General features: G+C 41.6%; 1 long non-coding RNA gene across 1 annotated transcript; it reads right to left on the reverse strand.

Annotated features, from left to right (window-relative positions):
* Positions 1-1,056: 1,056 nt before the first annotated feature.
* On the reverse strand, positions 1,057-26,443 carry LOC148051515 (uncharacterized). Its single transcript, XR_015700108.1, has 3 exons — positions 26,318-26,443; positions 3,010-3,115; positions 1,057-2,366 (listed from the first exon to the last, which is right to left on the reverse strand). It is a non-coding gene; the product is annotated as an uncharacterized LOC148051515 (long non-coding RNA).
* Positions 26,444-72,089: the final 45,646 nt, after the last annotated feature.

Consider the following 72,089-nt stretch of genomic DNA (forward strand, 5'->3'; position numbering starts at 1 on the left):
AAGTCTTATGAGGAGCAGCTGAGGGAGCTGGGGTTGTTTAGTCTGGAGAAGAGGAGGCTGAGGGGAGGCCTGATTGCTCTCTACAACTACCTGAAAGGAGGTTGTAGCGAGGTGGGGTTCGGTCTCTTCTCCCTAGTAACAAGCGATAGAATGAGAGGAAACGGCCTCAAGCTGCGCCAGGGGAGGTTCAGGTTGGATATTAGGAAAAACTTCTTCACCAAAACGGTAGTCAGGCGCTGGAAGAGGCTGCCCAGGGCAGTGGTTGAGTCTCCATCCCTGGAGGTATTTAAAAGATGGGTAGATGTGGTGCATAGGGACCTGGTTTAGTGGTGGACTTGGCAGTGCTAGGTTAATGGTTGGACTCGATAATCTTAAGGGTCTTTTCCAACCTTGACGATTCTATGATTCTATGATATTCAAATTTAGTTCAAAGCTGCTATTAACTTTATGACCCTATACAAATCTGTGACCATTTCTAAAACCACCAGGAAAAGCAGGCTTCCTTTTAGTGAGCTTAAATCTACTGCACAGGGATCCACGTCTCCGATGGAGAAATTTTAGCAATCTACAAACAGCAGAAGAAAGAAAAAAAAAAATGGCGAATTGCGGTATTAGAATACCTGTAATATTACATATGGCAGGGCACCCATACTTGTAGTGTGTAGCCATATGTGCTTATTTACACTTATACATATGCACAAATCTATCAATACATTACCTAAATTCCATTTCCAACACTTTCCCAGTGAAACATTTCAATAGTATACATAGCAATCTGGATCACCAGTCCTGAATCATCTTATTGGAAATTTGTATTCTGTGGGAAGTTTCAGAGTCAAGTTTTTCTTTTCGGCTGGTAAAGAACAGTTCTCATTTTACTCTCCCTCCCTCTATCCTTCCCCAGATTCTCCACCAATGGAAAACAACAGCTTCTGGTTAGCCTGTTTTTGTTTGTTTTCACCCATTCCAACAAAACAATTTATCACAACATATTTAACTACCAATGCTGAGAGAATTCATATACACACTTTAGTTCATTGTAAATGAACAAGTTGCTGCAGTTAATGAATTTATTCTCATAAGTAAATCTAACTGTGTACATTTGCATGATTGGAGTCTAAAGTCAGGTTACCCAAGACAAAAATTTGTCTATGTACAATCTAATCACATATAATAGCTTCTACATATACAGCATTTAAAGTATTTTGAATAGCTTATTTCTGAATAAAGGTTTTGTCTGCCGACTTGTGTGCATTGGCCCAATGAGTCCCCAAACATATTACAAGATGGAAATAAAAGTACTTGTTTTAACTGACATTTCACATAAGGTTGGTCATTCAGTTTCATCACAAGGAAAAAGTTGTAACAGCATTTACAGACATTTACTGAATATTGAGCAACTCTGGAGTCTTTGAGTGACAGCACAGTTTTGCCATTCATCATAATCAAGAAGTAATTCAATTACTAGATAACTTAGTTGTGAATATCATAATCTCAATGGCACAGTTTTCAGTTTATATAAATTCATTATAATCTACAGCTAAATTGCCAAAGTACACTTAAGTCTGGTTTACTGTCATTGGGCAGAAACAGCTCTGTTGCTGAGTTTATTGGCTTGGGGAGGGAGGTTTGGGTTTTTTTTCTTCCAGTGAACATCACAATGGAAAGAAAAATTAAGACCCAGTGCAAAAAGATTAAATGCTTCATAAGTATCTGTATAGTAAGCAGATGAAAACTCTTGTTTCTTTGGCCTTTATGCAGGCAAAAAAAAAAAAAAAAAATCTGAGAAACAAGTTGAAGTTGCCAATTTGTTCCAACAAAATGTTATCAGAGTCTGTCACATTTCAATTACCTGTATAATCAAATCATAAACGAAAATCACACAGCATTCAAAACACCTCTAATGTTGCAAGTCAAAATATATTCTTTATAGAGAGAGGTAACTCACATCGTTATGCTTCAAATTGATTACCACAAACTGTACCTAGAATTAGATATCACTAATGCAATTTGAGAAAGAGAAAACTAATATTTGAAACTAAACACTGTAAGTAATCTTGTTGCCTTCCAGTTAGTTACCAAGCAGAAAGTGTACTGTCTCCCTAATTTATTATTATTAGAACCATCAGACTCCTAATCTATTCTAAGGACATAACTGTGTTTTTAAGGTAGTATTTCCCAGCTGTATTTCAAAGCAACCAACTTACTGGATTTTTGCTGAAGTAAAAAGCACAGAACTCTTCCACTATTACTATAAAAGGATGAACCAGAAGAGGCAGAGTAGAAGCCAGCTGAAGACTGCTGCAGTATAGCTAGTCAATATTATCTCATTTTTAGGTGCTTTAATGCTTGATCCGTAACCGAAACTAAAACAAAATAGAATGATGAATTTAAAAAAAGTAAAATCTTTGTGAAGGTTCAAGTGACAGGTGCTATATAACCAAAGCAACATTTGGCATCATTTCAGCTAACATCTTTTTCTTAGGACCCCCAACTAATTGTGGCACTATGCAGATGACGGGACACACAAACGTGCAGACAATATTCCATGACGATTCCCTCCACCAAGCCTTTGGGATTCTTCTCTAGCATTCTCAGATGTCCATTTATAAAATTAGACCTTTACCCACACACAGCTTTTCCTTTCTACAGCAGGTATTACAGGTTCCGCTACCTTCATGTTAACCTCATGTTATGGTCTCATTCACCCAATAGGTTAAGATCGACAATAGTACCGCACGTTAACTGTTGAGACTCATACCACAGCCTCCTTTGCTTCATCCATAATAGTTCCAGTGTGATCACCACATGCCTTCTAGCCTCCCTAGCTGAAGTATCAGGCACAGATACTTTCCATCAGCTACTCAAGTAGGAGGATGGACAGAGGTTCCCCACCATTAGGACTACAGTAACAGTATCACGGCCCTCCCCAATACTAAGTACTTCCTCCTCCTCCTCTTAGCCACCTCACAAAAACTCTGCAGAATTCTCTCCTTCTTGCCCACTTACCCTCTCTCAGCCACGCCAGGAACAATGGCTGAACAAGGAATCATTCTGTTCTCCTCTGAGCAGCGGCTGCTGTTGCTACTCCCTGCTGCCTCCAAAGGGCCCCTACCTGGTGACAAAACACAACACATAACCCAAGGCAATGAGGCAAACCACAGTTCTCTGAAGCAGCAGTACGTGAAATTTCAGCACAACCTCAAGAGTGGTACAAGTCACGTATCAAGCACTGCTCAAGCTTACGCCCTAAGGCATGATTTAGTTTCAATCATACAGAAGAGTTGTACTCATGCTTTGTACACATTAGCAACATGGCTTTTATCTCACTTATTGCTAGAAGATAGCAACACTATAATCCTTCACACACACTAGGAATTATGATCATTTCTGTCTAGTTGCCCAGAGCCAGAGAAAAGTGACATAAACGCCACTTGTTCCCATGGCAAAAAAAACCCTAACAGGGAGGCAGAAGCAGTTAGGTCCTGTACATCAGACCTACCCTGGAAAATCCTAAGAAGGACCAGAACATAGTAAGGCTAGATTTAGAAGACTCAAAAAACCACAGTACTACGTTATCAACACACAACAAAAAACTCTTATCATGCTGGCACCGAAAGAGCTCTGTTCTCTAGAAACACGCTTCTCTAGCTCAGGAACATTGCAAGCCTCCGCTACAGTCTTCCAGACAACTTGCTGTGCTGTTATGCCTGCTAGCCAGTGGGCCTGAGGTACTGTGGTTTCCAAGGTGATTTGTGGGCTGAAGGGCTCACATGTAGAAGCAGGCATACCAGTCATTTAAACTTATCTTATTTATCTCTGTTTTCAAGCCCTGAAATACAAGCTCACTACGCAACAACACTTCATATTAAGCATGATTCACTCACCTATAAGGAAACAGTCCAAGACCACTCACTTTTACAAAGGCCACTGAACAGCATCTTCTGGCAAATAACTTAGCAGCATGACTAATTGAAACCCTTGACATCACACTGAAGTACCTCGATGCCTGGTTTTGTCACTACTTATAAGAGCAGCAACATTCTGAGCAGTATGTTCACAGTCTTCATTTCATTATCAGTATCACACGTAGACCACCCTTCCAACACAGTCAGAATTCAAGAAGAAATCTGGTTGCAAAGACGACTGTCATACAAATAGTTCTGAGCTCTTGTAAAGGCACAGAGCTCACTCTAAAAGCCAGTTCTACAACATCAAGAGAAAAAGCTATGTTTTTCCACATGGAGGTCCACATTCTATGAAATTCAACAGGAAAGAATGCTCCTGACTTGATTTCTAATTTCTTCCTTAATGCCAAGTGCCCAAAAGAAGACTGCTTTAAAGAACTGATCTGGATTTGCCAGTGGGGCAAGCCATTCAGTTACAATTCTTCCTCTTGAACCTGTATGCTCTGATTCAGCATTCAGGCTAAGGTATTTTCTGAAGGCACTTAGTGTTCCCTTTTTACTTTGCAAAAGCAAACACCTGACTATTCAAAAAGGAAAACAACCGAGGTGGGCAGCAGCAATTCTGTAACCTTTACTGCAAGCTGGCCTTCAGCAGTTTTCCTCAACTGACCCACAGTTTCACACAGTGCAGCCAGAAGCTCTGAGTCCACACCACTGTCTGCTGTCAGGCCCAAATCTAAAGCCTCCCAGTTCAAGTGCGAGTCTCTATTATGCAAAGCTTTAAGACCAGACAGGCTGACAAAGAAGAGTGTGTATGTTCGTGTGCACATGTGCACGCGTTTGAGAACCACAGGTAAGACAGGCAGATTCACCCTCCATGCTGTAAATTCAACGTTAGCATTGGGCAAAGTGCATACCAAAAAAAAAAAAAAAAAAAAAAAAAAAAAATCACACGTGAGAATCAATTTCAAAGCTCAAAAAGATATCTTCAGCCTTCTCCTGTTTCAAGGCATCTAAAAGTTGCACATTTGGCATAAGTTCTTTTTTCTACTAATATACCAAGAATCTTCAGAAGAGAAGAATACAAGAACACCTTTCTGGCTGAAATTCAGCATCCACAAGGAGCAAGGCATACCTGTTGTATTGAGATGCTTGATGGTAAGTCCAATGCTTCCCTGTGTCAGGAAGTCATAGCTCATTGCTGTCAGGGCTAAGCAGCTACTAAGGAAGCACTCAGCATCAACCATTTTTCTGCTGGACTGAGTTCAATCCCACGGACACGAAGGTAAGAAATATAAGAACATGTAGGTACTCCCCCAAGCTATTAAAAGAACACAGAAGATCCTATTTGTCTACTACCAGAGAAACAAAACAACACAGAAACACAAAGCAGCACTATACATGTATGTATCATTGAAGAGAGGACCACAGAGATATTCAAAAGAGTTCACACTAAGATAAAACAGGTTGCTTTTAGCAACTCAACCCTCTCTGAAAAGATGCTTGCTCACATTTGGTGCGCACATAGGAACTAAGATCTTTCAAGAAGTTTACTTCAGTTATAACTTCTTTGTTCTGGGGTTGGGGGGGGGCAGTCTACCACCAGAATAACTTGGCATCACACACTGGTATGTGGAATATAACCAGAACACCGTGCAATAAGAAAACATAACTTTCTTATTATATAAATGGGGCGCAGAGGGAGAGCAGTAGAAGTGTCCTCTGGGAGAAAGAAAGTAAACCGGCATCAAAGATGGAAAAACTTCTGAGGATTGTTATTGCTCCAGTATTTAATTTCGTGATGTAATCATGGAAATTCTCAGGAACCACTACACCAATCGTGTGAATGAATTGACCTTAACCTAACTGAAGGTCACCCCTCAAAAAAACCCACCCAAAACCAGAGATTGCAATTAGGGATTATATGCAAAGAAGAAAAGACAGATGTAGAGAAATTAGCATTATGCTTTTATAGCTCCCATGTTGATACTCAACAGCTGATGTTACGTTTTAGTGGACACATCATTAGTTTGTTAATCGCAGCAGTCATAAAAGCCCTAATGAAGCCCCATGTGCACCCTGACCACACAAACTAAAGTCTTATATTTTTGTTGCAGCGCCTTGGAAAAATCACATCTTTCCTATATGCTCCTATTTTTAATTATTATTTTGCTGGGGGGTTAGGTTCCTATTTTGTTTGCTTCTTCCTGTCACTACCCCTCACTTCCAGTATTCTGACATCCTGAACTGTCAAGAATCAATGTGTAAAAACTCTCAAACTTGATTGTCAAAATACTGAAACAATTTCCTTGTGTTTATCTTCTTTGCTCTCTGAGTGTTTGCAATAAAACTCCTTCCAAATTCAATGTTTGTGTTTAAGAGGCTGTAGTATTAGCTAGAGAGGCTCAGAGTGCAATCCCGGTGATATTACATACTATGAAGCAAGCACAAAAGAAATCCAGAGGTTTCTGTAGCCAACTTTTTACTATGTAACTCAGGAACAAACATTTCTTTCTCTTGCTCCCTCAGACAGTTCATTAAAAAAGCATCAGAAATTGCTTGCTCTTTTAGTGATGGATTTTATGTTCATGAGAAGTGACAGATAATGCTGGTAGCTGCTGTTTAGTCTCTGGGATGCTAGTCTGCTCAAGAAGCTATCCCAATTCCCAGTTCACCAGTCAGGTTCATAAATTGGGCAGTGGCAAGTCATGTTAAATGGAAACAATCTCAACACTATGGTGTTCATTGCCACAAAACACAATCTCTGACCTATTGACACCGGTGATTTAATAGGTTCTCTCCATCCTGTTGCCACAGGGTTTTAAACAGGCCTTCCTTACGGACCATCATCAGAAGAGACACAAGGCACTAAATTGCCTGCCATATAAAAACTGCCAACAGAGAAAGGACTTGTCATGATGCCATACAACAGCAACCTGCCAACTTACGGCTGTTAAGGAAAATGCAATGTCTTTATCTCATTCCACCGGAAGCGCTGACAATTCTACATGACTATCTCCAGAGGAAACACCAGCTTCAGGAGGCAGAGATCACTGCTGAATTTCACAAGACATTTCATGGAATTAGATGGCACAGTGAAATTAAGAGTCATTGCAGGCTCATGCTGGAATAACTGGCAGCAGAGTACAACCATGTCCTTGTCCCTAGGTTCTTCCTTCTCACCTACCGCAGACTTGAAATCCCACATCTTCCTTCTCTGACAAGTCTAGCTGGCTTCAGAATATATAACATGGCTGCGTGAATTCCAAAGAGAGCACTGTACACAGCCAACCTCAAAGTCACCTTACTGAAGCCTGAACTGATATTTACCAGTGCTGAAAAAGTAAAGATCTGAATATTTTACGTACCCATTCCCATGGAAAAAATTAGGTGGAAAACAGTGTCTCATTTTAGTTTCACAAATCAATATGACAGACTAGTTCACAGGCATGATAGCCTCAAGTATTTCTACAACAAACACAACATCCATTGAAGGTCGGGTAAGTAGAACAGAAGAAAGAGGGCGGAAAGGAAATGTTTCTGGTTTTACCTAACCAAAATATTTGGGCATTTGTTTTGTTTCCTTTTAGCAATCAATTTAGATCAACTTGCTTAGCCCATCCTCTTGAAGCAGTGACAGCTGAAATAAAGTACTTCAACTACTTGTTAAGCTGAGGAAAAAGAAAATGCCTAGCCAGGTATTGCAGAAAACTTGCCTGCCTCTCAATCCCTCCTCCAGTGAGTGTTTAATCGGTTATATGGAGCAGACATCATCTTGAGGACAGGAAACCTTTCTCTCCAGGCCCTGAAAAAACATACATTTCCCTGCTGCTTCCACCTCAGTAAGAGCAGGCAATAGCTGGGCATGAGGCAATCTGGCAAGTCAGCCCTTCTACAGGAGCTAACCTCACAATGAAACCAAGCATGCTGGACAAACCCGGCCATCTACAAGTGGGCAAGAGATATAGCTTGTTACCTAACTCAGCCTACCTGTGACGTACACTCCAGTCACTATGGCAAACAATTTGCTTAAGTGTCCGAATCACCTGAACAAACAGAAGCTTAGCGATGGATTATGAAGGACAATTATGCCAGGTAAAATTCACACACTGTATGATTTATGTTAATTGCAGCAGAGCTTCAATGGTATCGGGCCCTAAACCACAGCATGGGGTGCAAACATTCTTGCAAAATGCACTTAAAATGTTCCCGCTTCCTGAAGAGATCTAAGAATTAAGTCTGTTAATGTTTATACGGTAGTGTGGAGGTAGAATAGTGTTTGCATGGACCTTCTCTCCTGGCTCATCAAATCCAGTCTTCTACCACTGTAGACACAGTGGCAAACAATCACTACTATTAAGTGGTTTAGCTCCATTTATCCCATTGTCCTCATCACACACACACACTCACTGGGAAGCTGTTCCAGAAGGTCACTCCCCTCCCTCTGCTATACCAAAACCTCTATCAATTTCCAGTCTAAGCTAAATTTGCAGTCAGTCATGGCCTTTTCCCTGTGCTACCAGGTGCTGTCATAGGACTCGAGTAGTTCATTTAACTACATCTATTTTGAGACAGGCCTATTTTGTCTCCAGTTCACAGTACTGTTGGTTAGAAAGTCACCTTTTCTAGCTCCCTAAAATGAGACAGGCTTTCCCTCCAACGTCTTTGCCTCTGCTCTGGGGTCCACCTTCCTTGATCAAGAGACCAGAATTGGGCACGTGCACACACTCCCTACGCCACCTCCTCCTCCCACAGTTTTTCTAGTAATTATATCATTTATTAAAAACCAAAACGGTACACTGGGAGAAAAGGAATAGTCTTCAATTGTGGACCACACTGTACAATTCCTAGCGATCACTGATGATCTTTCTCATATACACTTTCACTAGTGCAAAGTACCTAGTGAATACAATATGACCATGGGCATATTGTTTTGGGACAAATGCGATTTTGATAGACTTGGGTAAGGCTTTTGGATTGGAAGGGAGGAAAGAGCTGGGAGTGACTTCCTGAAAGAGGACAAACCTTTTCTACAGAAGCATTTTAAAGTCTCTGAAATCACCTGTGCATGGAAGTTCTGCTAAATCTTGTTCCACAGCTGTGTCTCTGCACAAACAAGACAGTGTACACATGGGCTCAGACCCACTCAAGAGGACAACTATTGCGCCTTTTCTTTGCACAACAAAACCGAAGTCAAGAAATGGGTAAGCACATACAGGATGGGTTAGCACCAGAAAGATAGATCAGAGGTGTAAGTAGGTATAAGTTACCTAACTACTCAGAGGAGTAGTTTATGATCTCTTTATTAGAAAACTATTGTTATCTGCAATTGACTTCTCAGGAACCTCGGCTCCCATCACAGGATATAAGTGTTAGCTGCTCCCTTCAACCCATACCTGAGAAAGCCACATAAGAATGTCCGACTGGGTTTTTTTTTTTTGCATCTGTCAAAATTAAAGAGGAAGTGTGAAATGCTGTTTTTTCTCCCTTGCAGCACTTTAACACTAGAATGCAGGCACCCACATGAGGTACTCCTCATTTATCCATTGACACCACACCAAAATTTTGAGCTGGTGCCTCACAGAGACTAGAAACCGCATCCTATTTACACTGTACAGGCACAGGTTCATGAGCCCTGCACTTTGTCTTTAAAGTAAGCACTCCATTTATCCAGAACTATGGAGTGTGCAACTTCACACATCTATCAGCCAGCCTATAAGCTACACACTGCAGTGTACTGCTGTTTTCTGAGCTAGGATCATTTTGATGAACACAGTACAAGTGACTAGCGGGATTGCCTACGTGTCCAAAGAGAATGTATAACACTCCAACTCACATCTCATCCATAAGGGGAATCACAGGGCTGGAAGGGAACTCAGCGAGTCACTACTCCCACCTCCTACATGGCAGATAATAGAAGCGTTTCATTTACTTGCTCACATTTTATTGCATAGTTGAATACAATAATCAGGTTTTGCCTTTTTCAGGAACTGTGCCCTGCATATAATTTAACTTTTTAGAAAAGGAGGGAATATTCCTTCCCTAAGAGTGCCTGAGAATGCTCTGCAGAGCGAGGATGATGAGAGACCAGAAGATCAAGTGGAGAGAAAGCTTGACTGTGGCATGCAATACAATTTCATGTAAGCCCTGGAAATTATGAAAAGCAAAATGATTTTATAAGAGATATAAAAGGGACTGCTTGGATTGTGTGCAGCCCAGAGCAACTAAAGTCTGCTAAATTAAAGCAGAACAGAAAGAAACTGAGCAGTGTGGAGGTTAGTTTTTAAGATTCCCGTTTAAACGCTGTCTCACTCAGCAGATCTAAGCATTCCTTCTTTAGAGTCTTACCTTGTCTCAGTGCACTGTTCTGTCCTTCTAGGAAAACAAAGCCATAATGACCAGAAGTCTTCACTTAGTATGCCCTTTCAAAAAAAAAAAAAAAAAAAAAAAAAAAACAAACCAACAAACAAACAACAACAAAACACACACACACACAAAAAAACGCAAACACACAGAGAAGTGCAGGGTCTGACCAACCTAGAGACATGATAAATTATGGTAGGCTCTGTCCCTGTTTGTAGTGTATTCAGCTCTTCTACCAGAGTTCCACTGCTACATGGGCAACATACTTCCAGTGTTTAAAGTTAAGAAGCTTTTCCTAGTATCAAGCTAAGATCTCTGTTACTTCCAATTAGATTAATTACTTCTTGGCTTAACCTCAAAGGGAGGCAAAAGACAATTGTTCATTGCCTTTCTCTTGTGAGTACTTTATACACTGGAAGAGATATCATTTTTAGATTGAACAAGCAGTTTCTTTTCTTAAAGGTAACATTCAGTAACATTTACAGCTTATCATTCTTGGTAAAAATCGTAAGAAGTCACCATGGGACTCTAAGATGAATCTACACCTTCCTGCAGTGCTCACAGGAATGCCTAAACCAGTAATCCAACTAGGTTCTCACTTCTGTCAAACAGAGTAGAATAACTAGAACTACCTCTCCTGCCTAATATAATTCACTCCTATTAATGCATCCCAGAATATTAATGACTGCATTTCCTGCAGTGGCATCACTTTGTTGCCTTTATTGTGTATTCCAATACACCAAAGAGATTGTTCTCACTCTGTATCCCAAACCATTCTGAAGCTGCCTGAGATTCCAAGGCATCACATATGTCCAAACAGAAACCAAATGGCTGAATGCCTTCAGGCTCAGACCCTCTCTGCGGCCTCAGGTAGTTGTTTTGTACCACTCATCACTTTGCAAAGGCAAAAGGCAAAACCAGAACACTCTGAAGAGAATTAGAAAAAATCATGGCAAAAACTAATGGTGTGGCTGGAGGCAACTTTTAGCAAGGAGTCCTGTAACTAATGATTACTGTCACTCATAGCTGACCACTTCTTACTACTTGTCAGCTCCAGTCTCAGTCAGACAGGATCCAGAGCTACCAGACAAGTTCACCTGACAATTTCTTACATCTGCCATATGTCTATGCAATGCATGGAAGCAGATCTCAGGAAACTTGTGTTCACTAATATGGAAATCAGTTCTCTAAACACAGTTCACTTACCTGTCTGAGATGAAACCAGGGCTCCACAACCGCCGTGTTTGCAATTTAATTAGCTCCCTGCACCTTCAGTCCCTTCTTCTACATTGCAACGATTTCTCCGTGGGCTCAATTTAGAAAGCAGTCGGGATAGCTGCGTGAAATAGCTGGCAGTCACGCTAGAGACAGGCTAGCTCCATTTATTCTGCTGAGAGCAAGTAAATTGGCTGGGAAGCTGTCAAGTGTTGAAAAATTGTTCACAACAGTTTCTTCTTATTTTGAAGAATGCATTACTCATTTGATCTAGGTTTTTAAAACCGATGAGATTCTTCAAAATATCAAGAACATACACACACATTCTTTATTTAGAAACAAAACATATAATCCAAGTATTTGAACAAAACATTATCAGCTTTCCGTGACAAACTAGATTCAGTCATCTGGAAGACTCTGCCCTTTCACGCTTTAGAGCTAGATGAACTGCTGGAAAACATCCCTACCTCAAGTCCAGTCCAAACTTGCATTACTCCCCTCAGAATTTATCAGTTGGAGCCTCCTCAGAGCAGGGACCACAGTGCTCCCAGTTTCACTGCAGTCCAGGATGCTCTGGAAGCAGGGCTGTTACAGACTAAAAGATGACCTTTTCCCAGTCACAACCTTTCTAATTCCCACCTCAACAGCAGAAACACTACAGAGAGCTGGAGCCCAACTCTGCAGCAAGCCTTGGCCCAGGATCCCGAGAGGCTGAGCAACATCCCCTGTCCAAATCCACTCTCATCTTGCTCTACCAGGAAGGTATACAGTCCCACAGGCAACAGCTTTTTGTGCATTTGTCCTTGTGACACTCCTGTGAAACAACTGAATGCTACTAGCCCTTTTTTATACAGGGGTAATGAGACAAAAAAAAACCCAAAACAAAGGACTTGTCCACATGGAAAAACTGTTAGGATCAAGCAGATACAGAAACTTAATAACATGATCAGAACCTTTAAAAGCCTATGTGGAATGGCAGGTGACATAAAAAGCAAAGGTTTTCATATGCTGTAGCTTTTCTGCAGGAGAATTAACACAGCATTGTTCACTCCTCGGCTACTCACACATCACTCACTGACAGTTTCCCATACAAAGCCCAAGCAACGCACCTGCACAGTCATAAGAAATCCATAGCAAAGCAAGGGCAAATGCCAATATCCCAAGGAAAGGCCATCGCCACTAGGCCATCTTTCAGTGTGGCTCAAGTGTATGCCAATTTACTCCAACAGTATGTGGAAGGTTCACCCCCTGGAAGTCTATTTGTAAATCAATTCCAAGAGCAAGTTTTCCTCTTGACCGGGATATTCTCTGTGTGCTACTCTAGGCAGGTGAATATGGCTCAAGTGACAGCAGTTTCACCTCCTGAAGCCTCTTACTTCCACTGGAAATAAAATTCACAGATAAAAGGCTTGTAGTTATAGCTTGATTTACAAGGCTTGACTTATACTGATGGGAGCAGAAAAATCAGACTGCAGGTGCTGTGCAAACTCCTCAAAAGGGAAAGGTAAATCAAGGCTTAAATTTGAGGTGCTAGTTGTAGGGCGAATTTGGACACATTTCCCTTTTTAAGTGAAAAATGTTAATGTCAAAAGTTAAGCAGCACGTCATTAAAATCAGAATTTCAATCTGGGCTCCCAACCACCACTGATATAACAACAAAGACAGGCAAGAAATACTATAACGCACTTTGATTCCTCATTATCATAATGCAGCTATCTGATCTGTCCCAAGGAGCAGAACGGGGAACAGAGCCATAGTATCCAAGAGACTATACTTAAGGAAAGCTTACTGTGGACTTGGGCCTGCTCCTACTCCATGAAAGAGATAGAAGGTTATTTCTGTGTGGATTAGTCACAAGGGATGAGCAAATGATGATCAAGTTCAACATATGGGCTCCATAGTCTATAACTTGCTAATGACTAGCACTGGTAGCAAGGCTTAGAGAACTGTATCTGAAGGACTGGACACGAGAGTCCTCATGAGTCTGTTTCTGTTGCTAATCCATTTATGTGCTCATGCTTTGTGTCAGGCTCTGCCTAAATACATGAAATAGCCTGCTGCAGGAGCTCTTAGTATCGAACAGTCCACAAGCAGATCCATCTCCATATGGAGCAGATCTCATTTCTACTGTGGGGTCTAAAAAGAGGCAAGTTAGTATTTTCAATGCTCGCTCAGGTCAGCAGACAATGCAACAAGAGTCCAGTTCATTTTACAGCCTTTACACCACTGAATAACATCTAGCTAAGAATGATTTTTTAGGTCACTTTAGCCCTCGTTTGGTTTTAGCTAAATTAAGACTGAATGGAGGGTATTTCATATACAGAAATTCACTGCCCAATACCATTGCCAAGCAGAAGAGAAACTTATCTGGGGGAAGCATAATTACCATCACAACAAATCCTACACAAGATTTCCTGAGACATTACCACCGGGTAATAAGGTTATAATCACCAACAGTGATAATTACAGCTAACTGAGAACTCCAAAATAGAAGCACGCCTTCATCTATCCAGCACCATCAGTCTCAGGTCATTGTTATTGACAGAACATGACCATATGGAAGAATTAAGACATTTCAACACTACTTCATCATAAGGTGCTTGAATTATTTAGTTCAAAGCAGATGCAGAATATCAATTATTATTTTATCCATAAGACTTCTAACAGAAGAAGTTTTATTATTGCTTGTTAATATATGTGGTTGTCTCCCAGGTAGGAGTGTAGCACACAGTAGGTTGAATCTGTATCCAACCTATTTCATCCCTGATTAGCCTGCTTTCTTCAAGCTCTAAGTTTCCAGAGGTGTGATAACAGAAAGAACCAGCGTTTTCGAGTTCTCTATGAGAAGGGTGCTGAGGTATACGTAGGTGAGAAACCCACTGGGGGCTGGGGCAGAAACACCCTACCTGTGGGAATGTAATCTTAAATGTCAACAAGTCCTCAGAGTCATTTATAACCCATCATTCCTGATCACTGGTTGCTCCTAAGTTACATGGCACTTGGTAACAAGTTATCCTCTTCATCTCCTTGCAAGAAGAAAGATTTCACTAAGATGTCACTATGATTATATGATTCTAAGTCAGTGTACAGTATATTTACTCTAGAAAATACATTTGGTCCCTTAAAAATGAAGCCTCCTTGCCCAAGTTTTGACAGGCTCTGAAAAATTTCTGCCATCCACTTAGCTCAGTTTATCAACAAAAAACAAAAAAAACCCGCCACACACTGCAATAACAAACCATTAAAAATTATATGTTGAAAAACTTACATGGCTATTGAAAATACATGATTAGACTTTAATAACTCCATGCATAAAAGAAACACAAAGATTAAACTAGTATTAACTAGTCGCCTGCTGCTCTATTCAGTAGCTCCATCAAAGCAGATATCACACTTGGATACTGCAGGTTGGTTTCAAACCAAAGCAACATACTGAGAAAAGAACTAGTGACCGAAACAAGTAAGCCATATTAAGACAGGACATCAGAAATACACACATTTATTTTTCAGAAACTTGAAAGACCTGAGTAAAGAATATATGGCCAGGCTGGATGGGGCCAAATCCCACATAACAGCACAGGCCCCCTTCCAGCAAATCAGAGCAGCTTCAATGAAAGGTCAAAGTAAATGGGAACTTCCAACCAACCTGCCAGCTGACTTAACACGTTTTCTCAAAGCACATCAAGATAAGCCACAGAATGGTCTTGCACATGCAGATCAAACTGCATTCTCATCACCCAAAGAAGACTTTGCCAATGAGAACTACTATGATGAGGCCTCGTGTTCTTGCATGTGACTGCCAGGCACTAGCACCAGTCACAATAACCCTCCTACAACCCTGTCTTAGCCATGGGCGTGGGAGAGCCAAAGGCCTCCCAGGGACAGCTGAAAGACCTGTTTTGGAAGGGCAACAGTTTGCTGGACTGTGTTCTGGACACATTTCCTTTACTGCAGGCTGAAGCCTCACAGCGTAACCAAGGTTATATGCCTAGAAGCCAGGAGGCACAGTAAGTCAGGATCATCACACACCTGCCTCATTTCAAGCACTCATCAACAGCAGACCTTAAAGCCCCTAAAAGCAAACAGCCATTTACAAGTGCTGCAAAGCACTGTGTGATGCTCACTTCCAACAGGAGCCAAAGATGTTGTTTTTTGGCTGCTGCCTGGAGTACTGCATGCTTATTCCCATTTCCAGAGAAATCTGAAGGATACACATTTCCTGCGTCAAAGCCTTCGGTTCTGGGTACCCCACCAGCAACAACTGCTGCAAGAGCTAAGCATGTGAAGGACTGGAAAGAGAAAGGTGGCAGGTTTAGCCCCAGTCCTCTCGTGATCACTTCACAGTTAAAAATACGAAACAAATACTAACACATGCAGGAATGCCTTAATACCACCTCTGAGCTAGTCTCCCCTCCTACAGACCTGAACCTCCTCAAAAACAAAAATAAAAGAATACCTGCACTTACTTCTGGCTATCCAAGGTATGTACTTCAGTCTGTTTTAGATATATCTACAAGTCTTTTCCTTTCAAGTAGTTGTTTCTTCGTCTTCATTTTTTAGTTAAATCCCTTGATCTCACTGTCACTCTGTTGTCAAGCGGACACAACTACTGGGGTTATTTGCTGCCTGCAGGTGCAACCAGTATGGCTGACAGCTGAGGGATAGATCTTAACCTCTTCTCTGTCAATCCAGTCAGGACATGTTTAGCTACTGTTTTCATAAAAGCTAAAGATCTTCATAAGGGCCATCTGCTTCCCAGGCTAACTGTTCAGAAGTTCACAATTGAGTCATTCTCCATTATCAAGACCAGCATTTTTAAATCTACCCTTAGGAATCTCCTATATCAAGCCCATAAATGAACCTGTGTTCATCACAGACACTGCACAGTGCTGGGCCAAGTTCTTCTTGTCATTACCATTAAAAGCTGCAGCTCTGGGAGTCAAAAACAATGACATGAGTTATTAGCCATTCTGTATCACAGCATAAACTGATCCCCTTTAAATGGACGTTTCACCAAATACTTAGGAGGCTGGGTTTCTTTTTAACTTAAAGAGCATCAGTCACTATCAAAGATGAGATAATAGTACAGGCAGCCAGTGGATAAACTGAAGACAACGACCAGATAGCTCCCAGGGCCTCCCACCCACAGCATGATTCCCTGCCGCTACTTCAGCACTTGTTCACTGGTTGTTCTGAACACCAGTTCTCAAGCAGGCCTGCATATAGAGTTCAGACAGCACAATACCCTGCTATACAGATGGACAGGACATAGCACTAGATACAAAACCATGACTCAAATTAGCTGGGCTAGTACGATAAATTGTCAATGCAAGCTCAATGCGTGGCTTGTCAGAACACTCATTTTCAACACAGCAATTCATTTCCTCTTAAAGATATGCTGCTGGTTTCCATCTGCATTTGAAATGCAAATGCGATGTGCTTTATATTCACTCTTGAATTGTTTCACAAAATAAACATGTCAACTCCCAAGCCAAACCCATGTGTTCTGTGAGGGATTCCAAAAAGGGAAGGATTTCTTTGCCCCATTTTTTAAGAGCTAGAGTTGATCTTGTCACACAGATAATATTAGCCATCCGTTGTTGGCTGTACAAGACCCCAACAAGCCAGCTAGGTACCTGCATGTAATCAAGGTGCTTGATCTTTGAAAACACCCACTTTAACTTAGATTACACTATCGTTTTCATTGAAGAGTTGTCACAGGAAACAGAAGCAAATGAGGACCCTGTTGTTGTAAAAACACACTACAGGAAAAGTTCTTTGCGCCCAGGAGTTCTCAAAGGAAACATCAAACCAATTGTAGGTGGAAAAGGACCAACCCAAATGGCAGGGGCAGGAAGATAATTAAACAGCATCAACTAGTACCAGGTCCACATTCCCCTGACTACAAAGGCGCTGCAGCTCCACCTCACACTTTCACACAGCAAGCAACCAGCCATTGCTAGACAGTTGAGCATTCGGGATTAAAACCAAAACATCTTATCCATTTGAAATTTCAGAATTTCAAGGGGGGGAATGTAATAATCTGCAGCCCTGGCAAATGCATCATAGCAAACTATTTTAGAGATCTATACTGAGGTGCCACTCGAGTCCCTGTTGATAAAATCTGACAGAACACTTGATCAAGCAGTTTGTCAACTTTTATCAATGCTCACACATAATTGTAAATTTAGGCTTTTGAAACCCTGAAAGAAGAGAAGCCCTGCCTTTCTTAAAACCAGCACTACCACTTCAGCATAAGGGAACCATAGTAAGAGGAGGACTGGTTGTTCTTTTCGTTTGGTTGGCTGGCTTGGATTTTAAGAGGGCACTAGGTAGCAGCTAACAGCTTCAGTTTCTGTTAAGGTTTGTTTGGTTTTGTTTTTGAAAAAAAGCTGCTAAATCAAGACATTACCCCAGACTCTGTTTTTAAACTGAGCTGTTATACATACTAAACAGTTACCACAAAGCTTTTGACTTTCCTTGAAAAATACAGACGCACTCTCACATAATTTCCAAGTGACTTGTAATTCCTGAACCACTTTCCTCCCGCCTATTTCAGGGTTTTTAAGTTATAGGTTTTATACCTAGATCATCAGTTTGCTTACAACATAAACGTTAGGACGTTTTACTGGAGTTTAGGGATGGAAGCCATCTCTTGCCTACTGATTTGCAAACTAAGTTTTACCCTTGAAAAATCTACATTTTTTTTTTCGCAGCTGAAAAGCTGAGACAATATGGTTGCCACATAAACACTTCATGGTGTCAGGTACATACAACTATTACTATGGGAGAACTGTGCTTCAGTGGTTTTCAATCTGGACTTCATTCAGCACAAATCGTCTTGTCTTTGTCTGTCTTGTGTTTGACATACCCTGAAACCATTTACTTAAGTGCCCATAGAAATGTAAACAAAGCCATGAAATACCGCGATAATTACTGTGCCTGACCTCTGGCAAACGATTCTCCTAAACTAAAACCTATTTGAACGCGGACACCTTGTAGAAATACATCCAGCAAGGATTAAAAAAATGCCCAGGATCAGATATTCAACCAAAGCCTTTGGTAAGTCATGCTGTGTCCCATTACCCCTGTAGTAGGGTTCTTATTCTGTTTCTCCACCTTAATGTCCTCACACAACCCTGTAAACAGTGTCAGTGCTTGGCCTTTTCATTCCAGTCTGCCACAACGAGCCATGCAGCTCAAGATGTAACTGCATGCTGACCATACCTCATCATAGCACTGAACAGCATGCCAAACTTTAAATGTGCAATCATTTCCATGGAGTCACTGCTACATTGACCAGTAGAGACTGGGTCTGCTCAGGACTCCTCCTATTAAAAGCATGAAAGTCATCTTTTAGCTCAGACTGTAAAAGGTTCCTATCCACAATCAACCAGGGAAGATCTGTAATTCACTCTTACCACCAGGTTACATGGGTATTTGAAGAGCTTTGGAAACAATGGTTCTCTGGTCTGCCAGATAAGGGAATTACCCTCTATTGAAACATGCTGATTCATTGAACTTAGGAAGAACCTCTTGATTTTCACATATCAAACAATAGCTTTGAGCACATCCACTTTTGTTTCCCAGAGCTCTCCAACAGAGGAACTGTGCTGCATACACATGCACAGGAGCATGCTGCAATTGTTTCTTGAGAGCTTAAGAGTTACTAATTGTTATAAGCGATGCTCTTGCAATCACATGACTCCAAGAGATTAATAGATACAAACTCTACTCAGCCATACAAACCTAGAGGTCTATTTCATGTAGGTGGAGTAGTTTTTCTCACAGGCATGTTTGAAATGAGCTTAAAAGTGTTAGGGGTACTAGCACTCCATGTGAACCTCAGAGCAAGTGAATGTTCAGCTCTTGTACCTGGCCAAGACCAAAGAATACCAGGACACTCCTAAAAAGGTGCACGTTCACCAAGACAGGGAGATCCTTAAGTAAAACATACCACTTCCCAAATGCAGCTGGCAATTCTAGAAGACAAGACGTGGTTATAGACTGCTGATCCAGGAGAACAGCCTCATTTACCACCTTCCTTTCCTAAGGAAACACCTCTTTCATCTTTTCCTGCACTCTAGCCCTCCTTTCCCCTTTTCTTTATTTCCTCTTCCTTGAAGAAATTAACCCACCCGTTCTCTAATCTTGCTTTTTGTGCAAGCAATTTGTGCTCCACAACTTATTTTCCTCTGGAATCTGCTACAAAGTAGCTAAGGCTAGGGACAAGAACAACAAATAAAACCTCTGGGGAAAATAAAATTATCTCCTTGAAAGCAGCATAAGAACAACTTCCATTCTAGTCCATAAGTCTCCTCCTCTATGGAGCTGAAAGGATAGCTAAATATAAAAATAAGATAATAAAAAATAATAAAATCACAGTATTGCACTACTCGCAGCATTTTAATGAATCAAAACGCAGGAGAATGCAATGCCACTTTTAACACTAATGCTTGGATCAATGTTTAAAAAGCAATCCTCCTGAAAAGACAAGAAAACACAAGGATCCCCACGAATACGCAATCCTCTATGACGCTCACAGAAATAAATAGAACAAATCACCAGATCGAGCTTCAAGGCACATCTTAGCTGAACAACCTTTCCAAACAGGAAGGGATTCAGTTAACACTCAGATTCAGCTGCGAAGGGCCTGTATCTACAAACTGTCACAGGCAGCAAACTTCAGTCTCAGGCAACATCCTGATATTTTGGTTGACGCCACCAGTTAAGTTAAATCGGCATGGTAAATAGCAAGCTGTTACGCGGCAAGAAAGGAAAAGTATTCCTCAAAACACAACATGCTAAGGCCTGCAAGTCAGCAAACTGCACAGCACCTACACTGAAGCTTCAATACACTGAATATTCTTACATTTAAGGATGGACAACCATTGCTCCATGGAAGAGGAATGGATTTAAGCATATGTATTAAACATTTTGCTAGAGTTCAGTCTGACCTGCTGAGATGTATAAACAGACAGCTTCTGCTCCGTTTAATCCATTTAAAACATGTCTGACACCTTCAATGCTGTTAACTCTGATCTTCAGTTACATCACTTAGCTCAAGTGGCTGAGCTAGCGTTCAGGGTCCTACACATATATAACTGGCCCTGGTAAGAAAAAGTAAGTACGGGAAAGACCTTCTGACCTAGGGAGTGGAGCTGGGGGGAGGTCTGAGGGGCTAGAAACCAACCTTTGTGCTACTGCTATGTGCACACAATTCCACCACCACCCAGCTGATTATTACACAAAAACCTTCTATAATGCATTTATTTTATATCCTTCTCTTTTCCCAAGTATTCTCATTAAGGAGTCTCAATGCCCTTGTAAAACCAGAGCACAACCTGTCTTCTGTCACAGAAGCCACAGTCCAGAGATGGATTTGTTTTCTGTTGTGTCTAAGTTACCTCTTAGACTATGCTTTTTATTCCTTCAAATACTTTAATTGGGTCTGTAATTAGACCCCACCTCCCTAGCTTTACGTACCTTTGCCCAGCTTCCTTTTCAAAGTGCTAGATCCTAACAATATTAACATTCTCCTCTGGAACCTCTTGAGATCCTAGCAGTAATTTCATGCACCAATAATGTTTTACTGAAAATAAACAGACCTAAACCATTGGTAGCCTGGGAATAATCAAGAAGTCACACATGTCCTGATATACAGCTAAACTGCCTAGTGACCTCTGTAATGACGTCACTCATTAACATTTTCCCAGCCAGCCCAGTTTCCTTATGGGTGACGGAAAGCATACCTGTCCAGCTAAGCAGACTGAAAAGGTGTGACCGACAAAGGCAATGAAACCTAATGGGACAGAACCAAGGTGCCATAAAGGTTTAGGCTCACTGGAGTGGTTTTTTTGTAAGGGCTGATGATCAAATTCCAGGTCTGCAGCAGGAAACTGATATTTATTCTGGCACAGCTCAACATACGTTTTAAAGGATTCAAGGCACCTCTTGCATTCCTACTAATTACAGGCCAACTTCTGCCAAACCATTCTGGACAGAGGCATGTCAGACTCCACTACTGCCTGAAATAAGGGAACTATTGCCCTCAAAAGCACCGATGCCTCCATATCCACGTCCCTCCTTCTCCACAGGCAGCATAGAAACCTTGGTCATGTGCCAAGGAATGGGCAAATGTCAAAAATATTTTTAAAACAAAACCAAAACCAAACAACACATACACACACCAACAACATACCACATACCAGAGCTTTAATCCTCCAAGCACTGAGATATATTCATAAGAGTGAGACAGTCTCCTTTCTTGTTACATAGGGCAAATGTCTTTGAGCCAGCAAAACACTCCCAGTAATCCCTTACAGCATAAGTGCCTGGTGGTTCTTCTCTAAATTATAAAACTTGGCACATCTGCACAAAAAAAAAAAAAAAAAAAAAAAAGGAAAGAAGGAAAGTTAGCTTTTTACCCTCAAGACCATCTTCCTAATTGCAACAGGAACTTCAAGGTGTCAGAGACTACTTAAACAGGGAAACAGGTTACTGCAGGGGATGTGGAATCTCAGTTACTAGTGGGTTTTTAAGAACTTTCCAAACAAATGTGCACCAAAAAAATACACAAACATATCGTTTCTCAGATTAGAGGAAAGGAGTACCTGGCCATTGAGATTCACCCCTGAACAGTTTTCCTGTGATTCCATGTCATTTCTGGAAGAATTTTAAAAATAACTAGGAGATGGACAATATGTATTTTCCCCAAAATTATTCTTTACTTTCCTAAAACTCAAACATAAGACATTTCAGTCTGAAGCATTCATCTCCTAAGGATCAGCTTTCTACTCTAAGGTAGTCCAATGGAGAAACAAAAGCTATTCCAAAGTTCAGTTCATTCATTGCCTTCTAAAACACGCAGGTTGAATCAGTCTCTGGCACTTATCTCTCTGCCCAAAGACTACTGGCAGAATCTGGTTCACTGGCTTAGACCAAAATCTAACCGTAAACACGATGAATCTTTCTCTTGGTCTGGCTGAATCAACAGGCAACTGGAAACGTTTGTAATGCTAACAGGCAAAGAACAATACGATACTCTACATCTCCAAGAAAATTACCGTATTCTTAAAGTATTTTAATTCAATTCTATTTCTTTGGTCTTAAACACAACTGAAGTCACTTGTCTCCATTTCAGTGAACAGCTATTTTTCCAAATTTGTTGTTAAACTAAGATGGAGAGAGTGAGTTTGTGGTTTTCATCAAGGTTTTCTTTTTTCTTTGTTTTTAATGGCATGTTGAAATCCACAGAAGAACAATCACTTGCTCTCATTATGTTTCAGTCTTCAATTACAGCACTACAGAGGAGCAATCTTATTTTAAAATTACTTTTTTAATGGGAATAAGTCAATCTCATAATTTATTGAATTCTCAAAGTCCAACTACAATGGCAAACACTGTACATAAGCCACATCAAGATAACAAATTAGAGTAAGCAATATAAAACCACAGAAATGTAATTATACAGTTTCAACAGTTGTTCTTGTCAGGGCAACGGAAAGCACCCAGACAAATCTGAAATTTACACTGAATTTTGTTGAATTCAGCCTAAGAACCACCTCATGTGACAGAGTCTGAGACCTCTGGTCCAGGCATTGGGGTCAAGTCATGACAGAGGACAAGCACTTCAGGAAAAGCTGCTAAAATAACCCTTGCATCCTAGCCTTCATGGATTCAGTCTCATTCCCATTGGCAGAAACTAGATTTTCTTTCTCCTTCTAGACTTCTCAGTATCATTAAGTACTACCATTCTGGGTATGAAGGACAAACCTCCAGTCTGTCACTCCAGCACTAAGGACTGGGGCACATGTGAGCTCCCTTTCCTTGCTGGACAACAGGTGTGGATGAAGCAGAAGCAGAGAGATACACAATAGTCTCTGTCATATTATACGTGAAGAGAGCGGGAGAGCACGTGTCACCACAGTTCGATAAATTATGGCCCAACAGAGAAGAGATTGGGGTAAGACTCCAAAAAGACGTCAACTCAGCTCTGTCAAAGACGTTGCTATGACCTTAAGCAAACTGTTTATCTTCTTTCCCCTCTCTTTATCACAGCAACTTAAATTGCAGATTCTTTAGGAAAGAACTACATCTTAGCATATAGAGTAAGAGAACCTCATCTTAATTTGATCCTCTAGGCACCACTGTAATTACAAACAACAATAAGCAGGGGAAATGATCAAATAATTAATGTGAAAAACACTGAGATGCATCTTATAAATTATTCAAGCAGCTCCAGTTATTAATAACTTCCCAGTTTATTGAAACTAAGCCAACAATAAAAAATAAATGTATTTTCTTTTACCACTTCCTTCCGTTACCATCACCCTGTAAGACAGAAAACTACAATGGCATATTTAACCTGAGTGAGGACACCACCACTGCTACGTGTTGCCTTTGGACAGAAAGCCTTGCAGGGGAATTTTTCCATTGCAATGATTTGCAAAGTCATAATAATATTTCTACGTCCATATTAAATTTTATAGAGGTTATTTTTTTATTACCAAATATAAATTTGGGGCCTCTATTACCTGCCATGCTGTCTTAAAATAATTCCAAGGTTATGCTGTCATCGCATAACTCTGGAAATTTGTAACCCTAATTCGAGCACTAGAAATATAACACATAATATACAGCAAAAGAAACAACGTAACGCCAAGCACAATTTTCTACTACGATAAGCTGGGGAGTGGCTGAGCAGAAAATTCATCTTTCATATTGTACGCATCAGTAGTCCATAAGTGAAGATCATACCTCTATCAAATGCTTGAATGGTAATGTCTCTTGTGAAGCCATTTCTGAAGTGTCAAAAGACAACAGCAATAGTTTTTTTTAAGGCCTGAAGTCAATTGTTTGGCTATCTGGAAATGGACGTAACAGAGAAACCTGGTTTTGCTCACGTTCGCTTTCTACTCAATGTACCCAGCCTTAGCTCCAGGTCCTCTACTCTCCACTTTATTTGTGAGATCAAAGACAAAGCATTCCTAGAAGATGCAGCTTTCACACTGGTACAGAATAATAGGAGAAAGCAGCAATAAAGCTCTTTAGTTTCCAGATATTAAGAACAGCAGGGAACTTATTTGTACTTTGCATAACCAAGACTGTTAAAATGCCAGAAACTCCACAGACACATTGTCTGGCAAGCTGTTTGTTAAACCTCAAGTTTTGCCACACTGTGACAGACCGTGTACTAAGCATTTCACGGCCCCACAATTCAGCTTTTCATACAATAGAGGGGAACAAGGACTTGGGCTTTTCTTGTAAAGCAGCCCACCACACGCTGATGAAAAACACTATGCATGAAGCATTATCATCACTGTTTCATACAGAAATGTAACTTCACTTAGTGAGAAGACAGCAAGGCATGCAGAGACAGGAGAGAATCTGCTAACAAGCACCAGGTTCAGCCAGTAACACATATGCAGAATAGCAATGGACTACAAAGGTCTAAAAAGACTCCAATAAAGCAACAGCTTTATTGAATGCACCAATCTATGAATGCTACACATTTTGCACTACAAAACAGCATGATCTACATCATGTTAAGAGCTGTCTCTGTGCACAAATGTAAAGGAGATGGCTCTTTAATACATAGGTTTCTCCAAGATAGAAACAGTTTAAAGAAAACAGTCAAAATCTGAGATAACTCACTCTTTTACAGAAATTACCAAGTCAAAATTGTTAGTTGCTACACATGGCTCCACTGTTCTTAACAGCCAAGGTTTCATAGCTGTACATAAAACATGCTCAAAATGGACCTCAGAAGAATGTATCTGCCTCCATCCCAAGGCAAGAAAAGTGCAATTAGGTTGTATTTCATTATCATGCAGGAATTCAAACTGCAAGAGTAGGAGGGCCAAACTCTGACCACCCTTGAAAGTACAGAGAAATCTCAATGAACAAAACACAGTAAATGAAGCACAGATCAACGCCTTGTGGAAAAAACCTCTGCTCAAGGAGACAGCTGAGCAGAACCTAGTCACAGTAGTAAGAGAACCTGCAGTCTCACATCAGAAAGGGCACCCTCTCACGAATTACACAGGACAAGGCTCTGTGCTAATACCACTGTTTCCTGTCAATACCACTGTTGTAGAGTCAAACACCTAACAGAGGGTAGCTAACAACAGAAAAAAAAACAGACAGTGAACCCTGGGCAGAGACTTGTTAGCAAGTCTAATATTAGTTGTACTGAAAACTAGTAACACCAGGAAATGTTTCAAATGTATCCCCATGCTTTGCTTCAGAGTCTGCGACTTTGCTGCACCGATGTGTGGGCTGTGAACATCCACTCAAGAAACAGCACACAGCAATACTACCCTTTCCCCTGAGCCACGTTTCAGAACTACAAGGAAAATGAAACACAATAGGACCCACGTCATGGGTCTTTTATTTTTGGCCACTAGGACCTTTGCAGCGTGAAAAAGATAGCGTGAAGGCAACGACTCGGGACACTAAATTTTCATCTCTACCAGGTTTGGCAACCATCAAGTTTTGTGTGATCTTTAACAGTGTGTTCCTCATTTTCTGAACACCCGGGTTGAACCACCTTGTCAAAGAGCAGCAAGTACTTGAAATTGCTGCTGATGTCTAGAGACTGCAGTTTGACACCACAGAAGAAAAGACGACTACACAGCCAAATAACTGAATTGAGACAATAAATAGACATTTGTACTGATTCTAGCTTGTCCCCGTCTCTGACTGCATCTCTGCTACAAGATGAAGCTGATAAGAGTGAAGAGCACAGTGATAATTCAATTAACAGAGTATTCAGTATTACTGTAGGAAGCAACACTGGAAATATCTATTGGAAAATAAAGATGCCTTACCTTCAGAGAAAGATACAGCGTGCAGTAGAAAATGTACAGGGACTGACTCTGAGCATGAAGCACAACCAACAGTAAACAGCTACCACTTCTGCAATCACTGCTACCCTCTGCTCAGGCTGAGACAGGGATCCTACAGGAAAACCACAAAACATGATCATGTAGCTAAAGCCATTGAGAACATATATGTAGAAAAGGACAAATGATCTATGTAAACCCATCCATATTCAGAGAGCTTTATAATTATTCAGCATTTGATTTGAGAAGTTTATCCAATATTCCCCCATCCTTAAATGGGTCCTCAGTTTATAAAGCACACAGCTCATTCTCCGTATAGGCAGACAAAAATCACATATATTCAATGAGAAGCAACAGCTGGCAGGAAGAAAAGTCCATAGTGCATGTAACTATCATATACCCACAGGGATGGAAGGGACTTCAAGAAGTTACAGGGCCAACTCCCACCTCAAGGCAAATTCAGTTTTGCATGTCATTCCTGATCAACGTTTGCCTGACCTGCGATTAAAGACCAGCCATGGAGACTTCAGATCCTGACCAGAAAGTCTAATCCACTGTCCTTTTCTGTTGGAATGCTTTTTCTTATCTTTTTCTTCCAGAAACATAAGCCTACAAATTCCCGTGCCGTCCACTACAAACATGGAGTATAGTGGGTATTTTTCCTCCTCTTTTTAAAAGGAAGCTTATTTTAAATATGTTGATATTCTGAAAATCACCACTACCCTTAAAATGGAGAAATATACCTAGCAATGGTAATGCATCTCCCTAGAATCCCAGTGTAAGATTAAACAGGCACTGAAACAATAATATTGGGGGGGGGGGGGGGAGGAAATCAACTCTATTTACAACTACAATATTTTCATTATTGATGTTAACAAAGAAATTTGCATGTCAGGGTTTTGCCTCTTATGATTGGTGCTACTTGCTTTCTGGTCAGCATAAGCTCAGTTACGAAATTTATTTTCATAAGACAGAGATAAACTTGTACTAGGAATAAAGCAGAGCCATTTTATGTTATAAACGTACTGCAACCAGAAGTTTTTGTTCTACTTTTAGCAACAAACACTCCAAAAAGACAAAACATCTTTAGATATTTGAAGAGATCTTTAAATCTCAAAAGCCAAATTTTCATCAGAAATCAGCAGAGCCAGTCAACTTCTTCATTTGAAGGAATAAAAAAAATTCAAAAAACCTGAAGAGAAGCAGATCATAAACAATCCCGCTGTTTGCTTTGCCTTCACTGCGTGTCTTCCGCATAGGGTTTTGACCACTCCTCCAGGGCTCTTTGCAAATTCTACATGAGGCTTGGGGTCCCTACAATGTGTCCACCTGTCACAGCAGAGGCCACATTGTGAATTCCCTCCCTGAGCTCTGCAGAGCCCTGTGGTGACCTATGTTCCCAGCAGCCTGAAGCCTTCTAGCCTTCTCTCAAAGGAAGACAAGTGTCAACTCTTTTTAAGGCACTAATTCATGCATGCAAGAAAAAGTAAATCTATGTATACATTTGTATAAGCAAACTCTGACTCAAAGTAAGGGAAATGAAGAGTGGGATTTTCTGGGAGGTTTACTGCAGATCTGAACAGAAATAAAGTTAAGCCAGTGCTCTCTACATCACAAAATTCACCAGTGATAATTGTGAAACATGGCATCACTAAAGCCAAAAAAGCTCAATGAAGATTAAAGAAACAATTTAAAAAAAAAAAAAAAAAAAGCTATGCATGCTGTCAATTCTCCAAAGGGTCTAACAGACCTGAAGGCAAACAAGCAGTCCAAATCCCGCCCCTTTGGAAAACTTAGAGCAGCAGATTCTGGGAATGTGTCACATATGCCGTTGTAAAACAGTTAGCAGTATGTCTCAGAGTTGACTTATGTCCACACAAAAATGGCAGCAGGCCTTGCTCAGTAGAGCTTTTGCTCTTGAATCATCATCAAAATTCTTCTGGTTCAACTCAGTAGTCTGGATCCAGAAGCATTCATTGTTCAGATGAGGTCCTTTCTCTAAAAAGTATATGCCTGGCCTGTTTAGCACAATCCCGTTTCTCTGGGTGGCAGGGCAATAATACCCTTGTACAAAAGGGAGAAAGATAGTGGAAGGCAAGCATTTCAATTTCAAAGTAATTCTGCTCGGAAATGTATTTGCATGTGTAGGATGAATTTTAGCACACATACTTATCCTCAGGAAGTAAAAATTCAAAAAGTTTGCTTTTACAAAACAAAGATGTGAAAAAGAACAATCTTGCATCAAGGGCAGCTCTGCTACTGCTGGCCCAGGGCCACAAGGGGCAGTCACTGAGACCCAGCTCTCCACCTTTACTGTCCCAATGTTCTAAGTCTGTGCCCACATTGTATCCACTGCATCTATAGGAAACCTCTTTGGGACAAGAGCACTCATCACTACAGCAATACAGGCCCTCAACAGCATTAGTAATGCCCAACATGAGAACTGTGAGCTTTCATGAAAATCTGCACTCAGACTCTGAACAGTGGCTGTATCAGCTGGTCCCAAACAGCCAGGCCCCGCCAGCCACTAGGAAAGGGTGCATTCACACAAGAAAGCGCACTACCTGCTGAATAGAAGGGCTTTAGCAATTTACTGACACAGGAAATGGAGTACTTAAGTCAAGGGTACTTACTTATAGCCTACTTGATTTCAAAAAAATAGACAACAGAAACTTGTGTTTCTTTCCTAACATGACTTTTGACTAATCTCCCACCTGCATTTTAAACTGATAGAGCCCTTCTTTCAATATGACTCCAAAATGAGGCTGTGGGAATTCAAGATTAGCTTACAGTAAGTCGGAATTCAAGATTAGCTTTCAGTCTAAAATTCTGTGGGACTGTGGTTCACAGTTCTACACTCAGCTTGCAAACATACTCCTGAAGTATAAGACCCTAAATAACAGATGATATTGCAAAGCTAGTGGATGCCACATGGCGAGATACAACGCCGTCAAGGAAAGAAGACATTTTGTAAAAAGTAAATAAAAATGTAGTACCAAAAATTGACTATATTTATTTCATACCCCCATAGGATTTGGTTTCATTCCCAAATGTTGCTATACCAATAAATCCTCCTTCCCTAGGAAGTTACAGCAACACAAAGGATAGAGGAAATGACACATAAACAATCTGTGTGTTGACAAGAAGGCAATTTTGTAATATGTTGTTATTTATGGCCAACACTTAAGCAGATGGAAGATGCATCAAAATGAGAGTTTCATTTAGAACATGCAGGCCAGGGAGAAGTCTGCAGGAGAGGTGCATCATGGGAAAATACAAGGCACTTAACAGCTAGAACTGCATTACAATATTTGTTTTAACTTAAAAAGAAACACATGCTGGAGATGAGATAAAGGTGCAACACAGAGAGCATTTCTCAAACAGGCAGTGAAAGGAGTATGGCCTGAGGCCTTTTCCAGGGGTGCACCTAGCCTGAGCAGCCCTCTTACTTCCTGAAGGAAGTGGCAGATCCCACAACACGTCCTGCTGGAAGTCTGCCATTTTGCTGTTGCTTCCCCCAGTACAGGTGACATCCCTTCCTTTTACAGGTGCAGGCTCTGAACCACAGCCAGAACTTGACCCCGACTCTCTGCACTCTCTGACTAGATCTGCATTCATTAGTTCACCGCATTCATTAGACATCCCAGGGGCTGCCTCCCTCCAGCACTGCTTAGAGAACACTGTGATACAGCGGGGGGAAGGAACGGACCGGCCCAACAGGCCGATGAGCAATTTCCACCCATAACTCTGAGCAACACAGCACGCAGCTCCCAACGAATGCACTCATTTTAGCTGCATTGCTTTCCATCGTATTAGCTCATGCATGAAAGGGGAAAATAAATTAGCAAGGGAAAAATATTTATGCCTCCTCCTCTCCCCCCCACTATTTCATTTGATTCTAAATCAATTTGGAAGCCCTGCTGGCATCAGGGCCCTGAAGTGCTGACAGCCTCAGGGAGCTTTTAATATCTGAGAGTCCAACTCTCTATTTTCCTCTCAATTGGCAAGGTCCAGCAGTCTTTTTCTAATAACTGATTTAACTTCCCAATCAAAGCTGAATTTTAAGAGTTTCCCACCCACCGACGAGGCATCCACATGCAACACTAGGATAATAACCTTCTCGCCCCCCTCCCGCACCCGCTGGCAATCTAGCTCCTCATGTCACATGGTTGTGTTCACCAAGGGTTAGGTTTGTAGTTTGGTTTCCAAACCAGTTATATGCTCTGTATGTGCCTTTCTGCCTCCCTCTGCTAACTCCGAGATCATTAGCCAATTTCAGCAGCATTTGGCAGGAAGGAAGAGCCCTCAAAAACATTTATGTTTTTTTGCAGGAATCAGCAGCAGAGTGAGCGAAGAGGCTGTTTAAGACCCTGGCTGGGGGAAAGGCTGTCCCATGAGTGCTCCCCCTGACCAGGCCCCCAGCGAACCTACACGAGAGATACGCCTCAAGGCACAAACCCAAAAGAAACTCAGGTTCATTAGCTCCACTTCTCCCTCAGCTCTTCCATTTTTTTCTAGGCTTCCTACAGCTTCATCCAAGCTCGGTGATGCTAACCACAAACTCAGCCTGCAATATTTAGCAATATTCTCTCTGCCTGGCAAAGTACCTACATGCAACATGGGAAGCAATGGACAGGGAGCCAAGAGCACCATGCCAGCAACAAGTAACATTGCAGAAGGACCCCAGGTGCAAGTCAGGCTCCTCCCACCTGCTGGCCTCCGGCCTCTTCCATCTTGTAGAAAACATCAGACATCAAGATGACATAATGAAACAGTGCCACTAAAGCAAAGGTGCCTGAGGTGTCCTCCCTTCCCAGCAACTCAGTCTTATCCTTGACGCATGTCGATATAGGCACGTGGTTTGCTGCAAGGATGCATGTAATGGGGAAATGATCCGGCACAAGGAGCCACATGGAGAAGACAAGGGGCAACAGGTACAGGTTGCACTGGGAGAGGTTCCATCTTGATACAAGGAATTTTTTTACAGTGAAACAATCAATCACTGGAACAACCTGCCCAGGGACGTGGTAGTGCATCCATCACTGGAGGTTTTCAAGACGCAGTCAGACAGCGTGCTAGATAATCTCATCTAGGTTCCCTTTCCCACAAAGGGATGGACCAGATGATCTTTCAAAGTCCCTTCCAGCCTGGGCTGTTTTGTAATTCTATGATTCTAAAAGAAAAGGTCTGTCCATTGTGTTGATACCCAGTCCCACACATACACCCACGCAGCACTCATGCCGGGACAGAAACATTCATAATAAAGAGGCTGAAGAAGCCAGGACTAGGGAGGGACTCCTTTTCTTTTGGTGATGCAGATGGCTCAAATGCACAGCAAATTTCAGTTTTAGAGCATATTTCTGGAGGTCATGCCTGAGCTAATAATTGCTAGACAATAGTCTTCATGTGAATATAAAATCAACTTCCAAGAAAAACAAGTTTAAAAATATACTTCTGGTTTATCTGGGAGTATCTGCAAGCTCAAATTAGATTTAGTCAACAGGTATGGCTGGGTAAAAGTAGAAATGAAAGCAGCCAAAAAAAAAAAACACTTAAGAAATGGAGTATTTTGACATTTCTTTTCAAAATATTTTTCTCTCCTCTGAGAAGTATTTGCTTTTTGGTTTTGGTAAAATGTAGTATTTCCCTTCTCCTTCCACTGACTGAAACACTGTTTCACCCAATACTTTCTCCAGTTTTTGATAGACTTTGAAAAGCTGAAGTTTCTGCTTTACAAAAAATGCAAGAACAAAAATTTCCCCATTCAGATCAATGATATTTTATTTTCTGAGGAGAAAAGAAATCTGCAATTCCATGAGAGTTTCTGTTTCGTTCCCTACAGCTCTTCACAACTTCACGTAGTTAAACTGCAGATTAGGCTTGGAAGAGTTATGACTTTTGCTTTGTAAAAATGCAAGTAGGACGATTTTAGGTCTGAAGCCTAAGAGGGCTTAGCATGACTTAAGGAGTTAGCTCATTGTCAGTATCGAGACTGCAAAGATACAGATACAGCATTAGCTTCAATGCACAAGTTACAATAACCGAGCTAAATGAACAAGCTACAATGCTATGTGAACAGCTAGAGTGGAAAATACAGACCTCACAGCTTGTAAAACTGGGTTGGTTAGAAGGCTTGCCAGATTTGTTTTGGCAGTGAACACACTGATAAGCACCCACAAGGTGATTTACAGCAACACAGCCACAGCGATACTGTTGATGTCAGAGAAACATTTTACAAATTAGCCTCCGAAGAGAAAACTGCCCGATGGTATAGCAGGGCACATCACCAGGTATTGTTTATGAACTCAGCAGCAAACCAAATATGCAAAAGAAGTTAGTGTAGAATATATAAAGATACAAGATTAGGGTTTTTTTTTTTTCAGGAGTCCCTTTTCTCTGGGGTAATGACTATTAAAAGCTTTGATTTGCTAATTATAAAGGTTAACCTAATTTTAAAACCATGAAAATGAATATGGATTAGATACTGTAAACTACCTTGTCTCATTATTCTACTCATCTTGATAGCAATGACTGCTTTGCCTTCTGCAAGGGGGGGAGGGGGAACACACCAAACACCCCCATCCCCCACTCCCCCCCGCCCCCCCCCCAAAGCCAACCCACACAACTCACTTCTTCCATGGTTTTCCTGCAACAACTCTGGAGGCGCCTGCTAGGAGAAAGCAGGGCAAACCCCACCTGGTGACTGCCCGGCCACCCAAGGAGGGGTCCCCACCCCACTCCGCGGGAAACAAGGGTATCAGGAAACAGGTGGCTGGCGCCAAAGCAGCCGGGCTGGCGGCGGGCAACGCCATTTTGTGGCCCGCTCGCCTGGGCTCCTGAAAGGTGGTGGGGACACCGACCGGCAGCTGCCACAGGGGCAGCAGGAAGCTGCCAAAAGCGACATGAAGCAGCAAGCTGCATTCCTCTCCCCGCCCCGAAAAACCCAGAATAAATAAATTGTTTCTAAAGCATAGCTGAACCCGAAACAACAGGTTCGTAGTCTTGCATTGAACCTGCAGGCTTTGCAACAGCTGCCATTTGTGCAAAGCAGCACAAAGGGATACTTAGGCCACATCTTGCAATGGGGGAGATGTGAAAAATAAAATTTAAAAAAAAAAAAATTAAAAAGAGAAAGACATTTCTTCCTAATAAATAGCCTGTCCTTCTAATAAACGACATGAAATATCTGGCCATGAAGCTGGCAGAGAAGAAGAAAAACCACCTTATTTTGATGCAAACAGGAATTTTTAAGTTATTTTCACCTCAAAGCTCTCAAAACATGCCCTGCCTCCCAGTGCGCGTCCTTCTCACAATGTAAGCATTAATCAGAATACTATCAAAATGTTTACCAAAGCTTTTCAGATGGGAAGGAAAAAAAAAAAAAGCATAAAGAGAGAGAGGAGAGGAGATTATCTCTTTGCTTTGCCCATCCACCCAGCATCTCCTCTCGCATCAGGCAACAAGCCTGGTTACTCCCTTCCCATCCCCTCTTTGTTGCTCATCACACCTGCTGTCCCAATTTTTCACATTTAAAATGCACACAGCAATCTTTTGAGGCCCAAACCGAGGGCCAAGACATAGCCAAAGCAAGCTGGTGTAAATTCAATGGTGTCACGGAGCCGTGGTGATTTACACGAGCTGTGCCAATAGCTTGCTTTGCCTCCTCCGAAGCGCAGCACAACTTGTGTGACCATAAAACAATAAATAACAATAATAAAAGTGCTCTGCACACGTTCTAACTTGAATAATTGCTTTCTGTCTCTCTCCATTCCCCTCAAAGTCTCAGCAGGACACAGCTACTCCCATTACTTGCTTTGCTAACCCAAAGAAAACCAAGCTCTTAAAGCAATACATCCCCAGAGACATTAGGAATGTATTTACACAGCAAAGCAGAGGCACCCTGGCAGCAAATATCAACATCCCTGTGCTGCCTTGAGAGATACAGCAGGGAGACAATAGCAGCAAGGTAGGCTTTGGCACTTTAGTCAGGTATGAATTTAGGAAGGAAACCAGGAAGGCATTCAGCACTTGCTCTAAATCTCCACCTCTTGCTCCTTCGCCTCAACATTGCAAGCTCACGTGCTCCAAGAGCAGAACCAGTTTGTTGTCTCGGACACCAGTAAGTGCCTTGCTGGCTAGTCACACCAAGGTAGCCACCTTAGTCACCAAACTACAGATCCAGCTCACTGAAAGCATTCATACCCTGGCTGATAGTGTCCTTGTTTGTGTGTGTTCACTGGCTACCTTACCCATGTCAACACTACACGTTTGCTAGGTCCTGCTATAGTTACACTTATTTTGTTAAAAAGAGCCAAAACAAAAATGCCTAAAGGGTCCAGACAGAGAAATCATTGGCAGCCCTGTTACTCACCAAATGCCTCACTACACGGTGCCATTGATTTATAGATCGTGACAGAGGAGTCTGCTGGTTCACTGCCCCTCAGCTGTTTGCTCAACACCATCCAGGATCACGAGGACAGAAGTGGTATCTGCAGCTCTAAAGGTTCAGCCTAGGACCTTCACAGTTCCTCAGCTGTCCTCTAATCCTTCCCCTTCTTCTTCTGACCTAGCCTGTGCTTCCTGACTGGATCTCCCCCATAAAAGCATAGAAGAACGTAATGAAAGAAAGAAATCAGTAAAGAACCCTGGGAAGCAGAAAAGAAAAGAAAGTCGAAGGGCTAGAGATTCACAGAGGTAAATATTGCAGAGGAAAAGAAGATTGATAAGAAATGGTGCACGGAGGAAAAAAACCTGGGAAAGCCATGTACAGATTTATACTGAAATAGAGCGGGTAGATGCAAGGTGGATTGTCAAAAGCTCTGTGCACTGGTCTGGCTCTTCTGTTTATCTCAGTGATAATGCTCTTACTGATATCAACACTTAGGTCAGTGGTAAATAGCTTAGGAGCTCCCCACAGGGAATGTGCAACACAGATTAAAATAGAAAAGGGGCTGGGGAAGAGAAAAGAGAAGAGGAAGAACAGGATCCCGCTGCGTTAGCAGGCACGTGTCCCTCTGTGATTATACCTGCTCAGTCACCTTTCCTCTCTGTATTCCAGAATGGGAAAGTCCATACTTAGGCAACCATGACAACAGCACACAAATACAGATTATCTGCACGGTAAAATATTCACCTTCAGAGACCAATGAAGGCAAAAAAACCCCTATGAGGTTTACAGCATGAATCTCTTCAGTCACTGAATCACCAGTATGAAGTCAACCACCCCTATAGGTTTGGAAAAACTTCAGAGGTTGATTCACATTTGTTGGGGACATCTGACCATTTTTGGTATGTCTAAAACAAACAAGTAAACAGAAAAAAACCATGCAGTAATACTAAGCTGTCGTTTCTCTCTAAACTTGGAAAACTATTGATGTTTTTAGTATTGTCACTGTAGCTTCAGACTGTTACAAGCCTTAACATCTGAAATTACTGCATTTATCCATTCACCACACAAAGTGACAAAAAACCACTAATGCCACTCAGCTTCGTTTGAATACTGTTGGAAAAACAAATGCCGCCTTTCCCAAGACAGGAAACACCACAACAACAGAGACAATGCAGTTTTCCCTCAGGCTACAGAAGGACATCTCTGAAGTCTCAGCACAGCCTGGCAGTCGTGGCTTTAAGCGCCCAAAATGATTTACTGATTGCTCAAGTCCGCCAGAAACTGGTGTGAAAGTACAGCTCTGCATTAGGGAGAGGTATGTAGAACCAGTCAAATACACCTCAGAGAGGATTTCTTCTAGGACCTTTCGTGGGAACAGCTTTGCTACTCTGTCCATAATGAGTTATTATTACTAACTGTTATATTACTTTAGCATCTAGAAGCTCCAAGCAAGATCAGGGCCCCAGTAAATTTTTGCACAGCACTCTGAGACAGAATCCCTGCCGCAAACCTCTCTGACTGAAAGTCTGGCCCATTTCCGTGGCGCCAGGATACAATCCCGACCCAAGCAGAGAGCAGAAGGCCACACACAACGCTGTAAGCCTCGAGGGGAGCTCGGCATAGAGTGCAGGACTCCAGATTTGCACCCTGATGCATCGCCTTGCAGACCACCTTCCTCCACAAGACATAACTGGTACGTCAATGGACTGACCCCTGTGATAGCAGCTTTGCAGAAGGGCAGCACTGGGCAACACTGGTAATTCTCATGTGCACAGAAACACGAAATCAGGTAGCTAATACCATCTGCCCCTGACAGCCTTGCACATCACAAGTGCTTCCCAGCAGGGCAGCTCCAATATCACCACACAACTTCTCCATTATCTCAGTTTCTCTAAAAGCTGATAGAGCTAACATCCCATTCAAAAGCCTTGCCTAAGGGCTCTGGGGGCTTGGTGGTGAGGAAAAGAAACTGGTGCTATTCGCGGGCTGTCAGCTGCAGATCAGTGGCGAGAGATTGACCAAAGCCTACTGCTTCTCCTGCCCTGGGATGGGAGCAATCTATGGCTGCTTTAGAGGCATAACGTATTGTCCCCGTTCAAAGTTGAGCCTGCCTGTACTAGACAACAGGTAGAGGCTGATGCATCTGCTTGCCTAACAGAACAATTATTTTAGCCACTGAACATGTAGCTTTTATAGACAAAGACTGTAGATTTGAGCCCTGTTGTCAATGAGCCACCACAGGGTGCTTTACATTATAGTATATCTGTACAGTAAGAGTTACCATGGCTTCCAGGATCCTATATTGCTGCTTTTAAATATCACCATGTCAACTAAAACTCTACAAGGAGTTGCTGTGTTTCTCAAGGGATTGGAAGTCCATGCTTTATGGCACTAATTATGTATTTTTTCCTGCCACTGGTACACAGTGAAATGCAAACCAGAAATGGCACCATGCACAAAATTGCGCTTTTGGTTTTTCAAGTCACTGTGAGTATTTCTCATGCTTTGTCATCCTTCCAGATAAACAATGTGACATCCTTCTCTGTAAAGTATAGCTAGCACATAGCGATCATTTTTGACTACACGAAGAGCAGATTGTTGTTACTATGACAATACAGTGAAAAAATGAAAGGATGACTTCCGAGTCCGTGTAAGCCCTCCTCGTTCATCCCCACATCAGTTCACATTTGAGGCACAAGCTTCCTCAAAAAGATCACTTCTTTTAAAGCAAGAGAGGGGCTGAAGGGATGTACAGGGCATTACTTGCAAGACCTGGACATTAAAGCTTGGGATCTCAAGGAGGGATTTTCAAAACAGCTCAGCTTTAGTATAACTCTGCTTTTAACGCGGCAGTGATAAGACTCCCATTGCCTACAAAGTGGGAAAAGCTACTATTTTACTTGGTGAAAAAGGATCAGCAGCATGCGATTTAAAAATGCCCAGCAGTTTTGAAGTCTTTTGGTACCAGGAAAACATGTTTTACCACTTCTTACACAGCTGGCAGGTCAGGAAATGTGGATTTGGGAGGGCTGCCTTGTTTAATCATGAAAGCTCAGAGCCTCACTGAAACACCTGTATTAAGATGACAGGACACAGTGCTGACCTTGACTACTGAGACATCATAAAATCCTGAGAGCCAGCAACCCTAATGGGGGACTGTGGCAGTTCACAGCAGCTTGTCCTCTATTTCTCAGCCTTCCCTGGGCTAATGCCTGTTGCTGTGCTCCAGGAAAACCAAACAAACCAACCCCAAACCCACAACTCTGTATAGGAACAGGGTGTGACATTATGTTTTGTCCTTTACAATCTACTTGGGTAGAGACAGACTAAATGAAAAGCTTGGAAACAAATGTCCCTATCCTCTGTGTCCTTATGGGATAAAGTCTTTCCTCTGCTCTAGTTTTCCAGGGCTGTACCAACTCTACCCAATGCTGAGCCTCTAGAAAAAAAAGACATTGAAAAACTGGGAAAGAGCAGCAGAGCACTGTGAGCAGCAAGTGATTTTTATACTGTAGCCAACTGCAGGGACGGTGAAAGTCTTTTAATGGCAGTGTGGTAAAGAGAAGATCAAACAGAAATTGGTAGGAACAATCTTCTTCTATTCCCGCTTCTGCATCCTACTACACAAAGATGGGAAACCTTGAACAGCATAAAAAGATGTAATAACTGGAGGAGCTTCTGCTCCTGGAAAAGCTCCAACTGGCTTAAGGGGAGGGGGGGGGGGAAAAAAAAAAATCAAAGCAGCTTATTTGTTTTGAGATGTTAATTAATCTATCGTTTCTGTTGAAGATCAAAGGCAAAATTCTGTTCCAGAAAGGCTGATGGACAAGAAAGCTCACCAAAACAAAGGAACTACAAGACAGAAGCAATTACCTTAAGCCACAAACTTGGGGAGTGTGGTGGGGGGACAGCCCAAACCATAAGACCAGTTTGCACCTGGTGAAGGTACACTTTTTCTCACCACCACAGGCCGAACTGTACCTTCTGCATTTGCTTTCTGGAAACACAGGAAGATGGCAAGGGATCACAAAAGCCCTCCAAGGGGTCCACCAGAAGCACATGCTTCCCTTCTGAGCTCAAAAATGCCAGAGAGACTGCATCTGCTGGTACGGCGCCAATGTTGGAGATCAGTTCACAGTTACAATTAGGGATGTTCTGGCAGGTGCAAATGACTCATTTATGCCTTCCTTCTTCACAATGGATGAACACAGGCATGCAATAACCCCACACCTGCAAGCAGCCCTAACAGATGCAACAGAGCTTCTTTACAAGCACCCAGGTCCACCCATACTGATAGATTTGAAAAAGCATGGTCTGAGCAGACAGCTCTGGATAACGTGCTCTCCAGCCTCAAAAACAGAGGCCACCGCAGAGAGTGGTCCATAAGCTTGGGTCAAATGATATCCATGCCCTACTGTTGCCACAAAAGTTACTTCTGGGTTCCTCAAATTCCTGAATCGAAGGTTTGCTTTCTTCATGCTGTTTTCCCTGTGCCATTTCCAACTGCCTGATCAGCCCTTACAGTTTTTTATTTGTTTGCTTAAAATGAAATGAGCCTAAGGCTCTGCCTGGTTTCTGCATATTTTATTTGATCACGCTGTACTTCAAGTATTACATCCCTTCAACGACATTGGGCCTCGGCAGCTCTGCTGGAGCTCTAGCACACAGAGAGGACAGATTCATCGCCTCATGTATTTTCAAAGGAATTTTTCCTCTCCTTTCACTGAGAATTATGCAGGAAGCTCAAGCAGAACCTTCATATATTCTGTAGAGACCTTTAATTATAAGTTTCTAGGATGTATCCAGCTACTACATTGTATCATCCAAAGACAAAGTAAGAGAACTTGGTGCCCCTTTGCCCTCCCACTTATACAGTATCACTTTTGAGTACTTAAATTAACATTTTATGCCTGCCCTTAAAGGAATGCTCCATCTTTAACCATGAGGTGTACGCATCCCCAGTCTCATATATGCAAACCTCTTGTTCTCACCCTAAACACAGCCCTGCTTAGCTTTCCCCATTAAATTAATTAAGCATCCTACACTTCTGATACGGGATCCTTTTAGTTTGTCCTCAATGGGAAGAAAGAGAAATTTACTGTACCTCATGCTGCATGGAGTTAGAGACCAAATTTGGCTTTGATCCATTCCCATATGAAATCAAGACCATTCCAGAATGAGGTCACTGTGAACTTATCTTAAGGCTAAATCCTGATCCTGCCTTGCAGAGCATATAGGCAAAAGAAATGAGCAAATGGACTGACCTTTGCTTTAGCATCTCTCAGCAACAGGTCTGACTGGCAATACCACAATGCCAACTTTATGCATAAACTCTGACGGCAGGCTGAAAATCCACCTATTTCAGAGAAGGTAACTGTGGAGAAGGACTTGGAAGCTGTAGAGCACAATGGCAGCAGCAACCTGCAGGTTCAAGGAGATGAAGTGGGAAGGATATATCGCTTGTTGCTACCTAAACAGCCCTCTGAACAAAAAACGTGATCTATCTGGTGACGAACAACTTGTACTCAGTGTTACTATCCTCGATGTTACTGCTACACAGTGAAGACTGGCTTTATAATACATGTCACTTTTAGAAACGCGACTTTTGCCTACATAGCCACGTGAGCATAAGTCTTCATATGGGTCCAGGTACGCTGATACAGACACTTTTATACCATTATGTTTGTGTTTCCCTAAGGTATGCAGATTACAAGTCTAGTTAAATAAGCTACGCTGGTTTAGGCAATATCTGGGATATTGCCAAAATTATTCTGTGACAAAACTAAGAGCTAAAAACAGAAGAGGAAAGAGAGGCAAAGTGACATGTCCAAGGTTATAGAGTAGTTCAGTGGCAGAAGCAAGAATAAGCTTGAATTCTCAAGTCTCACAACAGTGTCTGCCCATCACTGTCGAAGTCCAATACCCTTTGTTTTTTTGTTTTCCCCCCAGACCAGGTTCTTTTAGATAGTCCACACATGGAGGGTGCAATGTTTAATATCAAATTTACTCATTTGAAGATAGTTGATGTTACATGGCATTTCTGATCTAGTGGAGTGGTACAGAACATACTGAAAACAGAATACAAATGTAAGTTACACTTAGCAAAATATAGCAATTGCAACACACGGTCCAATCACAATACCAAGATGATTCCCACTACTGGTCTCTGTAATACGCTGATGGTCACGACACTGGGCATCCCCAGTTGCTGGGAAGGAATACATGGGTTGAAGCCAGCTCAAGCCTTTTGTTTGCTTCAGAATTATTTTGGTAGTTGTCTACGTTTTTTACTATGTGTTGGGCTGAGCCACAGATTCACTCCCACCATGTTGGTCTGGCTAACTCAGGGAGACAGTCGCACTCTTTTAATGAGGCCAGGGAGAAACATCGAGATCACCAATTGATCCACTCAACTGTTGAGACTTGTTTAACTAAGACAAAGGCCACCCTCCAGTCAGTCCCCTTTTTGTTGAGAGGAAGTCAGCTTTCTTTGCAACAGCTGTGGTCAGTCACACCCTGCATTATTCCCTGAGCTTCAGGGGCACATGGCCCTTGCCCAGATCTGCTGAGCCTTCTTCCATTCTAGGGGTTTACTGGTCAACCACACATTGCCATCTCATTGCTAAGGCTCTGCCTCGGAAGTGAATGAACATTTGCCTCTGTCCTGGTCTTCAGGGCTTTCCCAGTATGATGTGCTGGATGAGGTGGGATTCTGACATGGCCAGAGATCAGGAACACTTTCCTTCACTTCAGACAGCATGGATAGTTCAGGTAGTGCTTACAGACTGAATTGTCACAACAACAGATCACAAAAAACATGTTCTGGATGAAGTTAATCTCAGGCTACAGGTATATTTATCCTCTTTTTGAGCCCAACAGCCCTTACCTCTCTCTCCGTAAAACAGACGGAGCTAAAGCCTATGGCAGTTACCTCACTTAATCACTAGATCATACAGCTTGTGAAGAGGAATGAGTCAACAAATCACAGATATGGCCAGGGCCAAGAAACAGAAATAGTTTTAAATGTCAAAGCAGACTTCTGATAAGTTCCTGGTAGCTGGGGTGCAGAAAGCTGAATTTATCAGAGGAGAGACACGCAATACCTGCAACTTTCAGGCAAAGCAATGGGGAGGTCAAAGCACAGTGGAAAATGAGCGAAGATATTATGAGCAACTTTGGGTGAGACAAACGTCTAGGGTCAAAGAAAAATAAACAGACAACCTGTCCTTCGTCTTTTCCAGTTTCCAGCCCCAGTGAGAAACTATGCTTCAGCCTTGGAGGCAGCAACAGTCACTTTAACAGCAAACAGCAGAGGGGCTAATATAAAAGGACTACAAGTTAAGCCAGACTTTCAGGAGCTCTTTACAAGAGTGTGCAGATACAATAGCACTGTTGCTCACATACATTATGATCTTCAAATCATTTCTGTAGGCCAAAGAGCTGAACTTAAGAGAGCCCAAACAGCAAGACACTATAGAAGAGACTTAAAAAAATCCCACTGCAGGATGCAGAAATGACATTAAAATCCAATGTATTACTATGATCAATTAAAATTAACAGCTAAGAGCACCAATACCTAGTTTTATTTTAGAGTAAACCTGATTCATATGCTAGATTCAGATTTATTGAGTTAATTCAGACATATCCTCCTTTGCATTAAATACAAATCTATACCTGTATTTCACTTTACCTGGTGGTGTCAGACGAAGAGTAAAGATCTTGGATTAGTCCAATCTGAAAGCCCACAGGAGACGCAGAGCTGCTTAGGAAGCAGAGTCACATATTTTAGAGACTAAGGAGCTTTTTCTCTATGAGAACTTTGGTCTCAGCATTAGTACAGATCTTATACTGTGTCATGCAGCGGGATGAGAGCTATTCACTATTTTGTCCCGCCAACAGGATAACTACAAACTCCTTGTAATACTTGCAATCTAGTAACACTTCTGAAATCATCCCATCCATCTCATCCAATGCTCTTGTTGAATTTCCAGCATGAAAAAAGGAGAGGAGATTTGAGAACAGTTCAGCACTCCTAGATTTCACTAAAACTAGCAGCTGTATGGTGCTCTCGCTAAAGTAAAGGAGAGGAACACTCAGCTGTTTCACATAATTCTTGACACCAGCTGACCACCAGCAAGATCAGTTGAAGCAATCAGTAGGGGCAATGCTTTAGCTGAATCATAGCCTTTGCCAGGTAATGCATTACCTGGCATTAAAGAGAGGTCTGGAAGGGAGCTTAACTTATTTATAATGCAGGGCAGCCTGAGAGGAGGTAAAAAAAATCATAGGGAATAAGGTTTCCTCAGTTCTGCTACTCACAAAACTGTTTATTCTAAGGTACAGATCCACAAATAAGAGTTTCAGTAAAAGGTCTGATGAGCCTTGTTATCTGGATAACTCTAGGCAAAAAGAGCTCTGACAGAGGTACCCAATTCCTTAAGGGTTCCATTTGTTTGGTCTTGAGTTGAAATGACCTGAAATTAATTTCCTTTTTACATTATTGAAACACTTCATTCTGTATTCCAAGAGGAAATGCTGCCGGTTTGGGAATGAGACTCTGCATCTTCCAGGCATACCAAAAGGATGAGCTGTAGCCTTTGGGAACTGAGCAAGCCTGCAAAAGCAGCACTCCCAAACTCCATGTCCATTCCCACTCCCTTTTGCTCACAGCTCCGTGGGGAAGCTTCAGTCATGCTCACAATCGCATAAAATAAGTGTTTTTCCTCCCACCTTCTACTTTTAATTCATTAATTTCATTTGACTCATTTTGTTTCATGTGGTTTATTCAGTTCACTCCTGCCACTCCTTGTTGTTGCCATTACAGAGTTGAATTTTACACTATGTTGGCTGCTGCATCCAGAGATTAACTATTTTCTCATTTCATGTATTTTACAGGGATGCAAGCTGCAGCTTTTAGGGGTTTTACAAGGAAACAGAAGAAACATTTATTTCCAGTTTATTAAAAAATATGAATAAATCTAGTTACAACAATAAATGCAACTAGAAATAACACCCGTTGCTGAGAGCTGGACATGACTAAAATTCTTGATCAAGAAGTAGAACTTAAATTCTTCTGATACCTGAGCTAGACCTAAATTGCAGGATGTGAAAACAGCATGTAAAACCATGTGGAAGGAAACAGAGGGAGAATGACTGTGAGACGAGATATAGGAGAAAAACAGCATCCCAGTAGCAGATGACATTCACATACAGTACATCACCCAATATTTTCCTTCAAGCTGTCCCAATAATACACACAAAAATGGCTACAGCAGAAACTCAAGATTAGAAACATCATATGTCCCATTGCCTTCCTCACTTTGAACACTGTAATGTGCAGAGATCACAGCATAAACATTTTTCCCTGCTCTCTTGTTATAGTGTCTGCATTGAAGTGTGGACTGGGTAATGGCCACGGCATTGCTGCATCAATCAGCATGATACCCTGTAGGTTAATATGCAGGCACTCCCAGGTTTAGCCCTCCCTGGTTCAGTTCCTGATGTCAATATATAGAAGAGCCATCTCATTGCATCTAAAGTTGGGTTGCTCTACGAATGGATGAACAACATAAAACCCTGAGCTGCGTCTGAACTCAGCCTCACACTTTTGAAATTCCTTTGGGCTTCCAAAACTGTCTGATGGATGTAGATCTCTAACTAACTTTCCTGCATGGCTTCAATAATAGCCATCCAGAGATACTGAACTCCAACTCTAATCCAGTCTACTTTATGTGAGGGCAAACAGTTAAAGCAACTCTTTTTGTTTGGTTGATTGTAGCTTTTAACATTGTAGACGCATGTCATGCCTAAATGCATTTGCAAGGTCTACTTTAGTGTATGTAGCTCAGAGATGATGTGTTAAAACATCATCAGTGGGGAAATAATTATTACTTATGAATTAAGATTGAATGATTTTGACTTCAGGGAGAAAAATATGACCATAATGGAAAATCTAGTTCCAAATGCTGTGATATGACTATGATCTCTGAGGTCACAATGTCCTTTCCCATAATAATTACTTTGCACTCTCATCTGGAGGGAAAAATAATTCATCTATGGTACATGATCAATAGGGTTTTACCATATATGCTGTTTTATATTGTGAGTACTTAGCAAACCTATATGGCAACTTTGTGCTTAGCAGTGAAAATATCTCTGCATATCCATGCGAAATAGCACAGTTGTCTTAAGAGGCAAAGGCAAGCTGTCAGGTAAAGCAAGGGAGCTGCTATTAGTTTTTATGATACAAAAAACACTTCTCTCCAGCAGTACATTTGATTTTTCAATTAAAAGATTGGAAATTCCTCTTCGGAAACCACTGCTGCCAGTAATCCTTTTAATTAAGCAGTATTCAGAATCCCATAATTTCTGTGTTCTGCACGTTAAATCAACTAAGCACTTTACTTATGTATTGCGTTTCTTTCACAACATTTTTGTTTTCTGGGCTGGTACTTCAAAAGAATTAATACATGAAGAGGACTACCCTAAGAAAAGGGACAGATAATGCTTTAAGTCAGTCTTCAAGCCACAGCATGGAATGAATTTGGCATCCACTGTGTTAATGGAGGTCTGCATTTTAACTGTGTGTAGGAGATGGATGTGTGTTATTTTAATACTAGATCTCATTCCTGATTTTATTAGGATCATTTTGCAGGTTTTCAGATGGGATGGCTCTTTTTCCAGTGTTATTATTCAGTGCCTTCTGGTAGCTGATAGAGGGAGCTGTTATCACAAAATGTCAAATGCCAATAATGCAGAGACAATGTCCATTATATCTCTCTCACTTCCACTACAGGACAGAGGTAGATTCAAGTTCCGTGCCCAGTCAGGACTGGGAAGTGCAGGAAATACTGAAGGTAGTTGCAGGGAAGGCAGTGGTGAGATTGGCATGATGAGAGAGAGATTTTTCAGTGAAGTGGAGCAGGCTGAAGTGATGCTCGGAAACCATGAGAAGTATCATGTCTAATTACTGTGGCTGTGCAAATGATGTAATGAGGCATTTGAGAATGAAACTGAATAGCAGTTGGATAAAAAATTAATCAGCATGTCTGCCATCTATCAGAGGCCCAAGAGAGGGCTGTACAAGACACTTATGTTGTCATATGTGTCAGAAATGTCCAGATATGGAAATACACAGTGACATAAGATGGTGCAAAGTGATACTGGAGTACCCAGTTGTAGGGAGTAGCTGAGCAGCTGCAAAGTGGAAAGATGAGAATGGGGCAGGGCCCCATAGCACCCAGAAATCCAATAGTCCCTGAGACACCAGTAGTTACCAGCGTGACAGAGCCCAACCGTGGACAGCCGCTTATGATAGTAAATTAAACCCCAAGACAACTTAGCCATTTAGGGGTTCAGCTGAGTCAGCAAGGAATACATAAAGTCCCTATATCTGCATTTCACATTGGACCACACTGCTGGTGGCTTGGAAATCCAGCTGCCACTTTGGCATCAGTTTACAGCATGCCTGGTATCCAGCTTTACTTCCACTGGCTTAGGTATGATCTCTTGCTTGCGCAGATTACTATTTCCATCTCAGGTGCTAAAGATAAGAAGCTGCCTCATCTCCTCCTTCTCCCCCTCCAATATATTCCCATTATTGTTTTGAGATGTTATTAAAAATACAGAGGGAGAGTTCCACTTTCAGAGTTATAGTTTCAGGCTGTCTGCAATCTTGGGAAGAAATAATTGACTCATGCTGATTTTTTTAAGGCTTCCAGCACAGACATGAGAGCTGGGAACTTACTGTATCTCCTCAGAGTCAAACAGAAACAGCCGTGCAATCCCACAACTCCACAAACTGGGACTATATACACCAAATTTGGGCCTGACCCTTGGGATACAGGCATGGCTCAGGATTCACATTTTCACAAAGTGTCTTATAGCAAATGCACAATTAAAGAAAGCAAGGGATAAAGGATGAGTTTGCACAGAGGTAGCTCAATGAGGAACGTGTACATTTCTGCTCCGCCAGAAATTTCAAAGTGGCAAGGGTGTCATCATTCATTCACTAGCCAAAGGAAATGGCCAAAAGCTGACAAACAACATCATCCCATTGCTCTGCCAAGACTGCGAATCAAAACAGATAGTGAGTTATTTGGTGAGGGAGGGAATCTCTTTATTAATATTAAAGAAATTACACTAACACCTCTGTTAGAATTCACCCGATGGGCAATGACCAGACATCGCTACAGTGATTAAAAGACCTCATTCATATCTAATGATCACACAAAGTAATAATCTCATTGTAAAAGGCAATCAGACACTTGTTCGCTCTTCTTATCTTTTCTCCATATTTGTAGTTACTAAGAAAGGATCTGCCTTTGATCATCTTTTCTTGTGCTGCCCTTTAAGTAATTTCATTAAAGGGACAGAGTTTCCTGGATTAACAGCCATTTGTCATTTTCCCACATCAATTTTGCCTCCAGTCTGTTGAGACCTTACAAACATTTCCTCAAATGTTTTTCAGAATTACAGTAGTTACAATGCTGTGCTCAGATGAAGAGATTTTATTTTAGAAAAAGAAAAAGAAACTGCCAGAACAGCTTTTGCTTTTTCTTTGTCTTTTTCTTTTTTCTTTTTTTTTTAAGGTATCTTAAAATCCTTTAAGGAAAAGAATCCTTTTTTAAGGAAATCTTAATTGAATTTTTCATTTTAAAAAAGAAAGAAAACTATTGATTGACTCTAGTTTTTTCTGCATCGCCAAGCAGTCTTCATTAGTTCAACTTTTCAACCTGATTATTTCTCTCGAATTGCCTCCAGAGCCTGGGCTCAGTCCATCTGTTACTGTTGAGCTCTCTGCTACCTCTGTTTCATTTATCTGTCTACCACATCTGCTTTTCAGGCTCAAGCCTGACCTGTAGACTTTTTGAAAGAGCACAGTATTTCAATAAAATAAGCGCTATGCTAAAAATACTTTCTTCATGGGGAAGACTGCCACCTCCATTGTCTCAGAGAAGCACAGCTGTTCTGGTCGTTCATAAGGCATATTCACTCCTTCGTACCAGTGGAGGGCTGAAGTTCAGCAGCTGAGCTTTTCTTCAGCATTCAGATTTACCTGGGAGCTGGTATTACTGCCATCCTAGTGATGAAGGCGGATTTCAGTATTTAGCAGGGATATGTTTGTTTGGTCTTTTTTTTTTTTTTTCTCCAGACAGAATCAACTTTCCAGTTCTTCAGTGGCACAAAATGGGGGGACTGCCATTGGTCCATCCCCATCCTATGCCAAGACTGCTGCCCTTGCAGCTCCAGCACATTTGCTAAGAATATAAGAAATTTAGTACAAACCTTGACACAGAGATCTCATACCCTTTTCAACCAAGCCATGCACCCTCATCCAGCAGGTGCAATTTACTCCACTTTTACAGTGCTGGTATGGAGATGAAGAGACACTAAGCATTCACTAATTGTGTCTTAGCTTTTGGGTATGTAGCACAAGACATACGTGACCAGATTTTCACAGTGGTTTTTAGGCAGGTAATTCCCTTGCACGTGGATTTGCAGAACTGTTAATGTGTTAGTCATTGGGATAACACCCGAGACCTAACTGAGGGTCTCTAAATGTTAATGCCAGAGCTGCTAGACTGTGACTGGTATCAGCTAAGAGCCTTAGCAGACCTTTTTCCTAAGCAACTGAGGTCTAGGCAGAGACATATTCTGGGCCGTCCAGCATTCAGCTGAAGCCCCTGCAAGTGAGAGGTATTTCTCATCTCTCCAGATCAAGTGGAGATCTTGCTGTGTAGTTTGGACAGGGCGGGTGAAGATGTAGCCTTGGTTTGAGGTTGGAGATCATGACAGATGATTCCTGCCCCCAGTGGGGTAAAAGCACACATGCTTCTGCTAGCAAGCAGTAGTGGGACATTACAGTTTGCCCTGCCACCGGCAGCCCTCTTTGGTGAGCCCATGCCAGAGAGGAGTCCATACACCCATCACATTCAATATGAACTGACCCTGTTGAAAAGTGGGGCTGCCAGGGTTTGTGCAGGGTCAGTCTCAGCATTGTGCAAGCCACAACACTACATTCTGGTCATCTAATTAGATACCTCCATCAAATACAACCACAATTTGTAAATGTGCTTGTGTTGTTTGATTTTTACTTTTTTAATAGTAATTCACCTAAGTGACTCCCATCCAATTGATGGGTGTATACAGGTCACGCTTCATTCAATTTGGGCAGTTCAGTTCAATCAGCATCCAGTTCTCTTCAATGAAACTTTCCAGAAGTAGGCTAGCCAGGACCTGTGAGATGAAATTGTGATAATAAATGCCAGTCTTCTTGAAAGAGGTCTGAAATGCCTGACTGGCAAGACAGAAGGCAGAAGAGAGCTGAGGAATCAAACCTAACAGCCCTTCTTAAACCCACAGTGATGTAGCTACCAAGAATCTTAGTAAAACAATAAATACTGTTTTACATGGATCCAAAAAAACAAGGAATCCAAGGAAATGTTTCTCCCAGCTGAGTGGGCATTTCCCAGGACTTGTTGGTTTTATTACCTCATCTGTGCCCTTAGCTGTCAGCAAAATAGTGCTGAAAGCTCCCCATTTAAAGCAGGCCACAGCAAACAGAGATTTACCGTCTATCCAAAGCTTGTATAAATTTACTGTGGGCAAAAGCTCAACAAAAGCTTATAAAAGAGGTACCTGTGGCTTCCAAATTAAGCCAGTTTTCTCTAATTAGCCTCCTTTTTCACAGTTTTCCTTTTTCCTCCACTCTTAAAAAAGAAAAAAAAAAAGCTACAGCAATACTCTGAAGGCCATAAAATCCATGTGCTTATACTGAACAGGGACTTGACATGTTAAAATTTTGCTGGAAGGAAAGTACAAACTTCTAGCTCAACTGCAAAGCAGACAAGGGAAACCAAGTATTCTGGTTGACTTGGATGTGGTTGTGAGAAACCTTATACATTTGCCTGGCATTAATTTCCGTTGGTTATATTCTGAGAGTCTGTCTTCTCCTTGGAAGTTAATTCCCAGCATAATTGTCCATTGTTTACAAGCCAGTTTCTGTTACCCCCACCCCCCGCTGGCAGAGCAAAACCTCATTTCATCTTTTCACCTGATAGAAGTCTTACTGAAAGCAACCAGCACAGAACTAGTTTATAGCAAATGCTGTCCTTGTCATTAGATTATCATTGCAAAGAGCAGGACAGGCAATTTGTTTGCTAATGTTAAGCAACTGCAAATAAAAGACTACTTCTAGGACTAGTCTGTAACAGAGAAGCTCTTAGCTAATTGTTTTAATAAGTAGCTTAGGAGGAGTGAATGGCTCTAGTAATTAGAAATGGGCTACAGAGCAAAGAATGTGGTGCTTGTGTGCCCTGTGCTGGGCTCAGCATGAAATCTTGGCTCTCCAAAAGCCCAGTTCATCTAGCCTAGCTTTAAGCTCTCTCTACAACATTGGGAGAGCTGTGTACAGAGACTGCAAGCCGAAAATCCTCAGTTAACTTTGGCGCTCCAGTTGGATGCATCTGGTCCCAAGAACATCTCAGCTCTCCCAGCTCTCTGTCACACAGGCAAAAGATACCTGCTGCAACTTCCCTTGGGAGCATGAAGCATAGATTAGACAGAAACCCACAACCTGTGCCAAGCAGGAGAACTATCCCCTCCTTTATTTTCAGCAACTTAACTTTTCAACCTGTTCTCCTGGAAGACAGTAATATCCAGGGATCAGAAAGCTAGTGGATGGGGGGAAGCAATTCTTTCTCCTAAGAGGTAGATATTCAAAGCCAAGGAGTTTGCAGTTTCTAAATGGGCAGCCCCATTTTCATATACAAATTAAAGGGCCTAATAATAAGTGCTTCAGATCTGAACAGTGGCCTAAGTGCTGCACTGGGAATTAACCTTGTATTTTATTTACGTGTGCCTTAGACAGATCCTACTCCTAGGTAAGGATTTGTTAGGGAAAGTTTCCCTTTGTCCTTTTGGCTGGTAAATTTGTATATGCTGAAATGAAAAATTACCTTGTGTTGGGCATGTGCTGTTGTTTGCCACAAAGGAAGGGTGAACATGGCCCATGGCACCGGGACCTATTTGCACAGCTGTTCTCAGCAGCAGCTCTGCTATCTGGAAAGGTTACAGCCCTTTACCCACCTTCTTGCTCCCCATCAGGGCAGCCCTGCTGCTTCCTGCTGTGGATTACCCACCTCCAGGTCTGCCAACTGAGCCACTCACATGAGATGAGTACTCCCTGGCCTGTCTCAGCCAAAGTCAATACTGCGGTTAAGCAGCTACAGTTTGAGTAGCTACCCTTTGCTAACCATATTTCACTTGGTTAGAGCAGGGCAGAGGATACAGTGATGTCCAGGTGGGAGAAGGCATTGAACAGGGTAGACTGATCTCTGTGTACTGCATCTGCAGCCCAAGGAGGCTACCCAAACACACACTCATTCAAATTACATACATTTGTCTCCACAAAGCAGTGAAAAAGTACTGCGCTTCCAAATAGTCCTGTACCCTGACTTAATTGCAAGAGGAGAAATGTAAGTCCAACCACAAGGACAGGTAGCTGAATCACTCACAACGTACAGCCTGCAGGGGTGAGCCTGGATAACCAGGGAGGCTCTTTCTGCTCCTAATACATATTGATCTATTCACTGCATGCTGAAAACCTTCAGGCTTTTATTCTGTACCAACAAACAGTGCAGTCATTTAGGTTGTACCAGATATTTACCCCCTTATGTCTCTCCTCAGAGACATGAATAGTGTTATGAATGCAGAGAAAACATCTGTGAAAAACAAGGGGTCTCACAATCAGTGAAACCCAAACTGAACTTAATAAAACAGGCCTGGAAAATCTTCAGTAACTAGTTCTCCATAACGGTATCAAACAGAGGCAACAGGCATGTAATACAATATTTTGAGTTGGCTTGTTTGTTTATTTTAGCAAAGAGAGTTATTACCAATTTACTTTGAAATGTTTACACTGAAGATCAGTGTTCTCTCTATTTATTTGTTTTCTGCAAAATATGGTCATCTTTTCTCTTCATGCAGAGATCTTGATTTGTACCTGCATCCAAAGCTAACAATGCCGACCCAAAAATAATTCAATGAAGCTGCTTAACAGGACAATAACAATCAATTCCTTTAAAATAGCTGGAGAAATTAAGGACTAATAAGCCACAGAAATTATGTATCAGCTAGGGTTTAAGTGATCACTTAGTAGTTGCTAAGCCTAATTTAAATACAGGAAGAAGATCACATTTCATCAGCTTCCATCTTCAGATTTAAGAGCTTCTCAAATCCTCATTTATACCTGAAGTGTCACTGGCACATACATTAAAGCTGACAAAATCCATTTACTGCAGCAAGGTATTCAAGTTCATCTCCTTATTTTCGGCAATCATGTTAATTTTCCTTCAGTATTCTTTGTTTATAAAAAAGAAACAAACAAGCACTTTGTGTTCATTAGTCTGAAGTTCTTTAATCATTTATGTGCATTTAGGAACTGCACTTGTGAGCATTGCTGGCATTCAGTCCAACTGTACTTTAAAATCGCCAGCATATCTCACCCTCTGGACACTGCTCCTCCGTATCTCACACACAACCCCCTACCCCATAAAACGACCTGTCTTCCATGAACACGTTTCTTAAAAGGATGCTCAAAGTCTTCTGAAACATGCAGCCATCCAAAGTTTAAATAGTAATTAAAAAAATAAATGAGAGCTTTATCTGAGACTCCCAGGCATTACGTTCAAGGAAGTCATGCATCCTTTCCCACCCTCCCTCAGCCATGGGAAGAAACTCTTTTCCAGCATACTCATTTTAATCCTGATCTTTTCCCCCAAGAAAAGAGGATCTTCCTCCACTTGTGTCTGGGAAGGAGAGAGCAGGGCTTTACCTTATGACTTGATTCTTTGGTATCTGACAAGGCACATGCTCCAAAGAAAGCTCAACACTGGTCTCCTCCCTCTGCTTGGGCCCCAGGTCTCATGAAACCAGTATCCTAAAGCATCTGCCACGTTGCTCAAATGTGTCTGAAACTGGCCAGTTCGGACAGATGTTCTTGGGGAAGGACAGGAGGGAGTCAGACGTAGAAAGCAATTTCATACCAGCCCCACGTCCTCAACACACAGGCTTAAAAAGAAAGTCTTTTTCAGAGTACTTCTCTTTAGGGAAAGATTATTTTCCCCCCACATAGGCATATCCCCACACAGCCATTTACTCTTCAGAGAGCCTGTCAGAGAGGTCAGACCAGCCCATCCCAACAGACGTCCTAAGAAAGCAAAGAAACCTTTAAAATAGTGTCAATTCATCACCAAGTCTCAACCCCCCCGACTAGAACAACCACAGCACCTTACAAGAGCTGAAATACTGGACTGAGTCCTTCACTGTTGTTAATTAGTTGCCCTTCATTGATTTATACTTGCTGTCATCTGCTCCAGTCTAGCCATATTTTCAGTGCTGCTAAGAACACACTCCTGGTAAAAAGCTTCGGAAATTCCCCGTAGTAATGTAACGCTTTTTCATTCAGCTATCATATCTGCAGGTATAAACCCCAATGTTTCTGCACCAGTACTCATGAGCACCTCACGGCCATCCCTGGCATCCCAGCACCACCTCAGTGCCTTTGCAGGAAGCTGCTCACTTTCTTCTGTTCCCTTCTCAGTGTACCCCGACCCTTGCCCAAACTCACCTGGCTCCTGCAGGGAGCTCTGCTCATCTCTTCTGAGTCTTTCTTTGGCTTTTCTTCCTTCAGAGGAGGGGCAGTTGGGAAGGCAACAATCAGATGGGCTTGAAAATGGGTCATTATTGGAATTTTTCATCCTCAAAGATCTGTAAAGTAGATTAAACCTCCTTTTTTTTTACCTTCTGGTGGTTGTACTTCTGTGCGAATTAAAGCCTACAGGGGAGCTGAATAGTGGGCATCTGTACCACCCATACCTCGTGCCATGCATTGCTCTGAGCATGGACCTAACTCTAAAGCCTTACACTACATCCTGTGTCCTATTAACTGTGCCCATCAGTCCCTATGGCTCAAAGGACTGGTGCATTCCCGTCTTCTCTATCACCTCTCCACTGTGTCCCCTCCAGCATAGACCATGGTTCTCCAAAACATTCATACCTGTCTCAAGCCTGAGCTTGCCCCTTCCCCTCACTTTACAAGCCTTGCCGGGACCTCTCTCAGTCACACATATACTCTGATGGTAGCGTACAGGGGCATACCTGCACTGTTCCATGCTGATGGGCTGCTTCAGCCTTGTGGACAATTATCAAATGGCAGAACACCAAGGACACAGCTTGCTTGCAAAAATGGTGCTAAGTACATTTCATTCAAAAGGAGAAAAAAAAAATAAACCAAAACCCAACCCAAACCCACAAAACAAAAGGATCTTCCCCCCCTTAATTGTTCTTTTTTTACAGCCAATTTCCTGCTTCCTTTTATTTTTTTTTTTTTTTTTCCCCTCTGCTTTTATTCAGAGCTCTTCTCTTCCTGCTGTCTCAGGAACTGAAGTCCATTATGCTCAGTAGATCTCTCCACACATCTAGAGATAAGCACCAACAGAATTGCTCATAAAATCAGCACCCTGAAGAGATGAGATCATTTCACACGTGCTGTTTGTTTCCTGTTTTACTGGGGAATTTACAGTGGCTGCTGGCCACTATAAATACTGAACTGGCAAGAGGTGTTTCTCATATATTTTACCGCAATATTCACTGCTGCATTTTTGTCCTAAGAGTAATTTGATTTGTTGTAATTGATTTGGGTGGGTTTTCATTCCTAATTAACTGTTGTTTTGATGGAATGATGCAATCCTTTTTCATAAACCAGAGCCGAGAAATGAAATTCAGAACAGGGTAATAGCAGGAGGATGGAGGAGAACCTTACCTACCAGGAAGGCCAAGCGATGGGCTGGGAAGCCAATTAGCCATGGCGGTGATTGGCGCTGCTCACACTAGTGGTGTGAGTGAACATGTTCAATCTTCCCATGCTTGTGGTCAGCACTCTGCAAAATTAATTTAATTTTAAAACTTATTAAAAAGGACATACATCAAGAAGAGCTCCTGAGTGATGTTTTGGCAGATCTTGGCTTTTGCTGGTGGTTGCACAAATCTGCCCATCACTAGGTTAGTAGTGGAAAGGCAAGACCATGGAGCTCTACAAATACACACACACTGCCATCTCTGCAAAACCCTCCGCTTGTGGCCAAAGCCTCCATCTGCGCAAGGGCACATGCACGGCAGAAGATAGGGTTTGTGGAGAGAAAGAACATCCCGGCTGCCCCCCAGCCAGTCTTGATTTACTTTTGGATGCTGAAGGCCAGGACCAAACACTGAAATGCAGGCTAGAAGTGAGAGCACCTTTCACCATTACTCTATCTGTCAGGCCAATCCATATACCTTTATTAACTGGAATGCATGCTGTTATTTCTCTGCTTGCTTATTTTGACAAGACCATTGAGACTACTTAAAATTTCTTAGCTGGAATCGTTTTCAGTTGTTAACCTTGATTTTGGGAGGGGACTGATACCAGGAGTCACATGAATTCTTCAAGAAAACATGAATCCTGAGTCTTATTTTGGAGATGCCTTTTTAGAAAATTGTTATACCAGTCAGAAGGTCTCCGTCAGCCCAGGCTTGAGACGAAAAGACTTCATTGACAGCACTCTAACACTCTCCCCTTCTTTTGCAATACTGTTGCAGCTGCTACAGTACTGATACAAGGCATGTTCTATTAGTCTTGTCTTGGTATTTCTACCTCAGTCAGATAATGAGAAATGCAAAAGCACCTACATGTATCACCTGAATAACTAACGTAGGTGTTACTGCTCACATATAGTACCTAGTTTCCCATCAATTTTTCATTTTTCTTCATGGAGAAACCAGGCAGTGAAAACTAGGTGTTTTAATCAAACCAGAAATTGTGTGTATTTGGCAATGATTTTGGTATGTTCATTGGCACCCCATGGTTTGGATACTGTGAGTTGTCATTCTCTTCTGCAGAGAAGACTCTAAGCTGGTTTTAATGATGCACCAAGGCCAGGACTCCCATGATGCCACTGCGCACCCCCCTGCCCCGGCCTGGAGTCATCAAAGGTGGCTAAGTAGATCGAGCCAGGTAATTTGGGTGCCTGATTTTTCCTGTTTAGCCCAGAATTGCAATTTCCATAAGGCGAAACAGAAGTATTTCTAAATTAACGTCTTTATGGATTTAAGGCAAAATATTTCTCTTTTCCACTAGAATATTCTAATATGCAGATTTCCACAGGGGGAAAAATAATCTCTGCTGAAAAAAAAAAAATTACCCTTTTTCAATCAGTCCTAGTAACTAGCTCTGGGCGCAATTTTCCCTTACCTAGAATGAAAGATATTATGGAAGGTCTTTTTCCTTTAGTTTCAAACAGATAAGATAAGCTGAGCTAAGATAATGGTAAGCTTTCCTCAAATCACAGCCTCCATGTCATTATCCATTTTTTTCCTTTTATGGAGACGTCCAAGTGAGGAAAAGATGATTGTCTTTATCTGAAACACAAATGGAGTTACGAGGAAGAAGTAGTAATATATAATATATAATACATAATATAGAATATAGAAAATAGAAAATAGAAAAGAAAAATATAAAATATAAAATATATAATTAATATATAATATGTAATATGTAATGTATAATATATAATATATAATTAATATATAAGGAGGAGTAGTAGTATATACTACTACTATAAGAAGTAGTACTACTCAAGCCATGTGTAGTAAGGAGCGTAAATGCTGCTTTCCTGTTGGCAAAATCTCCCTTCTGATCTTGGGTTTGAAATTGTGGTGTGCTTGTGGAGGAAGCACATAGCAAGTAAACACAGACACACTTGTTCTGTTTCAGACCTGGAAAAATGCTGCTTAATTAAATAAGAGGAAACAATTTCTTCTCCAGCAAGAGGCTGGTCCTCCCTCTCTTGTGCTCTGTCTTATTTCCTTTTGCCCCTCCAATTCCTTAATAACAGATGGCCACGCTGGTGTTAACAATATTCCCAGCATGCCCAATGGCAATACTGAGGAGTTCTATATGCTGCTATTAACATTAATTGGCAACATTGCCCCTGATGGACAAGCTATTATCTTCCTAAGCTTTAGTTGTCTCAGTCTGAATACTTATCTTTATCCAACTGGTAAAGTCAAGGTCCCACTCTATTGTTTTCTCCCACAGAGGGTGATTTATTTGATAATACGGTTTCAAACACAATTTCTTCCTAAATTATCCTATCCATTCCATTATTTCTTTTCTATTATCTTGCAACTCCAAAAGACTAGGTAAAAAAATTAGGTGCCAAATTCACTGTAAGTTTAGAAACTCAGACTGACATCTCTAAATCCCTTTGATGAGATTCTGTGATGTCCTTCTGTCTTTCCAATTAACTTGGAGTGGTGCAGTGGTGATAAAAAGATTTGGTCAGTATTTGTCTTCCAGATGTCGTGTTAATACAAGTATCTGTATTTCATCTACACTTACTCTTTGTTACAGTAGCAATGCACATTTTTTTATTTGATAAAGGTCATGCTTACTTCCTTTCCATGCCACAAAGACACATTCTGTATGTGTGGAGAGTGTTATGATTAAACAAAAATTAAAATAGACTGGAACAGGTACTAGTCAAAGATGCTCTTGGGGAAAGCAGTTACATTTATATTATCAGGACAGCCAAGTCTTTAATGCTGTGATACTGTCATAGCAATTCAAAGCTAAGCCACTTTATAAATATTAAATTCCTAAGGAAATGGAAATTCATGGTGTACTAGTTTCAGAACGTTACTTCCACCTGTCACTTAGATCCTGCATGTACAGTCTCTGAATGGCAAAGGACTTTTCCAATATGAAGATGTAGGTGTCAGGATTTTCCTTGTAGCTCTGTATAAGAAGATCCATTTTTGTTGCTCTGGTTTTCTCCTGAAAGATATGTAAACTGCTCTCTTCTCATGTCTCATCTTTGCTCACAAGAAGAGATTTGGGGCCCTGTTCTGTTGTTACATATCTTAATTAACATCTAGCACCCAAATGCTAGCAAAAATAAGCAAGAAACATTTCCCTATTGCCCAAGGAAAGCCTATTTGAGGCCAACACTGTCTGTTGACCAAAGCTCATTATCCGACAACAAGGCCAAAAAGCAAATCAATTTTGTCTGGCTAGCATAATAGCAAGCAGGCTAGAGTGTGCATCTTGCAACACTGCCCCCTTGGCCCTGTTCACTAGACTTTGCTCAAGACAAGCCATTACAGAACAGGCATAAAGGCTGGCATACTGGCATCTTGAGACCTCTGCAAAAATACCTATGGCACCATCCCAGAAAGAGAAAAAGGAGCAGTCCTATGGAAATGTCCTTTTAGTCTTCATATGTGTATAGTTACTCATAAAGGGACCTCTGACTTGACTGACCAGCGTGTGAGCACCTGCCTGAAGGCCAGCTCTTAGAAGCTGCATAGCACACATGTTTTTCACTAATGCAACCCCTGGCTGTAGCTGGTTCATTCCTTTCCATATACTCACCCTGAAGGACTGACTCTATTTAGCTACGTAGTGCTGAGTGAAACTCCATTTCTTTGTTACTGCCTTAAAAGCTGTGAAATAATGCCTTACTATTTCTTCTTCTGTGGGGTGAGAGCCCTTCTCAACTTTCAGGCAACTTCTTGTAGACAGCCAAGAAGAGATCTGTGTGTGCAACATCTTGTAATAACTTGAAATCTTTGCTTTGCTTCAAACTCACAGCTTTTTCAAGAGCAGGGTCATTGTACTGAAACAGAAGAGAGCAAAGCTCCAAGCTATCAAGCAGAGTACAAGCAGATTAGGAAGAAATGAAATTCATCAATATAGTGCCCTCTTGGTCAAAAGTTCACTAAGAGAGAAGGGAGCTGTACGATGCACCCATCTCCTTTTAATTGGCTTGGAGCTGGTTCCTAGCACGCTCAAGCAGATGTGGTGTCAATAGAAGTCATGCAAAGGCAGAAACTTTTAATTATTTTAAAATAGCCTGCTTCATCTTGGGAAGCTGTGGTTAGGACTTGACAGGGAGAGAGATAAAAAAAAGAAAAAGAGAGAATGGGCTAATATTTGCTGGAATAAATCTCTGAATTTGCTTCCAAAAATTTTGTGTCCAGTGTTTATTAATGCAAAAGGTAAGTTGTTCAGCAGCACATAAGAAATAAAAAATGCTATGAACATTTTTGCAACCATGAGTATTTGTGGCAGAAGCATTATGTGATTACATGGGGTTTATTTACATCCTTTTCTTAACTCAAAAAATTGCATCTGTCTAGAAGGAAGAAAAGAGGCACCATACAACTTATCACAAACCGTGAAACAACTGGCTGTGTATTGGATATGTGAACCATTAGTTATATGGCAGAAGTTAGATTGAAATACCTTCACATATATACGACAACCATTAGTTCTTGAGCAGTCATAATCTTTCCTAGATAACTGATGAACAAACAAACAGCAGCTAAGGCAGTTAAACCTGTTGCTTACTATGAGTAGGTGGTCTGCGATGGATAAAATTGGTTAGGATCATTTTTCATTCCCCTCAATCTTCCAAAAAGCTGATATGGGCAAGCAGAGAGGGACATGCACTTTTGCTCAGACGCAGTTGCTGTTCTCTGAGCCTTTCCTCCCCGTCTGAAAAGGACTGAGCATGGCCAACAAGGAGTTGCTGCCACAGGGCAAAGAGGTATTGGCAGGCTGAGTCCTGGGTGGCAGGGAGAGTGCAGGAGACACTGAAGTGATAGAAAGAAAAAAAAAATATTTGAGAATACAGAAATGGACTCTTTAGTTCTTTTTGCAACCAGAAAGCAACAAAATGTTGCTGGTCAGAAAGGCAACCCTCTGCAAGGACACCCTATACAGGGCAGAAATATTTTGTTAAACCTTGTTTATTGACTTCTCTCTTTTAAAATGTCACAACTGTAGCTCCATGTCTAACAAAGCCTAAATGCTGAGAATAAAAGCCCTACAATGTGTCTGGGATCTGCTCCTTTAAAGCCATAGTGCAGGAAAACCCATCTTAGAGAGGAGTCCACCATGGGACTAATCACAGGCTCATGATATGGTCACGTGGCAAGCATGAAACTTTGCTGCAGCTATCTCATGTAACAATGAACATTTCTAGGTCTTAGCATGGACCAAAATGTGCCACAAATGCGTAATCATATGTTGTGAAAAGCTGAAAGCAACTTCCACTCTACCATCCTGTTAAGAGTGCTTCCAAACGCTGATTCAGCGTTTCCTCAAATATTTTATCAACCCAGCTTTCATGGCACTGTGAAATTAGGCCACAACTGATTTCCTCTGGTAAAACCCAGCTCCAAATCCTAGTACCTATAACCAATAGGCTTTAAAAAGTGCTTATTGTTGGCATAACTCACTTCCTACTGGTGTTACAGAGCACTTTACCATTGAGTCTAAAAAGAGATTAATGAGACTAGTGCAGTGAGCTTTGACAAATCCCATCCTACCTTTGTTTTTGGTCTTCTTAAGTAAGAGACAGATCAGAGGAAATATTTGTTGCTAATCAAATATTGATTTCTTACAATAAAAACTCTAGCCAATTATGACTATCTGCCTGCCATGTTTTTGCAGGGCTCTTGGTACCTGTGCCCGCTGGGATATAGTTTAGCACATCAAAGTGTCTGTCAGCATCAGTATTTCTTCACAGCGCTAACAGGATCAGTTCAACAGTAGCTCCCCTTCAGCACACGTGTGTAGAGCTGCTGAAAATCGTCCTAGCAAAACATTTCTCACCAAAAAAGACAAATTTGTGCAGGAAGGAGGAATAACACATAAAAAAATTGTAAAAAAACCCCTGGGAACTAGAACCTAACTAACCTGGCAGAATTAATGAGCATTTGCTATAAAGTCTGTCCCGATCCAATGTCGGGGGAGGTTTCGATACGATCCCAAGGACGAGATTAAGACGCTGGAATCAGTCAAATGTCATACAACCTTTTACTTTTATTCGAGGGGAGAAGAGAACAGAGGGAGGAGGGAGGGCAAGGGAGGAGGGGAAAATAATAGGGGAGAGAGAAAGAGAAAGAAAGAGAAGGAAAAGGAGTTTATCGCCACCACCTCGAGTCCTGACGATCTTCTGCTGGGTCTCCGGTGGCCTCGGGCGTCGTCGGGGACCGAAGCGGGGGGGGGGGGGGGGGGGGGAGGAGCAGGCTTGAGGGTGCAGGAACAGAAAGAGCACTATCTCACGCGCCGCCACTGCCGCCCCGCCCGAGGGCCACGTGTGCTCCTTATATAGGGGCTCACGCATGCGCGGATCACAAATGTGTACGTGCAGCTCGCCACGGATGTGCCGTCCCCGCCTCTGCTCTTTTCGCGCCTTTTGTCCCCGCCTCGGCTCTTTTCGCGCCTTTATTCTGCGCGCAGGCGCACGAGGTTGTTTTTCTTAAAGCTGTGGAGAAGGTGGTCTTTTCGAAGCGCGACGCTGGATGGCGCTACGGCGGCAACGTCGAGACAACAACCACATTTTTCTATCGGTCCTTTACAAAGTCTCTGTAGATTTTTTTCTTATGACAAATATCCTCTTTTCAAAACTCAGAAGCTACCTGTTACGTTTTGCATTTTGGCAGCACGATGTAGCCCTGTACCCCCACAGCTAAGTCTCATTTCTGCAAACGTCCCCACATGGACACCTTTAGGCAACATGGGTAGTCCTTCTACACTCCCTGGACTGTCTTGTCTATCCAGATCACGTAGAAGGTGCTCTCTCCCCACTACAGGCTCACTGTCCTGGCACCATTTGAAGCTGCCAGCTGCGCTGAGGCACCCAGATGGGTCTTAGATGACCCAGAAGTGCATCCAGCAATGCCCAAGCACAGGCTCATAGCTCACAGGTCTGTTCTGAGCACAAGTGTTCTTTCAAAGATGACCTCGATGACATGCCTGAAACTGGGCCAAAAGCACCCCTCGCCTCATGTGTCAAGTGCAGGACTCCCTTAAGTGCCTGCAGAATTAGGGCACTGCTTGCTACAAAATATACTTATAACCATCCTGAAAGCTTAACTGCTTCATACTATAAATAAATGTTTTCCTTTTTCTCTGTGACTGTTTGTGAATTTGTTTAAGCTTCTCAGTTTAAAATAAACACAGACAAAAACAACGCGTTCGAAGGTGCCAAACTGTACATAAGGGAAAGGCATGTGCAAGAGTGCAAGCTACTCCTGAAAGTCTGACAGACTCACGCAATGTTTTTCTTAGTTTAATAATAAATAATCATAACATTCAAAGCACACGGATTGCATTAACAAGCACAGGATGACACAGAAAAATGCTCAGGTTTTTGGCTGCTGAGACTCAGTTACACAAATTATTTACCAGAATTGACAGCTAGAAGGAAGATGGGGATGCATCTTCTTGGATTATATGGGCCTGTCATCTAATTCCTAACTATTGTGGGTGCCCCTCATTTTTCTGCTCTCTTGTTTTGACCCATTTTAGTTGATATGGCTTCTGGAGTTTTGTGGTAAGCATCAGTGTCAGGCAGATATAGTGAGAAAAGTCCAGTGATTGCAGCTAAGTGAGAACTTTTTAACCCAGAAGAGAACCCAATACTTTGACCAAGGTGCAGCTGAGGCCAGGAGTTTGAGCAAGAAGGATGGCCTGAAGGTAGTCCAATGGTCAGAGAAATTTGAAGACCATCAAGCAAGGAGCAAGGCAAACACACACTCAGAAGCAAGTCTAGATGAAAAGAAACCACAGAAAATACAATATAACTGAGTCCAAAATAGCAGACAGGTAAGCCAGTCATGAGAGAGAACAAACCTTCAGCAGCAGAAAGCAAGAATAAAGAGGGATCTACAAAAATGCAGCTACAATCAAAGTAGTGGGTTGAGCAGCCAAGGGAAATTGCTCTTGGGTCTTGACAGGAGAAGTTGTGTCAGACTTCCAATGGACAAGAAAGTCCCAGGTTCTTTGTTTTCTCATGTCTTGGAGTTTTGTAGATCAGGGCATAAGCAGATGGCTTCTGGCCACTTTGGACAGAACATTTGTTATTCAAGACAGCAAAGGCATTGACCCATCAGGGCCAGGCTGTGTCACTGTGGTTGAATTTCAATCCACAGAATTATGTTGCTGTTTCTCTGAGTTTTGATCGGAGGCAAACACACCACGACGCACTCTTATTCAGGTCCCGCATCTTCTCACAGCCTTTCTGGTGCGGAAGAGCTTGGCAGCATCCAGTAGCTGCTGCTCTCAAATCACCTTCCTTTCCTTCTCCTGTTGGCTTTTCTTCCAGCTCTGGAAATCAGTGAGGCCGTTTTCTTTTGCTCCACACACATGGCTTTACCTTTTGTTGGGCAGAAAACCATGCTGGCACTCATGTTGAGTTTGTTTTATTCAGCTGTTTTCCAGCCCCACATGTACAAAAGCTGTTTTTATCTCTCACCTCTCATTCTGATGCTTATATACACCTCTGCTTTTCTGGGCTGTGCTTGCCTTATGACCTGTTGCTCAGTCAGGAAGTTGGCAGGTGTTTGCTGCATTCACATAAAGAATATTTCTCTTATCTTCAGCAAAACTGTCCTGGAGATTTTTGTCTAGATTGCACCTTTTGCATGGTTTTATCTATCACTTGGGTTTAGCCAGGAAATCTAGATTATAGCAACAGTGCGCACTGCCTAACAGCATAGCTAAAATAGTCCTGCAGGTGTGTGGGATACCTATAAACATGTCTCGTTCGTGCTGGACTACCTTCTGGGTCTGAATTTCTCAGCAAGTTTGAGGAGCTAGCTGGCGACAAAGGGTACTTGCCTCAAACAACAGAGCCCATTGGGTGTGGAGGGGAACACTTTGAAGAGGGAGCAAGGAAGGCAGGAATATTTTTGCCTCCAGAAATAAATGCTCAGAGTGATATCATACTCTGACACTGTGGTGGCCGCAGCTGGAAAACATTTTGTTGCTTTTTAAATGTGAAAGTCATTGTATAGTTATATTTCATAATCACGCACACTTTACATTTTTAACATTGCCAGGAAGACTGTTTAAATATCGTAGCGCAGAGGGAGTGTTTGCAATAATCCTGTCTCCTGAAGAGACACAGCCCACAGAGCTCAGGATGGTCTTTGCTGCCAACTCTCCTTTTAGCAAATGAATTCCCATCTGTGGGGGGTGGGGGTTGTGCTGGAGAAATTTCAGAGAGGGATAAGACATTTCTCCACCAGAATTACAGCTAAATAAAATTTGGTATAAATTCAGTATGTGTAACTTAACAAATACCAGCTCCTCAGTTTTGTTAACTAGTTTGTCACAGTTCTCATAGTTACACATACACACACACATGCTTTGTAAATTTTTTTTTTACATTTTAAATTACCGAGAACAGAAATAGTACATTAAAGTCCAGATTCTGCAATCACTGTCTTTTACAGTAATGTTTCCCCCTACTGACTTCATACTGTTAATACTCAGTTGTACCTTCCATTTGTTTATGAAAGAATGTATGTGCACTATTGTACGCTAGATTTAGATAACACTTTGGATATAAAGCTGACCAGACAATAAGCCTGTTTGTATTTCATGGTAGTTCTGAAAGGTTTGAGCCGTAGTGTGGAGCATAGCCAAACCCCACTGATTACTTTTTGCAAAAACTGAATCCCATAGCTTTAGGTTCCCCCACCACCACCCTGAACAAAATTTAAGCTTTTCCTGCATGCAGCCTTATGGCTACAACATTCATCTAAGCTGCACAAAGTCTTCTTTCTATTCCTTAGTCTGAATCAGGGCAATTTTTCACCCTGGATGACTGCAGCTCAGAGGGCAAGGGTCTGAACCTGCATTTTTTACATTCAAGGCTAGTGTGCTAAACCCCATGAGTTGAAGAAAACAAAGATGTGGAAACATCACTAAAAGCAATACACAGCTCAAAATAGTTATGGTGCGACACGACATCATGTTCTGGCTGAAACCAACTCAATCAGAAATGTTCCTACTGGTCCCTATATGGTTTAGCTGAAGGCACCTCCTCTAAGCATCAAAGGTGGTTATTGAATTGCAGACCATGAAATCATTTCTAGGATAGAGTGCAGGCACCAGCTTCTCAGCTGCAGTAAATCATCATAGCTCCATGCATTTATACCAACTGAGTATCCAATCCAAGGTGTCCACCTGTTTCTGTTGTTTATTAAGCCAGAGGATGAAATGCAGGTATTTTGAGGATGGGGTATACACCCTATATTAAGTATGAGTAGCCCACAAATGCTTGCTCGTGTCCCTTGTGTATTCACTTAGTGACAGATTTGTAGTGTCCATTCAGGAGCTGACCCAACCTTGAGAAATATGCCTGGCCATGACTCTCAGCATTTCAGTCAAAAGCAACTACACTCTAAAAGCTGCCAAAGTTTGTTGTGAAAAAGACTCCACACTCTGCCTTAAAATAAGTTACACAGAAGGAAAAATACAGCTCAGGACTTTCATCATTTGTTCATGTTGTACGGACAGGAGTCCTTAGCATGCTGGAACAGGGCTCAGAGGAACATGGTTTTACAAAGTCAGAGTAAATTAGAAAGAAAATGGATAAAACCCCCTCATAGTTCACTGTTAAAGAATAATCGTACAGCATCTGCCTTCATGTCTATAGCTGCATTACAATGAAGGACACAGTCTCTCAAACATACATTGCTGGCATGGCTTATCATCTCCTACCTCTCAGGCTGATCCTTCTGCCTCAGTTAAGTAGTTTTCCATTGACATTTTCTGTTCTTTTTCAGTGCTATAGGAGCTTTTGATGACATTGGCTGTTATGGGACTTCCAAAACTCAGATCTTGTTTAATATAAGGACAATCTGATTTTCTGGTATCTTTCCTTTTGCACTTATCCTTAAATTGTACAGGCTTTTTGAAAGACTCAGACCCCCTTAATGGAGATGGATTTCTCTGGAGTTCCATTCTGCTCCTGTAAAGTTCAGAAAGCATGGGCCGGGGGGAAGAGGAAGGCATTACTGAGTATGTACCCTTTCTGAAATTCACGCTCTCATTTACTTACATAGAGGTGAGGTGATATTGTTGACATATTTTTGAAGTCTCACCGATTCAAAACTTTGCACTTTAATCTCATTTTTAATGGACCCTTCTGCCTGTGAAGCACCAGTAACCTTCCCTCCTAATTTAACCCTCATTTTACCTCATGCATTTATTTATTTATTTTATCTAGCTGGTTTCTTTTAAATGTCACCTGTTATGAGGAAGGTTGTGAACCTGTTACAGATCAACTGGATCATTATATCCCCCCCCACCTGCTCTTGGTAATATTGCAACTCTGGAATTGGTAGTAAGTCATTACGGATTTCTTTTCCCAGATATTTTCTTCTGTCGTGATGCTGTTAACAACACTGCCTGACAGCTTTCAAGCAGTCCTGATTTATACCTTGGGTCACAAAAACAAAAGGCAGAGTTTCCATAGGAACGTCCTGCAGCTCCTGAATGTGACCAAGCCTAGACTGAAGGATGCAGAAGGTAATGTCTCCTCACCATCTGTGCAAAACTGATTTTGTCAAAGACAGCAGACGAGACTCATCTGCTCATGCTCCTCTGTTTGCATGCACCACAGCGTGCATGGGTGTGAATGGACACAGGATCTGGCATGTGTTTACAAATACAGGTATGTAAATATGTATCTATCAAAAGCCACCCCACACCTATTCAAGCTCATAATGGCGCCGAAGGAAAAATATACAGGGATTTTACAAGGCTGCGGATCCTCAGCCTCCTCCTTCTTCATTCTCATGCCTACTGCTCACAAGCACAGTCTTGCACTCTCAGCAAGCAGAGGTGGCATTAGCAGTGAGGGTGAGCTGGTGCTCAGGAAAGGCAAGCATGGCCTGAAGCTTGCATGCTGTGCTCAATCCTCTGAAAAGCTGCGGCATTAAAACCCCCAGGTCATGGCATTCTGAAATGCACATGCAATCTGAAATGCTCTCCCCCCCCTTGCTGCTTTAAGGTCACTGTTAGCAGAAAGCAGGAATCACAACTCCTTTAGCCAGTAATGATTCCCTCCCTGTGCCCTGGCTGGCTTGGTAGTAAGCGTCTGTGCTGGATCTTGATGCATATCTGTGATTTAAGGCTGCTGTCTACTTCTTCGCTAATCATCAGCACTTGGCAATTGTCTTTGTGTTTGTGTAGCATCACCAGCATCTGTTTGGATGGTATTGCAGAATAAGGTAAAGCATGGTCAATAAATCTTCAAAGGCCTTTTTCTATTAGCCATCACAAAAATATTTCAAGTGTTGACAAGCAGGAATCAAAAGGCTTTGATTCAGAAATGTGGGGCTGTGATTAAGAACATGCTTAACTATAAGTATATGTTTAAATGACCTCCTGAACCTGGGCCTAAATATTTGCAGATTGAATCTGAGCTGATTAGTGCCAATAACCATGTTAAGTTTCTGCTGAGCCCATAATAAGTTCCTCCTTAATAGTGTGGCAAGGGAGTAGCATACACTCACTCCTTATTCAAACACTTGTGAAATTATTTTGATTCCAGAACTAATTAACTGGACTGCATCTTAATCATTCCTACTAGTATCATACAGACGTAAGCAAACTATCATATGATTCCCTACCAGCCTGATATATTTCAATTTAAACGTAACTTAATAATTGCAGTACCAATTAGTTAAAATGTAAGTAGGAAAAAACATTGGATGGAGACATCTTAATTTAAATATAATCCATTAAGTAAAAACTGCTATTCTAATTAGTGATAATGTAGCACAATTAGGAAATAAAATTTGATTGGTACATTGGAATTTAAACTTAATTAGTAACTGCTATTCTAATTAGTAAATGCAATACGTTTCGTGCAGTGTTTTGTCAGGGAGAAGTGTATGTACAGTAGAGATGACAGTGAGGAAGAGGCATGAGGAGAGCTGAGGTGAGTAGTGTGGAGCCAAGGAGTTCAGCCAATGCCAAGCCCAACGATCTGCATCTGAACGAGCACTGACCTTACAGCAGGAGAGGTTCAATCTCGCTCAAAAAACTTGACGTGAAGGACAATTTTCCGTCACCTTTGGGCAATCTCCTCCTGTGGTTAATTACTTCCAGTGCCCAGATGGAGTGTTTCACTTTGGCATCTACAGTTTTCTGTTTCCATATCTGGACCAGCAAATTTTGGTAAACTAGGGAAAATAATTGTGGAAGTCAACTGGATTGGAGAGCTCAGCATTTTGAATTAGGAAAATGCAAGGCTGTCCTAGACACAAAGGCACTAAAACTACCATAGGTCTGCACTCTTATGAAGGGGAGGAAACTGGAGGAAGGAGCTTGAGACCTAGCTGGATCAACAGCCTTCTCAAGAAAGATATTACAACATTCCTTTTAACAGAAGGGAGGGGGGGAAAAAAAACATTGGCTGTTGTTTTCATTGAACTAACCACAACGATTTCAGCATCTCTTTCCTGGAAAAGACTTCATTTAAACCCCTTGTTATGTATGCATACTTAGCACCATTCTCCATTGTATTACTTTGCATTTATTGACACTGAATTCTGTCTGCTATTTTATCAGCCAGTCGCTTAGCATCTTCAACACTTCACGGGCAATTTTAGTTTTGTGTTGCTGGAATAGCATATAACTACCAGGAAATTTTGTTACTTCTTAATCACCCTTTTTACAACCACCTGTGACTATGCGGAACATACCAGGTCCTAGGACTGATCACTACTGGATGTCCATTATATAAACTGGCCATTTATGCTCCACTTCATTACTTATCTTTTAACAGAAGGAAAAAAATTGTATTAGGAATAAATTAATTACAAATAATTAATACATAGGAACAGTATATGTAAATTAATTAACCTTTTCTCTTATCCCATAATAGCTTTAAAAGACTTTGGTGAAAGAGTCTTCATCAAAAGATTTTCAAAATCCAGTGCTTTGTATTGATTGGATTCTACTTATTAATAAGGGAGCTTCAATAGATTTGTATGGTAATAACTTTCTTTTATAAAAACTACATAGATTCCCCCCCCCCCACTGTATCATATTTACCCTAATGTCTACTCATTCTATTCTTAATTACAGTTTACACCAGATGCTTCCAGACTTCACTTCAAAAACATATGTTATATTTGCCACTTTCCCTTCTCCTGGTACCAAGGGCTATTTAAGGAGTACATGAAAATGACTCAGCCGGTAGGTCAGCACTTTTATAATTGAATTCCTTCACACCTCTTGTGTGAATATTAGTTAGCTTTTGCAATTGGTTACTATTATTCTTGTTAATTTATTTGGAAGCCTTTTCTAACAGCAATTTCATTTGAGATAGTTTGTCAAAAAAGCACCCCAGAAAGAGATGTTGCAAGGCAGGAAAGCTCCCCTGGTTCCACCAAAATGAGTTTTTTTAATGGCTTTTTATTACATAGTCTGATCTTCTCTGAGTGCCCCTGATTGTGCCTCAATCATTTATTATCCCTACAGAGTAGATGGCAATACCCCTATTTCTGATACATTTGGGAGATGGGAAGTATTCTTCTGCATTTGGCAAACTCAGCTTTCACCTCCCCCCTCCCTGCCACATTTTTTTTTTTTTGCTCTTCTTATTAGGGTTTAGTATTTAACTTTCCAGAATTTGTGCATGTCTTCTTGTGTGTACGCATGTGTGTTAAAACTTTATTTCTATCTTTCCTTAGTGGCTTCTTTTACTACAAATTTAATTGTAATCCTTTTAATTTTTTTTTTTTCTGATGGGTAATACACATTTACTCTGAGCTTCTACTTAAAGCATTCATGCTATAATCAAAGAATTTGACCCTTTTGACTGCTCCTTTTATGTATTTATTCCTGCTTGGTTTGCCTAGATGGCTAGAGAGTAAGCTTTTTCATTCTTCCTCATTCTTTTTTAATTGCCCCTTTTGAAGTTAAAAATGAAGCAGCACATTTTCTGTTCCTGGACGCAAAGGTAGAGAAGCAAAACACTAGCATGCATCCACTGTGGCCAGTGTGGATGTTGCCACTGCTCAATGTTTTCACAAACAGGTTACACAAATATCCACCCAGAATTTTATCAGGATGACTGGGTTGGCTTTGAGGTGAGGATAGGGACTAGTTAACCATAAATGGTTCCCTGTAACGCTTTTTCTACAATTTTACAAAATATATGAGGGTAATAAACACCAGGGAGAAAGAAAAGCCTCTCAAGCTGAGGGCTAACGCTGTTACAAGAACAAATGTATTTAAGTCATAAATAAATTAAGGCTGGCAATTAGAAGACGGTTCATGTCCATTAATGACATATTTCCAGCCAGAAGAGTAGGTTAGGAAAGCATTGACTAGTTTTAATAGGAGGATCCCTAAATCTATGGGAAAGATCACAAGACTCGTTTTCTATGACAGCAAGGACTCAGTGTGCTAACTGAGGAAGATCTTTCCTAGGTCCCTCAGGATGTTTTTGTGCCCTTTTCTGTTGGATTAGCGAATTCTCCCCTATGAGAAACTTTTGTGCGTGCTCCCCAGCTTGAAAGGTGATTCAAAACCTGATTCCATTTTGGCAATGACTTAGGCAGCATAATTCACCACTGGGGGCAGGGGGAGGGGAAGGAGGCTGCCTTTGTACTGAATATGCCACTCTAATTTCATTTGATGTTCTTGGCTCCTGCATTATAAGAACAATCTACTTCCCCCTTTCCACCAAACTCACTTTTCTATAGATTTCCCTTGTACGTCCCCCCAGACACCTCTTTTTCCACACCAAAGAGCTTTAGGCCATTTAATCACCCCTTATAGAAAGCTGTTCCATACTACTGATAATCCTTATTGCCTTGCTTTGAATGTTGCCCAGCTCTGCTAGATCATTTCTGAGCTAGACAAACTGGAATTGCATGCGGTGCTCAAGATGTAAAAGCACCACGCATTTAAACAGCAGCCTGGGGGTATTTTCTGTTCTCTTTCCCTAATAATTTTTAGCATAACTACTAACAAGGACTGAGCAGATGTTGAAGCTCCAAGACCTCTTTCCTTACTGGCAGCAGTCACTTTAGAGCCCATAACTATGCATGTAAAGGTTTAAAGGTTTTTTTTTACCCCATGCAGGGCTGTTGTTTCCAATGTGTTTTTCACATCCTGTGGGGAAAAAAAAAAAAAAAAAAAGGCTTTGAGCCACCCCAATTGGCAAAGTGTCATCTGCAGCATACACTTCCCTGCCTGATACGTACCAGAAGCCACTCACAGACAGACAGCTGCATCCACCCAGTGCTCTCGACTTCTTATCAACCTGGATTCGGGATATTTCCCTATTGCAATACCCTCTCAGGTTTCCATTCGAGAAAGTCATGTAAGCATCTGCTTAATACCACTCTTGTTAGCTAAATATTTAAGCATAAAGCTACCATTACACACCTAACAAATCCTTTTATCTTCAGCAGGATTTCAGCATTTGCTTGAATTTAAGTATAAACTTCAGTATTTTGCTGAGTGGAGATGCCTTCTCGAACAAAGCTTTTATTGAATGAATTAACTAAACAAACCCAGATTTCCTAAATCCTAGACTTTCACCTAGTGGAAATGGGTTGAGCGTATGCATGGCTTAAGAAATGAACAGACGCTGAAGTTGCCCATCAGAATTATTTTATGCCAGCAAGTGCAAATGCTGCCTTATTGTCCTGCATCTTCTCAAGACGTGAATGCCTCACCTGAGTCAAACTTCACTAAACAAGAGGCACAGACCAAGGGAAGGTCTTGAAGACAAAGGCAGTAGAGGCAGGCCACTGCTGCACACATTGCCATTACCAAATTTGAACCAAGATAAAACTTTGGCCTCTCTCCTGAAAAAGCTTCTCTGACCTTGGCTTAATGCCACAGGAACCCCTTGAGGTGCATGCACATCAGATTAACCGCACTTGCGGTTTAAAAAAAAAAAAAAAAAAAAAAAGTAATTATTGAGCTTTAGATTTTCTCTGATAAGTCGGTATTAAAGTCCAAACACTGCCCTGCAGTTCTGCCTGCCCTTTGGTTGGGAGAAGCAAGAGCCATTTTATCTGACAGTTTGTGTTTTTCCAGGGAAGTAGTTTTTCCTGATCTTATTTCACTGCCCAAGATGTGGAAAATTGCACCCTGCCTTGGGACTTGCTGCAGTACGGAGCAGGGAGAGGACCTTCCTTCAGGACTTCCAGGCGCTGGCACCGCAGTACAACAGCGGTAGGCACAGAGAGCACAAAAACCTTACCAAGGAGGAAGGCATTGCTGTGACTGCCAGCCTGCACTGGGTTACACATGTGTATATTTGAACAACTATCAACCTGTCTTACCAGTTTTGCACAGTGCCTTCATTTCCAAAATCTTCTCCAAACTCTTCTTTTTACTGTGTATTTTTACAGCCCCTAGTACAACAGGGTTTGAGTCCCTGACCTCAGCTCTTAGGTAAAAATAGTGGTCCAAAGACCTAATGGGTAATC

The sequence above is a fragment of the Nipponia nippon genome, unplaced genomic scaffold (genome assembly GCF_047370975.1).
Source record: "Nipponia nippon isolate SJK-2023a ecotype South Korea unplaced genomic scaffold, ASM4737097v1 scaffold_6, whole genome shotgun sequence".
Lineage (NCBI taxonomy): Eukaryota > Metazoa > Chordata > Aves > Pelecaniformes > Threskiornithidae > Nipponia > Nipponia nippon.